The 72,089-nt window shown below is 44.9% G+C and overlaps 3 protein-coding genes and 1 long non-coding RNA gene across 4 annotated transcripts; 2 read left to right on the forward strand and 2 right to left on the reverse strand.

The window, feature by feature from the left end:
• The first annotated feature begins 13,576 nt into the window (after window positions 1-13,576).
• LOC127296193 (protein CHAPERONE-LIKE PROTEIN OF POR1, chloroplastic) lies at window positions 13,577-17,989 on the forward strand. Its single transcript, XM_051326226.2, has 5 exons — window positions 13,577-13,733; window positions 14,086-14,284; window positions 14,381-14,478; window positions 14,914-15,358; window positions 17,558-17,989. Exons 2-5 carry the CDS (start codon window positions 14,133-14,135, stop codon window positions 17,706-17,708), a joined length of 846 nt encoding a protein of 281 aa, XP_051182186.1. The 5' UTR covers window positions 13,577-13,733; window positions 14,086-14,132; the 3' UTR covers window positions 17,709-17,989.
• Window positions 17,990-29,116: 11,127 nt separating this feature from the next.
• Window positions 29,117-34,905, forward strand: LOC127296195 (beta-galactosidase 6). The gene is made up of 17 exons (XM_051326228.2): window positions 29,117-29,872; window positions 29,975-30,070; window positions 30,384-30,496; window positions 30,603-30,669; window positions 30,756-30,992; window positions 31,102-31,296; window positions 31,389-31,476; window positions 31,705-31,823; window positions 32,001-32,162; window positions 32,247-32,464; window positions 32,556-32,662; window positions 32,791-32,900; window positions 33,038-33,145; window positions 33,293-33,400; window positions 33,563-33,774; window positions 34,121-34,457; window positions 34,550-34,905. The coding sequence occupies exons 1-17, from the start codon at window positions 29,690-29,692 to the stop codon at window positions 34,655-34,657; spliced, it is 2,568 nt and encodes an 855-aa protein (XP_051182188.1). The 5' UTR covers window positions 29,117-29,689; the 3' UTR covers window positions 34,658-34,905.
• On the reverse strand, window positions 31,335-32,071 carry LOC127296196 (uncharacterized). Its single transcript, XR_007848294.2, has 2 exons — window positions 31,937-32,071; window positions 31,335-31,857 (listed from the first exon to the last, which is right to left on the reverse strand). It is a non-coding gene; the product is annotated as an uncharacterized lncRNA (long non-coding RNA).
• Window positions 34,906-35,917: 1,012 nt separating the features above from the next.
• On the reverse strand, window positions 35,918-39,456 carry LOC127296194 (protein FAR1-RELATED SEQUENCE 6). The gene has a single exon (XM_051326227.2). It carries the CDS (start codon window positions 39,169-39,171, stop codon window positions 36,169-36,171), a length of 3,003 nt encoding a protein of 1,000 aa, XP_051182187.1. The 5' UTR covers window positions 39,172-39,456; the 3' UTR covers window positions 35,918-36,168.
• Window positions 39,457-72,089: the final 32,633 nt, after the last annotated feature.

The following is a 72,089-nucleotide window of genomic DNA, read 5'->3' on the forward strand; positions in this document are numbered from 1 at the left end:
TGAGAACACACTGATGACGTATGGCGACGGTGGCCACTCCATTGTAGGGGCAGATTCATAGCAGCATTTATGATGAGTAGTAGTCTCAAAAGGAATGCGAGGAATCAACAACACGTCGTAATGTGGAGACACGGTAGGATCATAGACGAGGTATGGATCACGCTGGCAGCTTGTACAGCCTGACAGAGTGTGCCAGTGCGGCAGCGGCGGCAGCTTTACCCATTGCCGCGTGGCGGGATTGACGACCATGTTATCATCAAGCAAGAGGAGGCCGTTGCAGTGATCAAGCATCGGCCACAAGTAGTTCTTGTCGACAGGACTGTCGACGTCGAGGTAGTCGAGCGCGCTGGTCATGGTGCGCGACGTGGAGAGGCGGGAGAAGAGACTCGGGGCGTCTGGTTCGCTCGTCTCGTAGATGACGGCGTCGAGCGAGAGCGGGAGCAGATCGGCGCGCAGAAGGCGGTGGTCGTCGATGACGGCGCGCCAGGCCGTGCAGACGCAGCGGCAGGCGGCGAGGTTCCGTGGAGGGAGGTGGCGGAGGATGTCCAGCACCACGTCCGCGCGCTCCATGTCCATGTTGGCTGTTGCGCTAGCTAGCTAGTTGCTCGAGGGGATCGAGGCCGATTTACCGGTGGCAACTGGCAAGCTAATCGGATCGGCGGCACGCGGTGGAGGACGACATTGATCGATTTGCAGCTAGGCCGGTCACTGGCGTGTTGTTAAGAAGGCGGCTCGAAAAACATGATCGATCGACTTGGTCTACTAATAGTACGCAGTTTAAACACGCTATACCGTATCCGTCCTGAACTACTTTCCGTGTTTTGAACGTCGTAGGGAAAACTACTATTCTTTTTGAACAAAAGCTTGTCTAGCTAAATTGCAGGGGTTCGTGGTCAGTGGCGGAGGACGAAAAAAATTTGAGGTCGGGCAAAAAATGACACAAAAGAATAAACTGTTAGTTTATATGATGGTAAGCATGCCCAGTACAATGGTAATAGCAACATATTCAAAATCAAAAACAGCTTCGCGGTCTCCAGAAAACCTAGAAGCTAGACCTGCATGATTTGTAGGACTAGGGGCGCGCGGCCGGACAGCTTGGCCAGGGGGCGGGGGAGTTGGAGGGATCTCATTGGGTGGGGGGGGGGGGGGGGTGGGGAGGGGGGGGAGCAGCCAGTGCGCGGGCAGCCGGCGGCACAGTGAAACGATCAAAGACAAGTCTTGGTCTCCCGGGCGAAAGTCGCGTCTGGGCGTCTAGCCTGACTCGTCGACCGTCGAAGACAAGTAGATGAAACAACTGACTCAGGAGTCACGAACCACGATCGCTGATCATTCTCACGATCGGAGCGAACGAATCGCAGGACACGGACGGTTGGTTTCCGTCAACCACCTGCGGCCCAGCAAGCATAAGCCGGGTTCGTTCTCCTCCTGCCGGCCAAACTCATCTTTCTCTTTTGTATTCCCCTCAAAAACTATACAAAACTGATGGTATATCCACATATGCATATATATATACTAGATTGTTTGCCAAAAATCAAGGTAGGGCATGTGCCACACCTTGCCCAAAGGGGAGCTCCGCCCCTGTTCGTGGTTGGTCCTTGTGGTGTTGTCTCCTTTACTAGCGCAGGTGAGTTGGGTCGCCCGCTCGATGGCCTGGATGTGAAGACGATGGCATGCCGCCGGATCTCTGACATGGGTCATTCCGCGGCCAGATCTAACCAAGGGTCGGTCTGCTGCCATGGACCTTGACCTCCGACCTTCTCTCTAGGTGTAGGCCTATCTGGTCTGCGTGGATCGAGAAGGGACTAGGCTCGGTGAGATCTGGAAGGTTGGTGAACAGGATGCACGTGTTGGAGGTGCGTGCGTGCGGCGGTGGGGCGGCTCGTTTTTGAGAGGGAGACGGGTTTGGTTGGCTCATGGATTCTTGAGCAGCGTCTCCTTATAGTGGACACGGCGGCGCCTAGCGGCGGGTGCCACCGTGTGGGTGCTGGTCGGCAATCTCGGCTGTGTGGGAGACATTTGTGGTGTTAGTCCTCGTGCACCTGCCCGGATCTTGGCGTCGCCTACCCCGATCTGCTTCGGTTTCACCTCTGCGGTGTACGAGGTGTTGTGGTTGGGGATTACATGGATGGTGGCCTCTATTCGGGCGAAAGCCTTGCCCGACGTGGTCAGTGCATGTGACTTCGACGCCCTCGAGCGCCACTTCCCTCCTTGGAGGCGTCATTGTGAATCAAGCCCCTCCACCATTGGCTTCGAGTGAAAACTCACGCTCGGTCTATCGGTCAGGGTAACGGCGGCGCCTTGGAGCCACTCCCTTCTTGAAGGCGTTGCCTTGGTAGCCTTTGGTCATGTTCAACTAGTAGTTGTGGGTGTGGTGCTTGGGCGGCGACAGTGTGGCTTTTGGAGTGGCATGCTTCTCCGCGACGGCATGCTCGGATTCTCCACTTCTTTGATGATCTTGCTTTCATTTGCATTTCGATCTCTAGGGTGAACGCTCCATCGTTTGTCGGTATGGCACCCTCGATCCTGGGCGAGAGGGCTGGGGCCTTCGATCCTGGGCGAGAGGGTTGGGGCCTTCGATCCTGGGCGATAGGGCAGGGGCCCTCTTGATGATGGATGGGATGTCTGTCTATGGTCAATGGTGATGAAGGCTTTCCTCCGGTTGTGTGCCGTCTTCCTCCTCCACTTCCACTCTACCTCGATGAGTGAATGCCTCGGTGGACGAAGATCTAAGCGTTTGCAGGCTGTGGTTTGTGTTGTATTTTATTTTGTGCCTGTTTTGTGGTTGATCTTTGTAGCTGTTTTACTCAGCATCTTGTAACTCTTGCCGTAATTTAAAACTGGGTGTAATGCCTTATGTTTAAAAAAGTACTTGAACACAACAGGGTTAACGAGTGTGCTCACATGAAACAATCAGCCAAAACTACAGACGATGGGCTCCACACTTCAATCTCAGAGTTGCACGCTTGCATTAAGCTCAAAGAGTTATACTCCATTGTAACCTATGAGACTCACAAAAGCTCAAGAAAGTCAAGACCCTTCGATAACGCAATGGCCTATGTCGTAGCTGCATCAAACACATGTTGTAGATGACTTGCATATTGCTTCACCATGATCATTCTTGAGAACTGCTCCCACCTACATGGAAAGCAGCATTACTGTTGAGCTTGTAGCAGCCTCTAGCAGGCTTCTTCCATATGATTTCATGTGCTACAACTTCTACACTTCCCGCGTGTATGAAGTTTGCAGTTATCATATTTATGGCAAAGGTTGGTCCCGTTGGATCTGCTACTGCCTCACCTTTCGCCAATTCTTTTCATTTCCACCAAATGTACCAACATGCCATCATTACATATTCGTGGACTTTCAACATGCCTGGAATTGGGATGCTTGCTTTGGCATGCATTTAGTTCACCACTCTCGCTGCGCTGTCAATAAATCACATCAAGCGAAGTGCTCTCCAAACCTCCTTTGCCCTAAAGCAAGTGAACAGTACATGGTGAATATCTTCCCCTCTATCAAGACACATAGCACATTGGACACTAACATTTATGTGTCTGAAAGAGTATTGACATGCTAGAAATCGCGCCATGCAGGGACTTCCAACTTCCAAATCTTGTCCCTTTCTGGGTTTGTCTGGCAAAACCTTGACCATCATCTTGTCTGATTTTATTGCTAGATTGGTGCTCCCACTTAGTATAGTATGCAAAACGAACCGAGAAAGTAGACGAGTGTGTTTTGTGCCACGCAACAAAATCATCATTCAAATGTGTCGCTGATGTCTACGCCCCCCTCCTTTTCCTGTAGACAGTGTTGGGCCTCCAAGAGCAGAGGTTTGTAGAACAGCAGCAAGTTTTCCCTTAAGTGGATCACCCAAGGTTTATCGAACTCAGGGAGGAAGAGGTCAAAGATATCCCTCTCATGCAACCCTGCAACCACAAAGCAAGAAGTCTCTTGTGTCCCCAACACACCTAATAGGTGCATTAGTTCGGCGAAGAGATAGTGAAATACAGGTGGTATGAATAAGTAGTGGCAACGGCACCAGAAAAGTGCTTTGCCCAGGACAGTAAACAAGCAGTAGTAACGCAGCAGTAGTAACGATAAAAACAAGTAAACAAGCAGCAATAGCAGTATTTAGGGACAAGGCCTAGGGATCATACTTTCACTAGTGGACACTCTCAACTTTGATCACATAACAGAATAGATAAATGCATACTCTACACTCTCTTGTTGGATGATGAACACATTGCGTAGGATTACACGAACCCTCAATGTCGGAGTTAACAAGCTCCACAATTCAATGTTCATATTTAAATAACCTTAGAGTGTAAGATAGATCAATACGACTAAACCAAGTACTAACGTAGCATGCACACTGTCACCTTCATGCTAAGAAAGGAGGCATAGATCATATCAATACTATCATAGCAATAGTTAACTTCATAATCTACAAGAGATCATAATCATAGCCTATGCCAAGTACTAACACGGATGCACACACTGTCACCATTACACCGTGCAGGAGGAATAAAACTACTTTAATAACATTGCTAGAGTAGCACATAGATAAATTGTGATACAAAACACATTGCAATCATAAAGGGATATAAATAAGCACTTCACTATGCCATTCATAACAGTGAATAAGTATTCTGTGAAATATAGCCTAAGAGACCCACACGGTGCACACACTGTCACCTTTACACACGTGGGACAAGGAGTCTCCGGAGATCACATAAGTAAAATTCACTTGACTAGCATAATGACATCTAGATTACAAGCATCATCATATGAATCTCAATCATGTAAGGCAGCTCATGAGATTATTGTATTGAAGTACATAGGAGAGAGATGAACCACATAGCTACCGGTACAGCCCCGAGCCTCGATGGAGAACTACTCCCTCCTCATGGGAGACAGCAGCGGTGATGGAGATGGCGGTGGTGTCGATGGAGGAGCCTTCCGGGGGCACTTCCCCGTTCCGGCGGCGTGCCGGAACAGAGACTCCTGTCCCCCAGATCTTGGCTTCGCGATGGCGGCGGCTCTGGAAGGTTTTCTCTGGTTTCGTCGAACGTATCAGGGTTTTCGCGACGGAGGCTTTAAATAGGCGGAGAGGCGGCGTCAGAGGGTCGAAGGGGTGCCCACACTATAGGGGGGCGCGGGCCCCCCCTGGCCGCGCCGGCCTACGGTTTGGTGGGCCTGTGCCCCCTCTCTGGCGGTTCTCGTGTGTTCTGGATGCTTCCGGGCAAAATAGGAACCTGGGCGTTGATTTCGTCCAATTCCGAGAATATTTCTTTACTAGGATTTCTGAAACCAAAAACAGCAGAAAACAGAATCGGCACTTCGGCATCTTGTTAATAGGTTAGTTCCAGAAAATGCACGAATATGACATAAAGTGTGCATAAAACATGTAGATATCATCAATAATGTGGCATGGAACATAAGAAATTATCGATACGTCGGAGACGTATCAGCATCCCCAAGCTTAGTTTCTGCTCATCCCGAGCAGGTAAACGATAACAAAGATAATTTCTGGAGTGACATGCCATCATAAACTTGATCATATTGTAAACATATGTAATGAATACAGCGATCAAAACAATGTATATGACATGAGTAAACAAGTGAATCATACAGCAAAGACTTTTCATGAATAGTACTTAAAGACAAGCATCAATAAGTCTTGCATAAGAGTTAACTCATAAAGCAATAATTCATAGTAAAAGCATTGAAGCAACACAAAGGAAGATTAAGTTTCAGCGGTTGCTTTCAACTTGTAACATGTATATCTCATGGATAATTGTCAATGCAAAGCAATATAACAAATGCAATATGCAAATATGTAGGAATCAATGCACAGTTCACACAAGTGTTTGCTTCTTGAGGTGGAGAGAAATAGGTGAACTGACTCAACATAAAAGTAAAAGAATGGTCCTTCAAAGAGGAAAAGCATCGATTGCTATATTTGTGCTAGAGCTTTGATTTTGAAAACATGAAACAATTTTGTCAACGGTAGTAATAAAGCATATGTATCATGTAAATTATATCTTACAAGTTGCAAACCTCATGCATAGTATACTAATAGTGTCCGCACCTTGTCCTAATTAGCTTGGACTACCGGGATCATCGCAATGCACATGTTTTAACCAAGTGTCACAAAGGGGTACCTCTATGCCGCCTGTACAAAGGTCTAAGGAGAAAGCTCGCATTGGATTTCTCGCTATTGATTATTCTCAACTTAGACATCCATACCGGGACAACATAGACAGCAGATAATGGACTCCTCTTTTATGCATAAGCATGTGGCAACAATTAATTTTTCTCATATGAGATTGAGGATATTGTCCAAAACTAAAACTTCCACCATGGATCATGGCTTTAGTTAGCGGCCCAATGTTCTTCTCTAACAATATGCATGCTTAACCATAAGGTGGTAGATCTCCCTTACTTCAGACAAGACGAACATGCATAGCAACTCACATGAAATTCAACAAAGAATAGTTGATGGCGTCCCCAGTGAACATGGTTATCGCACAACAAGCAACTTAATAAGAGATAAAGTGCATAAGTACATATTCAATACCATAATAGTTTTTAAGCTATTTGTCCCATGAGCTATATATTGCAAAGGTGAATGATGGAATTTTAAAGGTAGCACTCAAGCAATTTACTTTGGAATGGCGGAGAAATACCATGTAGTAGGTAGGTATGGTGGACACAAATGGCATAGTGGTTGGCTCAAGGATTTTGGATGCATGAGAAGTAATCCCTCTCGATACAAGGTTTAGGCTAGCAAGGCTATTTGAAACAAACACAAGGATGAACCGGTGCAGCAAAACTCACATAAAAGACATATTGTAAACATTATAAGACTCTACACCGTCTTCCTTGTTGTTCAAACTCAATACTAGAAATTATCTAGACCTTAGAGAGACCAAATATGCAAACCAAATTTTAGCATGCTCTATGTATTTCCTCATTAATGGGTGCAAAGCATATGATGCAAGAGCTTAAACATGAGCACAACAATTGCCAAGTATCACATTATCCAAGACATTTTAGCAATTACTACATGTAGCATTTTCCAATTCCAACCATATAACAATTTAACGAAGCAGTTTCAACCTTCGCCATGAACATTAAAAGCTAAGAACACATGTGTTCATATGAACCAGCGGAGCGTGTCTCTCTCCCACACAAGCATTTATTCAAACAAAAACAAAAACAAGAAACATACAGACGCTCCAAGTAAAGTACATAAGATGTGACCGAATAAAAATATAGTTTCAAGAGAAGGAACCTGATAATTTGTCGATGAAGAAGGGGATGCCTTGGGCATCCCCAAGCTTAGACGCTTGAGTCTTCTTGATATATGCAGGGGTGAACCACCGGGGCATCCCCAAGCTTAGAGCTTTCACTCTTCTTGATCATAGTATATCATCCTCCTCTCTTGACCCTTGAAAACTTCCTTCACACCAAACTTCTCATAAACTTCATTAGAGGGGTTAGTACATAATCAAAAACCCACATGTTCAGAGGTGACACAATCATTCTTAACACTTCTGGACATTGCTCAAAGCTACTGGAAGGTAATGGAACAAAGAAATCCACCCAACACAGCGAAAGAAGCAATGCGAAATAAAAGGCAGAATCTGTCAAAACAGAACAGTCCGTAAAGACGAATTTTTAATAAATACTTCCGTTGCTCAGATCAGAAAACTCAAAACTAATGAAAGTTGCGTACATATCTGAGGAACACGCACGTAAATTGGCATATTTTTCTGAGTTACCTACAGAGAAAACAGCCCAGATTCGTGACAGATAGAAATCTGTTTCTGCGCAGAAATCCAAATCTAGTATCAACCTTCGATTAGAGGCTTCACTTGGCACAACAAAACACAAAACTAAGATAAGGAGAGGTTGCTACAGTAGTAAACAACTTCCAAGACACAAATATAAAACAAAGTACTATAGCAAAATAACACATGGGTTATCTCCCAAGAAGTTCTTTCTTTATAGCCATTAAGATGGGCTCAGCAGTTTTAATGATGCACTCATAAGAAATAGTAGTTAAAGCGAAAGAGAGCATCCAGAGGCAAATTCAAAACACATTTAAGTCTAACATGCTTCCTATGCATAGGAATCTTGTAAATAAACAAGTTCAAGAAGCATAATGCAACAAGCATAGAAAGATAAAACAAGTGCAGCTTCAAGATTTTCAGCAAAAAGAGAGGTGTTTTAGCAACATGAAAATTTCTACAACCATATTTTCCTCTCTCATAATAACTTTCAATAGCAACATGAGCAAACTCAACAATATAACTATCACATAAAGTATTCTTATCATGAGTCTCATGCATAAAATTATTACTCTCCACATAGGCATAGTCTATTTTATTAGTTGTAGTGGGAGCAAATTCAACAAAGTAGCTATTATTATTATTCTCATCATCAAGTATAGGAGGCAAAGTATCATCAAAGTAAATTTTCTCCTCAATGCTTGGGGGACTAAAAATATCATGCTCATCAAAGCCAGCTTCCCCAAGCTTAGAATTTTCCATATCATTAGCATCAATGGTGTTCAAAGCGTTCATACTAATATCATTGCTACTAGCATGCAAATAAGATTCCATAGGTTTTTTAATTTTCGCATTAAACCATTCATGTCTTGACTCAGGAAATAGAATAAAAAGCTCACAGATGTTTTCCATTATGCCTTACTAGTGTAAACAAGAAACAAAAAGTTGCAATTGCAGGATCTAAAGGAAATAGCTTCGAGTACTTACGGCGCCGGAAAATAGCTTAGTAGCCGAGATCCGGAGTGTGGGTACCTTTTACCTTTCCTCCCCGGCAACGGCGCCAGAAAATAGCTTGATGTCTACGCCCCCCCTCCTTTTCCTGTAGACAGTGTTGGGCCTCCAAGAGCAGAGGTTTGTAGAACAGCAGCAAGTTTTCCCTTAAGTGGATCACCCAAGGTTTATCGAACTCAGGGAGGAAGAGGTCAAAGATATCCCTCTCATGCAACCCTGCAACCACAAAGCAAGAAGTCTCTTGTGTCCCCAACACACCTAATAGGTGCACTAGTTCGGCGAAGAGATAGTGAAATACAGGTGGTATGAATAAGTAGTGGCAACGGCACCAGAAAAGTGCTTTGCCCAGGACAGTAAACAAGCAGTAGTAACGCAGCAGTAGTAACGCAGTAAAACAGTAAACAAGCAGCAATAGCAGTATTTAGGGACAAGGCCTAGGGATCATACTTTCACTAGTGGATACTCTCAACTTTGATCACATAACAGAATAGATAAATGCATACTCTACACTCTCTTGTTGGATGATGAACACATTGCGTAGGATTACACGAACCCTCAATGCCGGAGTTAACAAGCTCCACAATTCAATGTTCATATTTAAATAACCTTAGAGTGTAAGATAATCAATACGACTAAACCAAGTACTAACGTAGCATGCACACTGTCACCTTCATGCTAAGAAAGGAGGCATAGATCATATCAATACTATCATAGCAATAGTTAACTTCATAATCTACAAGAGATCATAATCATAGCCTATGCCAAGTACTAACACGGATGCACACACTGTCACCATTACACCGTGCAGGAGGAATAAAACTACTTTAATAACATTGCTAGAGTAGCACATAGATAAATTGTGATACAAAACACATTGCAATCATAAAGGGATATAAATAAGCACTTCAGTATGCCATTCATAACAGTGAATAAGTATTCTATGAAATATAGCCTAAGAGACCCACACGGTGCACACACTGTCACCTTTACACACGTGGGACAAGGAGTCTCCGGAGATCACATAAGTAAAATTCACTTGACTAGCATAATGACATCTAGATTACAAGCATCATCATATGAATCTCAATCATGTAAGGCAGCTCATGAGATTATTGTATTGAAGTACATAGGAGAGAGATGAACCACATAGCTACCGGTACAGCCCCGAGCCTCGATGGAGAACTACTCCCTCCTCATGGGAGACAGCAGCGGTGATGGAGATGGCGGTGGTGTCGATGGAGGAGCCTTTCGGGGGCACTTCCCCGTTCCGGCGGCGTGCCGGAACAGAGACTCCTGTCCCCCAGATCTTGGCTTCGCGATGGCGGCGGCTCTGGAAGGTTTTCTCTGGTTTCGTCGAACGTATCAGGGTTTTCGCGACGGAGGCTTTAAATAGGCGGAGAGGCGGCGTCAGAGGGTCGAAGGGGTACCCACACTATAGGGGGGCGCGGGCCCACCCCTGGCCGCGCCGGCCTACGGTTTGGTGGGCCTGTGCCCCCTCTCTGGCGGTTCTCGTGTGTTCTGGATGCTTCCGGGCAAAATAGGAACCTGGGCGTTGATTTCGTCCAATTCCGAGAATATTTCTTTACTAGGATTTCTAAAACCAAAAACAGCAGAAAACAGCAACTGGCACTTCGGCATCTTGTTAATAGGTTAGTTCCAGAAAATGCACGAATATGACATAAAGTGTGCATAAAACATGTAGATATCATCAATAATGTGGCATGGAACATAAGAAATTATCAATACGTCGGAGACGTATCAGTCGCTCAGATGTATCATCAGGATTCTCTCCGCCTCTACCTTTTAAAAAGCCTCTCTCATGAGGGTCTCGTCCCAATCTCCGGTGGTTGGATTTATTACTTCGTTTGTAATTCGATAATAGAATTTATCCTCTAGGTGTTTGAATCTTTCTTGTGTATCTATTTGGGATCTAATGATCCTCCCAAATAGTGATCTTAGATCTCGTCCCGACTCTCTATATCCCCATCTAAAAGTTTGAAGACTAGCAACTATGCTTTGTCATATGAACGATGGTCCCTTATTTTATACGAGCCTTCACAACATCACCATCAGAATGGTATTATCATGTTTAAGCCGCGACACTTGTTTAGCTAGCATGGCTAGGTTGAAAGAATGCAAATCGTGGAATCGTATTCATTCTAACAAATTTTGTTTGGTGTACACATCCTCCACTTATCAAATAAGTGCATCCTCTTTTGCTCATCTGGATCTCCTCTTTTGCTCATCTGCCACACGAGGGCTGCTCCGGTGCTCCCCCTAACGAAGTTGAAGGGTCATAGTTGGTTTATTTCTGTGTTAGGTCCGCCGAAACCCATATCCAGCCCATGCATCCTCCACTTATCAAAGTCACGTGAGCAAGATTTTTATAAGACCTTTCTATTTCGACACATGTACGTGACCGTATATACGTACAAAACTAGATGATACCCCGCGCGTTGCTGCGGAAATTTGTGGTGGATATTATAAAAAATACTCATACATCAAATAAGATGACGTAAAATGTTGCGGGATGTTACATGCTAAATGACTGACAAAAATATTTGCAATACAGATGAAATGAAAAAACGTTAGAGCTGAAATAAATGAAGGGAGATCGGCACAATCATTCTCGTATGTGTAAGTTGACACAATATCACTCAAAAATCAATGTAGACAACTAATATGATCGTTTACATTAAGGAAATTGTTTAGCTATTATCGAAGTAAGATAGTTTTCTTGAATCAGACATCACATTACAAATGTGAGGGTAGGTACATTGTGCAAGCTGTTGCATCCTTTCAATTAACTTTTCTAGTGGGCTTGAAAACAACTCCCATATTTTATTTACTATATATGAATAACTTACATTGGGTAAGACCTTCCATATGTTAGTTTCCCCGAATATACAACACATATGAATCATCCAAAATATATGAATTTATTTATGGAGTAAAGTATTACAAACTATTGAATCTGCCATGAACACCAAAGAAAACTACAAATATGCTGATCGGCTGGAGACCCGGTAGATGAAGCACAATATATAGCATGCTTTCACAACAATCTAATAGAGAAGTTTTCAACATTAGATGACATTAACTATGATGATAGAAATATGGGTATTGTCACCTACGTGATTTATTTTCTCAAAGGGGCGAACATATGTACCTTTTGTTTAATTTCTGTTCATGCCTTGTATCACCTCACACAGAAATGGACTGTTAATCCTGATGAATATATAAACTGAATTGGTAGCTTAGAAAAATACACCGAGGTTGCGCTTGCTAGGTTGCTTTGATCTACTGGATGGAACCGAGTCTAATGAGTTCTGGTATATGATCACCAACATATTTCTATGCCCACATCATGCACGATCTTAATAAATTACATCTTTACCATTTTTTACATAATTCCAAAATGTAGATACTTAGCAACCTTCAACATATCATCAATATATATAGGAAAAAATATATAAATATAAAACTTAGATTACATGTAATAGTTTTCGGATGTAGATTGTGCAGTCATGAAAAAGAATATGACGGCTCCATGCTTCTCAAGGATAATATAAAAATTGGACAAATTTATTCTAATAACCAACCAAAACATTAGTATACGCGAAAGTAAATAAACGTACTAATAGCACCACGAACTTAGGATTACCTGACCGGGTGACTCCAAAATCAATAATGTGAAAACCCTATTTCGAACATCCGCCCCGTTCAGCACCTGCAGTACCGACAGGCGATAGCTATGGACAACCTGAGGATGAAACATCATGTTCAACATGTTGGCTTTCTGAAGGCAAAAACAGACAGAGCAGAAACAAAAACAAATTCATGGCACATGGAGATGCCATAGAGAACATGGAGAAGAGGAAGGGATGATTCACACATCAGAAGCTACGGTGGAGAAGATGAAAATGCAACAGCATATTGCTTAAGCGCAAGAGGTGAGAGTAGATGTTATATAGCCTGCACCGGTTACTCTTGGTGGATAAGATGAAGAGGAGGGAGCAAATCTGTTAACGCCTTTTAATCTGTCCCATGCATGAACCGAAGGAGATGAAGCGGAAGAATAATTAAAGGAGTATATGTGGCATGGAGTTGGAGAAGAGGAACAATCCGAGCGGGAACGGGAAAAATAAGAACATGATGACGTATCAGTTCTATCAGAGCAGATGTAGCAAATCATCTCGACTCTTTGTGCAACCAAAAGCGTGATGGTTTGAAGAGATTAATGATCAGTTCAGCTCACGTGTAAATGGCTTACATGTTGGGACGGTTTGAGAAGACCAATGGCCAATTTACTAATCCATTATAAATGTGGAGAGGAGAGGTGCGTCACACCTAGTCTATTTTGTGGTGATGTTACATAGTTGTAATCATGTAAAAAAGAAAACCAAAATTAATGACATAGTAGGCTGATGACATGGGAGGTTTGGATTGGTCAGACATCTCGATGAGGTGGACATCTTGCATGTCAAGAGAAATCATCTTAGTGGGTTGCTCCTGTTTAGATATTATAGATGAGGTACACCACAACACGGACCATACTAGCTTATACAGGACTGTACGGATGGTAGACTATACTAAAATTATGATCGTGTTCCCGCTTATGAACAGTTATGAGAAGATCTCCACCGTTATTATGTTTGACGGTCTAAAAACAATTTAGAGAGAAGAAGCGGAGCCACACGGGCCGGAGCGGAACCATGCCTGCACTGCTTGGACGACGGAAGCAAATTAAAAGGTAGTCAGGTTTTGGCCCATCATCTCTCATCGCCTTCGTTTTCGGGCCTGCTGATCCGCCGAGGTCGACACCCGAGACTCGTCGTACCCTGGCTCCCCTCACCGACCCCTCCGCCACCTTATCCAAGGCGAAGACGCCGCCCCCCCTCGCCGGACGCACGGATCGCCTCCTCGGTAAGCCATCCACCTCGCCTCCTTCCCCCCTCCCCGTGCGGCGCCGCGCCGCGCCGCCCAATTACATCCTGCGCCGATGCTTAGGTTAGCCGCGCTCAAGTCGCCGTCCGCCGCCGCGCCCGCACGTCGCCGCAGCCCCCAACTCGCCGTCCGGCGTCCGCCGCACAGGACTAACTGGATTGTGGATTTTAACCCAACCACGCAGCATTTATGCCCCCCTAAAAAAAGCCACAGCGTAGCGTCTATTCACTGCTCGTGGCATTGACGTGACTACTGAGACATATTGTCATTCTACTTTTCCTGTATTCCCTGCATTTTTTTTTTTACCTATGGCCATTGTTGTTTTGCGCAGGAGGGTGAAACATCCTCGGCTTAGGCTGTCCAGCTATTTTCCCTGAGATGTTGGCGCATGGTCTAGCAACCAATCCCCTGAGGGCCACTAGATGTCCAGTTACTTCGAGGGCGTCAACTGCGCCGCTGGGGCTCGTCTCTTCGCTGGGCTTCGACAGGGGATGCAAGGACAAGGTTAAACTTTTCATCAATGTGGATAGGTATATTAACACCTAATGCTTCTTCTCACCTCAGCATCCAAACTTTAATCTAATTTCCAATGCGAGAAGAAACCTTACCGCGGTCTCTTAATGCAGGTACACGAAACATGGCGCTGTTCTCGGTACGCAGCGGTGTTCCAGAATAACACCGTTCGCATCTGCAGCATTTGGTGACAGAGCCGACTCTTCGACTCGTAAGTACTTTAACTAACTTTGCATGGTTGAGTCTTCAGATGCATTGGGCACGGAATTACACAAACTCTGAACTAGAAGTAGCAAGGAACAGCTTGACTCGTATCCATATCTGAACTATAGTAACTCTGAACTAGAAGTAGCAAGGAACAACTTGTATAATTATCTGATTACAAGTTTGTTTTCTCCACATGATTGATTTTAGATGGTATCATGATAAAATGTAAACATTGAATGGTATTTTTGCCAGGCATTACCTGTTACATGTAGTATGCATGTTAAGAGAGCTACCTAGTTCTAAATAAGCCATATCTGTCACTAACTCATTTCCTTTTCTAATATGTGCATGTGTTTGCTCTATTTTTTGTTCGTATTTCGAGAAATTTTTAAAAGATAATCAACCTCTAGAATTCTTTGTAACCTCTTTATTTCTTCAGCCATTTTTCCTAGAATCAATGTGAAGGATCCATATCAGCGACTTGGGGTCAGCAAGGAAGCTTCTGAAGAAGAAATTCGAGCTGCCAGGAACTATCTCATAAGCAATTATGCGGGCCATAAGCCAAGCGTGGATGCAATTGAGTCTGCACACGACAAAATCATCATGCAGAGTTTCTTTGATAGAAGAAAACCCAAAGTGGATATGAAGAAAAAGTTCAGGGAACTTAGTCAGTCACGTCCGGTCAAGGCTGTTCAGGCCAGATTTCAGACACCAAATAGCAAAGTTATCTGGAAGACAGCGGTTACTTTTGTCTTGCTTGGAGTGCTTACCCTTCTTTTCCCTACTGAAGAAGGGCCAACTCTCCAGGTGTTGATCTCTTGTGCAGCAAATATCTATTTCCTTCACCAGAGGCTCAAAAGTGGATGGAAGTCATTCTTTTATGGGTAATACTTTCTTCCCTTCTGTCTTTTCTAACTTTGAGTTGTTAAGGATATGTTGAATTGGTCTTTAATTAGCTCTGTACAGCGCATAGTGCTTGCTTTGGACTCTTTCGCTTCAGTAACTGTTCTGTTGCACATTTTGAACCCTAACATGCCAGACAACCAAAATCTCAAAGCCTAGCGGCCAGTCCACCACTAGTCAATTGCCACTGTCATCTCCAGCTGAATATCTCTCTCCTGGTAGTGGTAGCAACAAAGTTCTGCTCTGACAGCACTGATTCCCTCCACTTCTGAGACATGCCTTTCCTTTGTGTGCCATTGCCACCACCATCTTCAAACCCTACAAGTCACATCTGCAGTGCTCCATACTTTCTCGCAGCTAGTACAATACACACAATCATTTTTATTTGTTCATCCTCATATCCTGAGAAGTGAAAACCAAGCACATCTGATGTCTCTTGCCACCATGCCTTGTGTTAGTTGTGACAGTCTAGCATCACAGTTGTCTTCATGTATGCATCTTCCAAAATATTTTGCAGCTCTTATGTCCTGTGCAGTAAGTATTATAGTGGGCAATGGTTGACTAAGGATGTGTAGTAGTTGGATTGTGGTTCAATATGGTTTGCCTGGTAATCTGTAAACATGCACAAATGTAGTTTAGCATCTGTGTCCCGTTGATCTGTTTTAATTGGACATTTGTAAGTAAAAAAGCTTGCCTGTCAGCCTATGAAATACACTTCTTGCGTACTGGGGTGAAATCACGCCTCTCTGATTATGTTCTTTACTCACATGTTTCTCCCGCCATCTCTTTTATTCAGTGTCTGTCTGATGCTAAATTTCCATACAGTACATAACAATAGGGGGGCTTGTCTGTTTGCAAAGTCTTATGATCCCAGGCAGACACTTTGCTTGGTTACATTTTGGTATCCATTCATCAACAATCAAAACAACAAAAAAATGTGTGTCTATGGGCTGGCTAGTATTAGTTGTTCATCAAATGTTCTTGGAATGGGAGCATTTGGACTAACTACCACATAACAGCACTTCATCCGTCTATTATTAATTCAGATTGCTGATGTATAAACACAAAATTGCGCTCCAGCGATTCTGGCATGTCAAGCTTATTTGTTCTTGCAGGTTTTGGTTTTTATTTGAAGTAGGGGTTTCACTTCCATATATTCTTCTTTCTGTTTCGGGTTTTTTCTGGGGACATGCTTGCAAAAGCAAGTCTGTGTACCTATGTGTATCTACCGAGATGAGGTCGAGGATGGCCATTCACGATTGCATGCTACTATGTTGTTTGAACCCAGTATTTTCCAGCTCGTGTTTAGCATTCATTTGATTAGTACTGGATCATTTAAAGCTTATTAGTTATCATAACCGCAGTACAACAGTGTTGACTGATTCATAACTTGTTCTTAGTGTGTCAAATAAATGGAGTATTGAATCTGTTGTTAGATTATCATTTTTGCTGTTCTCAGTACTATATGTGATCACTAACCTGGTATATACATTCTGTTTTAAGATTTCTTACACAAGAATGTAGGCTCTGGATTCCTGGAAACATTCTATCAATTAGCTCGTGTAAATATGAGTTTTGTTGAAAGCTTATTGTTGTTTCGTGATAAAGATAAGCAGAAAGTATTCAACGATGTTGATTGATGCATAGCATGTTCTAAGTAGAGTGCACATTTTATTTCAAGTAAGTAGAATTGCGTGGTCCATGTTAGATTTTCATTGTTCTGTTATTGGTGCTTTATGTGATTATTATCATTTTACATACATTATGTTGATTGTTTTATGAGCTTTAAAGTTGAGTCCTCTGCGGATTCAAAGACTAGTCCCTAGTTGTTAACTACGCATGCTGCATATACTACACTACTGCTCTAGAAACATGTTTGCAAATCAGATATGAGCTAGGAGTAGAACTGAACAATGTTTCCACATTCGAAATCCATTGACTAGGAGTAGGAATCAAGAATTCAGAACAGGTTTTCCATCCATAATTAGTGCTGCTAGCCCAACAAGTGGATACAAGGTGCCAGTCAGGACCCAAGTATCAACTAGTATAGTAGACGCGGCTAGTCAAGTGATGCTTTAATTATTGATTCCGTTTTGAGATTTAAGGAAGTAGCCTCTGGTTTCCAGGAAATGCATCCCATAAGATCAATTTCTGATGCTGAATTTGCTCTGATCTTTCAGGTTCGGATCCTTCTTTGCTTCCTGGTTTCTTGCCACATTCTTGATGGTATCAGTAATTCCGCCTATACTGCCTGGTCCGAGAAACTTGGAAGTGAGCACTGCGTGCGTCGCTTATGTGTTCCTTTTTGTATCGTCAACCTTCCTGAAGTAGGAAATTTTGTTATTGGAAATCCTGGCGTTCCCATTTTAGCCCTTAGTCTATATCAGGCTGTATAACGCAATGACGTCTTTTATTTTTCAGAGGTGGGAAGTGGTAGTTCTTTGCAGATTTTCTAGTATATATCAGGTTGTAACGTGTGACATAGAGCTTTCTTGCCCTGGCCCTTGAAACAGTCTGGAACCTCATGTAGGCACTTGGATTTCTGTATTAAGTACAGTTCGTTTTTGGATAGACCATATAATAATGACATACTGTTTCTTTTTGGATTGAAACGACCACTTTGTGGTACCTGAATTCCTTTCGATTCCATCGATAATTGCTTCTCAACTGTCCTGATTGCGCCGTGTGCCTGCTCTGATCCGATGTGATCCGATCATGGCAGCTACGAGTTGTTGTGCCTGCCATGTCGTTTCGTAATGCTACAACGGCTAATGGATGTTGCATCTTTGTGATTTGATTGGCCGTCACGAGCTTTGAAACCCGTGACACGCAGCCAGCACGATTTCAGTCAGAGTGCTGGTGGGGCTTTTAGCTATTTCAGACTATTCAATTCACTTGATCCGTTCTGTATAAGCAGGACGTATCTCTGGCACACAGTTGCTAATCGACGATCACACATGGTCCGTGAAGAGAATAATAATGTGCTGTGTCAGACAAGCCTGTAACCCTGCTGCATGTGTAGAATGTCGTGGTGTATCATCCTTTGATGCTGCTGATGTCCTCCTATCCTAGCATTTTGTAGTAGATTGAACAGATGTTCACGGGAGAAAGACATCCTTTTGTAGTAGATTGAACAGATGTTGGTCATATAAACGGATATATCCATATCCTAATTATTTTGTCAAAGGATGATACACCACGACATTCTACTTATAAAAGGCAGATAGCTAGGGGAAAGACATCTCTCTTTTGTGTATCATCTATTTTTGTAGTAGATGATGATAGGCAGATAGCTAGGGGATAGAGAGTAGCAGCTGGTGCTCCATGATTATTTTGTCAGCTACTTTTTATCGTCTGCAAAACAAACTAGGCTTTGTGAAGCTGAGGTATCTTGAAGGCTACATATTATTCTGATCCTTGTGAACCAGCGCAAACCACCTCACTATATTTATCGTCCGGGCACAAAAAAAAAGCAGTGGTTGCTTTTCTCCCTTGATCCTGCTTTCCCGGTTGACTGCTATACTGTTGCCCACCGCGGTCCTCCCTGCTACAAATCTTCCTGATCCTGTCAATGTATGTAGTGTTGCACTGATCAGCAGGTCACTGTTGGCCCCTTGTCGCAGAAAACAAGCATCATTTTCCCTGTTCAGATTAGCATCATCCGCATCCCATTTTACACACGCCAGAAACTGTAGTGGTACATCGCGAAAGTGTTTTGTTCACTCCAATATCTATGGCAATTGCACTTGCATGATTGATTGACGCCAGACCAAGGTAGCAAGTACGTGCACGTGCAGAAGACACGACGTCAGATCCCATCTTTTGCTTCAGATGTCGCCGTGCCGATCTGACTACGTGGGTGGCGGTAGAGTAGGGCATGGCCATGACTGACAGGTGACAAGACAAGGCTATCTCCTTGAATGAATGATCCTGAGCTCTGATCCTTGACCTCTCCTCGATCTTATCATATCAGGAAAACAAAATAGAAGATCACTCGAAATCCGGCCGACGGAAAATCGAGCACGCAAAGGATATGGCATCTGGGTTTCGGCGCCGCGTTTCAGACCATGGGTTTCAGTGCACACTCGACGCACACCGTCAGTCCGTCGCACGAGACGATCACGGCCGGCTTTCCTCTTCTGCGGTTAATTTCTCGCGCACCTGTCCATGTCCCGGTCGGCGGCGCAGCCACCATCGGAGGAACGTCGCCGGACGACCGAAACGTGCCGTGCCGTGTTGCCATGATCCGCCGGCTGCCATCTCCGTCACGGCAGCGGCGCTTATTAGAGAAATATGCTTGTTGTACTAAAGGGGGCCAAAGGCCACAATATATAGTACATGTACAGGTGCACATATGCAGAAAGCCCCCTAACATATGGGAAAACTACAATAGACAGATATATACATCTAACACCCCCCCGCAAACTCATGGTGGATCCACAACACTGAGTTTGGAGAGTAACGAATCATGCTGCGCTCGAGTCTGTGCCTTCGTAAAGAAATCCGCCAACTGCAAATCTGAAGGCACATAATGAACCGCAACAACATCATCATGTACCTGTACACGTGTGTAAAAAGCATCAACACCGATATGCTTGGTCAGCTCATGTTTGACCGGATCACGTGCAATACTGATAGCACATGTACTGTCAGACAAAAGTGGAGTGGGTGTCGTAACAGAGACACCAAAATCTGCAAGCAACCACCGTAACCAAGTCACCTCAGCAATCAACAAAGCCATAGCCCGCAACTCAGCCACAACACTCGAACGGGAAACTGCGACCTGTTTCTTCGTCTTCCAAGCAACAAGCGAACCACCAAGAAACACACAAGAAGCGTAGTTTAACGACGATCCGTAGGATCACTCGCCCATGTAGCATCCGAATAGCACTGGAGCTGGAGAGAGCTGGAACGGGGAAAGAAAAGACGACGAGTGATCGTGCCACGAAGATAACGAAGAACACGGAGGAGATGACTATAGTGAACAGTGGTAGGAGCTGAGACAAACTGACTCAGAATATGAACAGGATAAGAAATATCAGGACGAGTGACAGCAAGATAAACAAGACTCCCAACAAGATGGCGATAACGGGTGGGATCAGGAAGAGGATCACCATCAGTAGGACGAAGCTTAACATTAAGCTCCATAGGAGTATCGACTGTGCGCTCATCCCCAAGAGCAGCACGAGCAAGAAGATCCTGAATGTACTTTTCCTGAGAGATAGAAAAGCCATCAGAAGTGGAGTAAACCTCAATGCCAAGAAAATAGAGAAGAGGACCAAGATCAGTCATAAGAAACTGATCACGAAGACGAGCCTTGACGAAGGTAATATACTCAGGATCATCACCAGTAATGATCATATCATCAACATAGAGAAGAAGAAGAGTACGTCCACGAGGAGAAGTGTGAACGAAACGTGCTGGATCATGAAGACTAGGAGAGAAACCAGCAGCAGTCACGACAGAGGCGAAGCGCTCAAACCAGGCACGAGGAGCATGTTTGAGACCATAGAGAGAACGTCGAAGACGACAAACCATCCCATCGGGAATAGAATACCCAGGAGGAGGCTGCATGTAAACCTCCTCACTCAACTCGCCATTAAGAAAAGCATTCTGAACATCAAGCTGGGAGATAGACCAGCGGCAATGTGACAAGAAGAAGGGTACGCACAGTAGTCATATGAGCCACAGGGGCAAAAGTCTCATCATAGTCACGGCCGTGCTCCTACTGAAAACCACGAGCCACAAGACGCGCTTTATAGCGCTCAAGAGATCCATCAGAGCGAGTATTAATTTTATAGACCCACTTACACGTGATGGGACGAACACCAGAAGGGGGAGAAACAAGATCCCAAGTGCCAGTGCGCTCAAGCGCAGCGATCTCCTTAGCCATGGCAAGCTGTCATTCAGGATGACGCTCGGCATCCCGATAAGAAGTCGGCTCGGAAACGACAGAGAGACCATACTGACTAGGAGAGTAACGAACTGGAGCACGACGCTGACGAACAGGCCGAGAAGGGGGAAGGTCATCTGCAGAAGACAAGTCATCAGAAGAAGAGGAAGAAGGGACAGCATCGGAAGGAGCCGAAGCCGGAGAACGAGGAGTACTAGGTGGACTAGACGAACGAGAGGATGGCGCCGAAGGGGGCGCATCAGAAGTAGGAGGGAGGGGAGGAAGAACAGCAGGGGGTGCATCCGGAAAAAGAAGAAAAGAGATATCATCCACCGGGTAAGTACCCGAGGTGGGGCGAGGATAGAAGGGACGCGTCTCATCAAATGTGACGTCACGAGAGATGCGCATCCGACGACCAACGGGGTCCCAACAACGATAGCCCTTATGCTCATCACTGTATCCGAGAAAAACACACTCAACAGACTAAGCAGTCAGTTTGGTGCGTTCGCGAGGAGGCAGAAGTACATAGCAGACGCAACCAAATGAACGGAGAGTCGAGTAGTCTGGAGAAACACCAGAGAGACGCTCGAGAGGAATGCCACCCTGTAGAGCAGCGGAAGGCTGAATGTTAATGAGGTGGGCCGACGTAGCGACAGCCTCAGCCCAGAAATGTGGCGGAAGAGAAGAGGCAATCATCATAGCACGGGTGGTCTCAAGAAGATGACGATGCTTACGCTCGGCGACGCCATTTTGAGCATGCGCGTCGGGACAAGAAAACTGAGCGAGGGTGCCCTCCTCAGCAAGGACACCACAAAGGTGCTGAGAGATATACTCACCAGCAGAATCAGCACGGAACACGCGAATGGGTGAGGAATACTGAGTGCGGACCATGGCCGCAAAACGCTGATAAATAGAGAGCACCTCACTACGAGAGTGCATGAAAAACACCCAGGTGTACCGTGAAAAATCATCAATGAATAAGATATAGTATCGATGGCCCCCTTTCGAAGCGAAGGGAGCCGGACCCCAAACATCTGAATGGACTAAATCGAACGGTCGCTGAGAGGCAGAGACACACTAGTAGGATAGGGAAGCCGAATCTGTTTGCCTAACCTACAACCCCGACAAAGGTAACGACCCATCTCCAGATACGAGACCCCGAAGGCCACGATGAACCAAAGACGACGGGCGAGAGTCACAAAGGTGACCAAGACGATGATGCCACTGCTGAAAAGAGCCGGTGATAGAGGCAACAACCGGAGGAGGACGCGAGATGAAGTGGCAGCGGAAGGAACACGAAGCCGATCCTAACTCCCAAAGCCGGAGATCGACAGCTACGAGGGCCAGCTCCAACCAGGGCTGTGTGCGACGATCTGAACCGCACAAGACTCGGCGTCAAGAATAACGCGACAACCAGAATCGGTGAGTGGCTAGCGAGAAAATGTTCATACGAAGGCGAGGAACATGAGAAACATCGGGGACGAGAAAGAGGAGTAGAAAGGGTGCACATGCTCGAAAACATGAATATAGGTACCATCAGCCGTGACAACACGGACAGGAGAAATAAGAGACCGAAGAGCAGACAGAATAGAAGACTCAGAGATCATATGAAAGGAAGCTCCAGAATCCAGATACCACGGGGACGTACCTGACTGTGTAGAAAGTGGTGGTCGCGCGATGCCGAAGAGCCGATCCAGAACCAGCAGCGCCCGACGAGGAAGAGTCCGGAGTAGCGAGCAGACCACGAAGACCCCTGAGAATGTCCTGATCAGAGAGTGCAACTGCAGAAGATCCTGAAGAGTCAGCCTGCTGACGATCCCGAACTGCTGACGTAAACTGGGATCCCGCGTCCAGCAGGTGGAGGAAGTGTGGCCAACCTTGCCACAGTAGGTGCAATGAGGACGAGGGCGGAGACTCGGACCGCGAGGCTGCTGACGTAAACTGGACTCCCAAGCATCAAGCAGGCAGTGAAGCTGCGCTATCTCATGCGCAGAGAGGGGCGCGACTGGAGAGGTCGACGTACAATCAGGTGCCGACGAGGAGCTAGCACCCACACGCATAGAGGCCACCAAAGGAGGCGACGGAGAGCAACATGCCGATGACGGCCGAGTCGGCAAAGCGCGGTCATAACCACGTGAAGAGGTCGTGAAAGTCGATGTAGAGCGGCAGGCCGACGCAGACGGAGTCGACGAAGCGCGGCCATAACCGCGGGAAGAGGCCGCAAAAGTCGATGTAGAGTGACGGGCCGACGTAGACGAAGTCGGCAAAGCGCGGTCATAACCACGTGAAGAGGCCGCGAAAGTCGATGTAGAGCGGCGAGCCGACGTAGACGGAGTCGGTGAAGCGCGGGCAGAGCCGCGTGAAGAGGCCGCAAACGGCGACGAAGAATGGCTATCCGTCATACACGTAGGCAGCGGCCAAATACCAAGTACCGAAGGGAGGCCCAAAGATAAGGCGGGATCAGCGGAAGAAGACATCGGATAACAACTTTTTTTTTCTCTTTTTTTTTTTGCTTTTTTTTCAGATCGAAGTCAACCAACTAGACGAGAAAGGCCGAGCGGGCGGGCGACGGATCCTGGCGCCGATCAAGTGGAGATCGGCCACAGCCGGAGAAAGCTCGTTGGGGAATTGCTGCGGATCAAGTGGAGCTAGCTGGTGAGATGTTGGATTGGCCTGGAGAAAGAGCGAGCGGGGCAAGGGCGCCGGTGGGATTTGGGCGACGCGGACGGGAGAAGAGAAGAGATCGGCCAGGGATCGGGCGGAGCAGGCAGGGGCGGGCGGAGCGGCCGTCGGGCGGGCGTCGCGCGGACAGCAGCCACGCCAGCGTGGGGCGCGGGGCGGGCGACGCGGGAAAGCTGGCGGCGCGGGGCGGGCGGATGAGGGCGGCTAGGCGCAGAATCAGATCGTGGCGGGGCAGAGGAGAGGGTGGCGACCGGCGGGAGATGGCAGGGCGGCGGCCGGCGACGAGGAAGAGACGGCTGGCGGCGGGTGAACAAGCCAAGACCCACGGACTAGAAAAATAGGACCAAAATTTGCTCTGATACCATGTTAGAGAAATATGCTTGTTGTATTACAAGGGGACCAAAGGCCACAATATATAGTACATGTACAGGTGCACATATGCAGAAAACCCCCTAACATATGAAGAAACTACAATAGACAGATATATACATCTAACAGCGCTCTTTGTTTCTACATCCATGATCCATCCATACATTACGTCAACTGCGTCGGTGTCTGCTTGGATGGGGTGCCTGCTGTCAGTTTCAGTTGTACACGCACGCCGGCCTCATCTCATCTCATCTCCTCGATCGATCATTGCTTGCCGCGCGCGGCGTTATCCTCCGCGAATTAATTCATGTGCCAAAAAGGAACAAGTGCGCTGGAGGCTTTGAGGAGACGACGAGCTGCTACTTCTGCTCTAGCTGAATCTTCCAAGCAAGCGAGACTCTCCTTAGTTTAGTCATTATGCCACCGCTTGCCCCAAGCTTCCACGCACAGAAACTCGTACTGGTAGTACCCAGCTAGCAGAGCTAAACAAAGAAAGCACGAAGCATCTTCTGAAAAAAATAAAGAATGCTGAAGATGAACAAGTAACCGGAAATAACTATAGAGGAAACGCCCAAAACAGGTCGAGATAGTGCTCCCGAGTCGCGATCACTTTGACAGATATACTCGCAGCTCTTATTCCTCTCTGATGAATTGCTGCACGCAAACAAACTTTTGCTTGCGCATCCCCGTCGTCCTGGCCGTACCTGCACGTACGCCGCACCAAAACCCGCTTCCGACGGACGATGGGTCGTCGAATGAGGCGCTCTTCGTTCACATACGCACGTTGCAAAGAGACGAAGGATGGTAGTACATCGGAGGCGCGCACGTCAGAGACCGACGCCGCAACGAACCAAGTGATGGACGGCCGACGGCGAGAGGATGCAACAGTGACGCCGCGCCCGCAGCCGGCCGTGATAGCTCGGAAAACATTCTGATTCACCCGTTCGCCCTTCGTGCTCCGATGTTCTATCTAATCCATTTCCGAGCGTGTGGATTGGGGTTTGAGGTGCCAAATGGAGCGGAAATGTCTCGAGAATCTATCCATCTTCGCGACCGATTAGCACCAACTGCATGCGATTGACTTGAGCTGCGACCCTGCGACGGCAGACGCACCTGCTCTCTCGGCGGGAAAGGAGAGTAGAGTTGGAGTGCCGTCTGACTCTGGAGTCCGTACGTAGCACTAGTGGGTTAGGCTCAGGATATTATGCGCTTCTAACCTCGGTTTCTCTTTTGGCAAATGAAAATTTCACACGCTGGCTAAATGGCTTAATGGATATGATCAGGAATCAGGATAGATTGTCAATGTAACGGACAACGGTACGTAAAGATGATGATCCACTGAACAAAAATCTGGTGAGATTTGACGAGGTCAAACTGATGCCAGATTGTTTTCTCTTCAGTTTGTTTGCCATGCCAATTCGGTACCCAAGTTCATGTGGAGCCTGACGCTGATTTGGTAGAACTGGTGTGTGGGGGCCCTTTATAACCGGTAAAATCGGAAAATAAAGAGTACCAAATTAAATTAAAAAATATGGAATAGACCAGAGGGTGGTCCCAGATCGCGTTTTGGAGGCCTGACTTGTCACTGAAGGGTGGTCTGAGATACCACCAGGAGCGGTGCCAAGGTCTTTCCGGTGAAAGCTCTGCTCTTTAGCTGTGCTCTTTGGCGACGATGCTTGCGGGTGTTATAACTTTGTTGGGGCGCCGTTGTGCATACCTTCCTTGCACTATGGCTTCAGGTGAAAATCTTTGACCGTTCGGTCTCAATGATGCCCGCGAGCTGCATTTCTCACCCGTCGTCGTGGAGGTTTGGTTTCCCTCGATCTTGTCTGGTGTCGGTGGCAAGCTCGGTTTTTCTTGTATTTTTTGTTTATTTTTGATATGCTTTGTAAGACGATCCTTCCGTCATTTTATATCGGTTTGACCATTGTATAGCTTTACTTATAAAACGGAAAGAAAACCTATTTCAGAGACGACACACATGTTTTCCCCTTGCGGTAAAAAGAAATTTATGCTGCGAGTATGATCTGCGATGTTAGGTAGCTCCATTTACAGTTTCTTTAGAAACTTGAGTACACTCGTGGTCCAAATCTACCTTGCCAGCTCTTTCCTCAATCGTCAATAAAAGCTCATACTACTTGGAATCGCAATGTTCTTTTGGAACCCGATCACAAAGTTAGTCGCCCTGCAAACTTAACTTCGCCGACAAGTCTCCACGTCCTCTCACGGCTTCGCCGACTCCCAGGACCCCCACTTTCTCTCTGACCTAACGACACGACACGAAGCGATCACACGAGCGCGGTAACGATCGTCAGCATCTTGCACTCACAAAATTAAGCGCTAGCCACTGGGTGCGCGCGCACCCATTTACGAAAAGTTCAAAAAAATGCTATTTAAAAGTTTCAAAAAAATGCGAAGTAAAATTTTGCATGTACATATTATGTTGATACTTACTCGTGTGAGTTTTCACAAAAAAATACCATTATGTGTGACCTGCATAAAAATGACAAAATGTCCAAATGAGAATAGTGAATAGGAATTTTACTATTCACAGGAATAGGAATTTGCATTTTGTCATTTTTGTGTAGGTCACACACAATGGTATTTTTCCGTGAAAACACACGAGTAAGTATCAACATAATATATACATGCAAAAATTTACTTCACATTTTTTTGAAACTTTTAAATAGCATTTTTTCGAACTTTTCGTAAATGGGTGCGCGCGCACCCGGGTTCCATTCACCATTTCCGCTTTCCACCTTTGCTATTTTCATTTGACCTCTCCAATAAGCTAGGCAACAATAAGAAACCGAGTAGGAAGACCGATCCAGCACCCTTTGCTATATACGTAGTCCTCGCCCACCCTTGCCATTTTTCCCAGGGAGATAAGATCCTTTGCTATATACGTCGTCCACGACGCCGGTAGTGCGGCATATGATATGTATCGTCACTAGCTAAGATCAACTCTAGCTGATCCCTTGTCTCTTTTCTTTTTGCATCCTCATTCAGAAATACATCAGCCCGATCTGTAAAAGTTAGGCTGATATAAGGCTTTATGTTCTTTTTTTGGGTCACCCCAGACCTTAACCCACCCGGCGGATGATATATCAACCATTTCGAGGGGTGGTACGGAGGCTCAAACCCTTCACTCCCCCCTCCGAATCCTTTTCCCCGCCGATTGCGTCCACATCCGCGTGCACAAGCGACAGATCCGGCACTGGAGACGCGCCATGTCGTCGGGAACAACTCAATCCGACGTGGGGGGTGGCCAGATATGCCATTGGGTTGCCTCGCAGGTTGCGGAACCCCCGCCGCCCGTGACGACGACGAGGAACGGGAGAGGCGCTCCGACGTCGAGCGCATTCATGAATCTTGACGGTACACCAACTACGGGTTGCGCCACTGCCCGGTTCAACCGTCCGGAGGCGAATAGCGCCTATGTGTCGAGATCGCAGGGCCCCGCGAGGTGTGCACCCCTGCCGCTCTCGGTGCAGATGGAGCCCAACGACGTGGACCCGCGCGACAGCGACAAGGAGTCCGGGAGCTCATTGTGCTACGAGGACTATGCCGCGCCGGAGAAGATGGAGGAGGTGACGTTCCGCCTCCTCGTGCACTCGCTCCGTACCGTGGCCGCCGAGGAGAAGCGGAAGTGCAACGCCGAGATGGTAAACACGATCTTCCTTAGCGAGGAGTGGCTGATGAACCTCATCAACCTCACATCCGACGAGGAGTAACCCTAAAACCCTAAACCCTGCCACTCCTGTAGGGTCCGGTGAGCATCCTGGAGCCGCATTTTCATAGAATCAGGATTCTGCAGCGACGATTTTCCGTAGAATTAGGGTTTAATTTCGTGCAATGTTGCAATGTTTATGTACTTAACTGCTACCTAAATGTTGAATATGTATGAACTGCTATATGAATGTGACGATCTTCTCCCGCGGATGCCTTTTTTCTTCAAAATTTAAAGGATCGTTCGAGGTGTCTGATCTGCGTGACATAATTTCAATCCGTAAAATCGATTGAGGTACGCTTTAAACGTACTTTTATGATTTCAAATTTAAGAGGTGTATGCTAGAGTTGCTCTGAGCTACGCGCACGGAGGGCGGTGGGAATCCCATCTTCCACCGTTCCATGCAAATTAAGCGCCGCCACTTCCATTTTCTCCTCCCCAACAAGGGCAACAAGATAAGAAGGTCGATGCAGCACCCTTTGCTAAATACGCAGTCCACGACGCCGGTAGCTAGTGCGGCATATCATCATACGTATGCATCACTAGCTAAGCTACGCCGGCGGAGGCGGTGGGAAGCGACAACGCCGGTGTTGACCCGGCAGCAGACGTGGTTCTTACTAGCCTAGTAAGGCTAGATGTGCAAGCGACAACGCCGGCCGGTCACGGCACACGACCCCTGTCTGTCGGTGTGGCTGGTGCCAAGTAGTAGTAGCAAGCCGGCTTCTTTTTTATCCATTTTCTCTTTATTACTAGTTTCCGCGAGGGCAATGCCAAGATCACATGGAAGTGGATGTACGGCCAGTAAATTAACTAATTAAGCAAGTAAAAGAGTAGATGTACGCCGTAATTATTTTTCAGAAGAATGAAACAAAGAAGCAGAGGCGAGCAAAGGAAGGAAGATGTGTGTGCGGGGGCATTACTCCTCCCACGGCCCACCCCCATTCATCCATGCCGTGTGTACCACCGAACCATCACGCCACCACCATTAACTACTGTTAGCAGCACGATTAAATTCTTCCTCTTCCTCCCGTACGTCGATCTCTCCGATTATTCCCCCTCCGATCCCGATCCAGTCAGTGCTCGCTTCCATCGCGATCGCAACCCGCACGCACGGCACGGATGCGGGTCGCCGCCATTGTTGCCGTTGCTTGCAAGTAGCAGCAAACGGCACGCCGGTGCGGGGGAGAAGAAGGCCAGGAGAAAAATCCACACCCACCCACCCCATTGCCGCTTGCAAAACCTTTTTAATCGCCGTGGCAGAGGAGGAGGAGGGGCACGGCGCCACCAGACACCAGTCCACCACTACCACCGCAAGAAACCAAAGGGAGATAGCGAGGTGTTTTATTTCCGTCTGTGTGATCGCGCGCGAGCTAGCGGGGTATAAACTAGCGTGCCCTCTCTGCTCCGCCAAGAAGCCACGGAGCCACACACCGAGGCACCGAGCTAGCTAGCTACCTCAATTTTCTTTCTTTCTTTTTCCTCACCGCCCCCCACCCAGCAACTCCAATTCCTGCTCGTCGTCCTCACTCCACTACTGCTAGTGCGGTGGCCGCGCTAGCTTCACTAGAACAGCAGCCATAATCCCGGAAGGAAGCTGCTCCTGTCCGTGATCCTTCCGGGGCAGGCAACAAGCAAGCAATGGCGGCAGCCGGCGCGCAGCTGACTGCGGCGGCCCTGCTCCTCGCCGCGGCGCTCTGCCTGTTGCTGGCGGGGCCGTCGTCGGCGACCAACGTGACGTACGACCACCGCGCGATCGTCATCGACGGCGTGCGCCGCGTGCTCGTCTCCGGCTCCATCCACTACCCGCGGAGCACCCCCGACGTACGTACTCTGTCTTTGCACTCTGCTTTTGCTCTATAGCCCGGCCTCCTCCTCGTCCTCTGTTCCTCTTGGTGTCACTGACGTCTCCGTGCTTGCTCGCAGATGTGGCCGGGGTTGATGCAGAAGGCCAAGGACGGCGGCCTGGACATCGTCGAGACCTACGTCTTCTGGGACGTCCACGAGCCCGTCCGGGGACAGGCACGTTCTCCGCTCCATACCGGCCATAACCCTGATACTATTCTCTAGTTTCTTTTCTTTTTCTCATCATCTCGTCCAGCTGGTCTTCATGTGTGAAAGGGCGGTGCTTGCTTCCCCTGCACTCTGCGCTTTATTCTTCTCACTCACTCACTCACCACCAAGCTACCTCTTTGCTTCTCACCTAGTACTAGCCATCATGAACTTCAAACTCGCAACAATTTATCTTAAAAAATGTGCAGCAATCCTTATTTCAACGATTGCATTATGTCCAAAATCAGTAAGTCATAACTCTGACGGGTAAGAACTGCAACAGTACGACTTCGAGGGCAGGAATGACCTGGTGAGGTTCATCAAGGCCGCCGCCGACGCCGGCCTCTACGTGCACCTCAGGATCGGCCCCTACGTCTGCGCCGAGTGGAACTACGGGTAAAACCTCCTGACCTGATAGCCCTCTCACTCTGTATTTCCTTTTCAGTTTCGTCAGTATGAACCCGGCCGAACTGATGCTGCGTTGTGATGTTGGAACCTGCAGAGGCTTCCCGCTATGGCTGCACTTCATCCCGGGGATCAAGTTCCGCACCGACAACGAGCCTTTCAAGGTACGGGACCCACCAGAAGAGCAATGCAGCTTGATCGATCAACGAGTGAGCGAATGATTCAGTGCCTGGGTGGTGTGTTTCTGCAGACGGAGATGCAGCGGTTCACGGAGAAGGTGGTGGCCACAATGAAGGGGGCGGGGCTGTACGCGTCGCAGGGCGGGCCGATCATCCTGTCACAGATCGAGAACGAGTACGGAAACGTCGCCGTCAACTACGGCGCAGCAGCGAAGCCCTACATCCGGTGGGCGGCCGGGATGGCCGTCGCGCTCGACACCGGCGTGCCGTGGGTCATGTGCCAGCAGACCGACGCGCCGGACCCAATCGTAGCCACTCTTCACCATTCCTTTTCCTTCAGATATAATCGACGATTCTGAGATCATCACTCATTAGCGGCAGCAACGTGAGCTGAACTGTGGATCGTAACGCTTGCAGATCGACACATGCAACGGCTTCTACTGCGACGCGTACAAGCCCAACTCCAACAGCAAGCCCACGCTGTGGACCGAGAACTGGAGCGGATGGTTCCTCTCCTTCGGCGGCGGCGTGCCGTACCGCCCCACCGAGGACCTCGCCTTCGCCGTCGCGAGATTCTACCAGCGCGGTGGCACAATGCAGAACTACTACATGGTACTACTACAATGATGATGCGCATGACGCGAGCTGGCTCTGCACTTCCTATCTCTTGCCTGCTTAACTCTGGGTCTTGCATCTGTCGGCAGTACCACGGAGGGACCAACTTCGGCCGGAGCTCCGGAGGGCCATTCATCGCCACGAGCTACGACTATGACGCTCCGATCGACGAGTACGGTGAGAACCTGTCTTCTGGAGCAGCTAAGTCTGCTACTAAAACTGACCACATCCACGCACACCCGAGGCACGCGCTAGTTCTGCACCCCAGTATTGCACTTGCAAATGTTCAGGACATCATGGAGCGAGCGCACGCACTTTCCCACCGGAAAACTGAACAAACATGGGGATCATTGGCGTTGGTCATGTTTGAGTAATTTTGTTTCCTTTTCGCAATGTGTGATTCAGGTCTAGTGAGGCAGCCGAAGTGGGGTCACCTGAGGGATGTGCACAAGGCAATAAAGATGTGTGAACCTGCACTCATAGCAACTGATCCATCATACATGTCCCTTGGTCAAAATGCTGAGGTATGTGATCTGCTTTTCCAAAAGCAACTTTTATCTAAAGAAGAAAAAAAAGATGAATCAATCAAAGTTGCAAAGCATAAATGTAGCAAATCTTGTCCAGGAGTAATATGCACCTTTGCAATCTGCTTGGTTAGGCTTAATGATGAATTGATGATATCTGCATTCCTCTGTCTTCAGGCGCACGTATACAAGACTGGTTCGGTATGTGCGGCATTCCTCGCCAATATCGACGACCAATCTGACAAAACCGTCACCTTCAATGGCAAGGCGTATAAACTCCCCGCGTGGTCTGTCAGCATCCTTCCTGACTGCAAGAATGTGGTGCTTAACACTGCTCAGGTATGTGCATTCCTTGCTTAAGACAAAGGCGCAAAGAACATTAACACTGGATCTGATCCTCATACACGTTGTTACTGTTCTCAGATCAATTCTCAAGTTACATCTACACAAATGATAAACCTGGCTTCCAGCACTCAAGCGTCTGACGATTCGTCAATCGAAGCGGAACTCGCTTCGTCTGGCTGGAGCTACGCCATAGAACCCGTTGGTATCACAAAGGAAAATGTCGTGACAAAACCTGGACTGATGGACCAGATAAATACCACGGCAGATGCCAGCGACTTCCTGTGGTACTCAACAAGGTACAGGGTTTTACATTTAGCTGTAATTGTGCACATGGTAACCAGCAAACTGGTAGTGACAAATTTACTCACAAATTTCTACTTTGTGCAGCATCATCGTTAATGGTGGTGAACCCTATTTGAATGGTAGTCAGTCCAATCTGCTTGTCAACTCACTTGGGCATGTTGTTCAGATCTACATCAATGGCAAATTGGCAGGTAATGCATAAGATAACAATGCATACTCATTTGTATGACATTTGGATCATCATGTTAATTATCAATATCGCTCTTTCATGCGTAAGGTGTATTTGTGTACTGAAATGTGAGTCTTCAAATCTTACCAGGCAGCGGCAAGGGTAGTGCTAGCAGCTCCCTGATCTCATTGACAACACCAGTTACACTTGTACCTGGGAAAAATAAAGTAGATCTTCTCAGCACAACAGTTGGCCTCACGGTAAGTCAGTCTCCACTCTACTCCATTTTGGAGTCCAATTTTTCTTTGAAAATTTGATGAGTATTCAAAAAAAAACATCTAATAGACTAATACCAAGTTACTAACATTATTCTTCCTCAACTCCCCTGTTACTTCAGAACTATGGTGCATTTTTTGACCTGGTTGGTGCTGGAATTACCGGTCCAGTAAAGCTGAGTGGACCAAAAGGTGCGCTGGATCTATCTTCTACAGATTGGACATATCAGGTGTGTACACATTAATCTGCTAATTTTTAGTTAAGCAACCAGTACTAGAAAATAATGTTTTGAAATTCCTTAATAATTAGTATGGGTCAACCATAGCATAGTAACAGTATTGTCATTTTTTCCTTATCCAAATATTTGTGACTCCAGATTGGACTCAAAGGGGAGGACTTGCATCTGTATAATCCTTCAGAGGCCTCTCCAGAATGGGCTTCCGATAACGCTTACCCAACTAATCAACCATTGATCTGGTACAAGGTCAGTATGATTATGAACTGTGCTAGCTTTGTCATTTGAGTACATGTAGTATGATTATGAACTCAGTAGCCTAGAGATGAACATTCTATTTATGTGACTCGTTCGTTTACTTGAATTTTTACCCTGCGAATCAACTCACTAACTGCAATGCCCAAAATGCAGACCAAATTTACAGCTCCTGCCGGCGATGATCCTGTTGCCATAGACTTCACGGGAATGGGAAAAGGTGAGGCTTGGGTGAACGGGCAGAGCATTGGTCGCTACTGGCCAACAAATCTCGCGCCGCAAAGCGGCTGCGTCAATTCATGCAACTACAGAGGACCTTATACTTCAAGCAAATGCCTGAAGAAATGTGGGCAACCATCACAAACTTTGTAAGAATCCTCTCCAACAAAATCCACAACGTATTTTGTTACCTTCAGGAAGAGCCTATTCTAATGTTCTATATGTTGACATAAGACTCTCATCACAAAAAAAAACATATTGACGTAGACTCATCTTAAAAAGGTTTAAGCACTCTTCCAAATAAATCTACTCCTTACCATTTAGGTGTTCACAACAGCTATCGTACTTAAAATTAAGGTCAGACAATTTTAGCATTGAATTTGTGACCACCATAACACTGAAAATCTACTAGGCTTTCCTCTTGGTGCAAGAAAGAAGGAACATATGAATTGTTAGAATTGAATGACTAATTCAATTTCGTACCTTGTTAAACAGGTATCATGTACCCCGCTCGTTTCTCCAACCAGGCAGCAATGATCTAGTCCTTTTCGAGCAGTTTGGTGGTGACCCAAGCAAGATATCCTTCACGACTAAGCAGACAGCAAGCGTATGTGCACACGTGTCCGAGGATCATCCTGACCAAATCGATAGCTGGATCTCTCCCCAGCAGAAGCTGCAGAGGTCTGGGCCAGCACTTCGTCTGGAGTGCCCCAAAGCAGGCCAGGTCATCAGCAGTATCAAGTTCGCAAGCTTCGGGACACCAAGTGGCACCTGTGGGAATTACAACCATGGTGAATGCAGCAGCTCTCAAGCTCTAGCGGTTGCTCGGGAGGTAACTCCAATCTGTCCCACTTTCACAATTACCATGTCATTTTGTAGTGTTTTTCTTGCAAGATACTGACAATGTTGCGGGAAACTCCGCAGGCATGCGTTGGGGTGAGCAGTTGCAGTGTGCCAGTGTCAGCTAAATACTTTGGAGATCCATGTACAGGAGTCACAAAAAGCCTTGCGGTAGAAGCTGCATGCTCTTGACATGTTTAAGAAAAAAAAAATTGTTAGTAGGAGATAAAAGCAGATTGAGGGGGTGAAACCGAAATCCTCCTCTGTGTAGACAAGCAGGCAAGAAAGAATAATTGTTCCAGAAATGCTGGTCAAATGGAATAAAATAATCCCAAATCTATTGGAGCAGAGCAAGCCATTAAATTGTATGCTTGGAGTGAGTTGTACTTGTTAGCATGACAATTCTATATATTTTTCCAATGTATTATTTTACAATTTTAGGGATAATTCAATCAACACAAGCACATCTCTATCTGTTGAATGTAAAGGTTCGTCAAACAGACTCTCCTGCTAAATACAGAGCTCCTGTGCGTCCAGAGTCACCTGAAACTGTGCTGACAACATTTAGTTTGAAACTCTTCAGACCAACATGATGTTTGCTGGCATCATGGTTTTTCTTGCAGCATTTCTCTTCAACACTCAAAAGCGACTCTGTAGTCCCGGTCTTCCTGATCTGTCAGTTGTGTACAGACTATTTCATGGATTGACAGAGATCCACCTACATCATGTTTCAAATTGCAATGATGCAAGAACAGAGAAGAGGCAGCAAGTTTGAGCATAGAAGTTACGAAAGAATTATAAGAGCTCCCAGGGAGCCAATATATATGCATATGCTCAAGAAATATGCAATGCACACTGATCTAACTAATCATCAGAGTTACAGAGTTTGAATCAAGCAAAGCAAATACCACAGGCTTTGATCTTTCTGTCCAACCAGCTTACTTTCCCCCCTTTTTTCTACTCTTTTGTTTGTTTGCAAGAACATGACATTTCCGTTAAGCAATTTAATGGAAGGGGGTAGCCCAGTTGGAAAAAAATGTCTTACCAATGAAACATAAAGATCAAAGTTAACATGCCAAACACTGGATGTGGGGATGTGAAGCTTCTGCCATTAAAAGATAGCTCTAGCTTAACCAAGATGAATAACAAGCTTACACTTCAAGCAACAAATCTACAAGAAATATTTTGATTTCCTTACTATCAACGAATTGTGTCCCAGGAGATGCACACTACAATGAATAAGAGCCAGATCAGTTAGCCTGCACCAAAGCTTGTGGAATAGTTTAGCAACTTGCAGTCAGAACAATTAGACTTGATTCATGCATTGTATGTCTGGGTTAGGTGTCAGCACAAATAGATGATACATGTGAGATTACACAAGGCACACAATGCAATGCATCTCAAGCCAGAACATGTATCTAAGCGGCACAGCTAGAGGAATCACGCTTCCAAAAAATTAGATGGCAAAGATTATTACTATCTATCAACAATATGCACAGAACAATGCCATCCAAGTAGCTAGCTACAACTCCAAACAGAAAGAACGGTACAAGAGAGCTACCGGCCCAGCAGTCAATGATTGATCTGCAGTTAGTACAAACTAGATGATTAGTTGCACTGCCTGCTCTACGAACGTACGTATCAACATACAATAAGGTCGTCTCCTCTCCGTACATAAAATGTTACAGCTGTAGACAATTAAACTACCCCACATGCATTCCACCTCCCATAAAATAAGTATTGGTTTCCACATTGGGTCTCTTATTTGAGTCCATCACCTGATCTCTCATATTGAGAAGTTGTTTGGGATTGTAAACTGCTGGGTGCTGATGCATTTGCATGAAATCTGTTGCAGTCATTGGCAAAGAGCCACTCTCGAGGTTTACGTTCATCAAATCGAAAGTGTGCATCCCGTCATCCTGAGCAGTGGATACCATGTTCATATCCACTCTGGTGTCACCCTGTATCAGGTGAGGCGATGCCATGTTCATATCGACTCTTCTGTCGCCGTGTATCAGGTGTGGCGATGCCATGTTCATATCAACTCTCACGTCCCTGTGTATCAGGTGTGGCGATGCCATGTTCATATCAACTCTTCTGTCACTTTGTATAAAGTGTGGTGACCCCAGGTTCCTGTCGACTCTTCTGTCCCCCTGTATCAGGTGAGGCACCGCCATATTTATGTCAACTCTTCTATCCCTCTGCATCAAGTGAGGGGATGCCATGTTCATGTCAAGTCTTCCCTCTCTGTGGATAAGGTGGGGTGTTTGCATTTCCATATCAACTCTTCTGTCCCCGTGAATCAGGGATGTAGTGTTTGATGTCAGATTATCCTCATGAGCCAGGGCTCTTGTGTTTAAGGTCATATTTGCATCAACCCTTCTGTCCCCATGAATGACAGATGTGGTGTTTGATGTCATGTTCTCATCAACTATTCTGTCAGCAGGCTGACCAGTTACCGACATATTTACATCAACCCGCTGATCACCTTGCTGGGTCTGGACAGGCCTAACTAGTTTGCCCTTTGCTTCTCTCATGACTGACAACACAAACTCCTTTAACTCAGGCTCTCTAGCCCCAATGTCGATAACATCTTCTAAACATTCATGGCCACGCACATAGAGATCATCAAAAATGCTCAAATCTCTTGCAGAGTCACAGCTTGCAGGCATGGGAAGTATTCTGAAATCCTTCCTCCAGCGGTCAAGGATGAACTTTGATGGCAGCATCAACACATTCTCTTGCTTCAGAACAGACAGAGCATGGCTGCAAAGAATGCCCCGTGATGGAAAGGAGCGACAAATGCACCAAACATCCTTGTCAGAATTATTGTAGACAACCGTGAAGTCAATCTTCTTGCCCTGTATTAACTCACTGGCCATGTAGGTGACTGAATTCCCACTCCTGTCCACCTCTTTACAGATCACATGCATCAATTGCTTGATCTCATCTTGGAATGCCTGAAACATGGGTACTGTGTAGAGTTCCACCAGCTGCTCCTCAAATGGCAATCCTGAGAGCAAAGTGAGCCTAGAATAATATGAGCGCAGATCATCATATGCTTCCCTCTCCAGCTTGCCTTTGAGCGTGGCCTCATATTGCTCGAGGAAAACTGGCAAGGTAGTTTTAGCTGTCACGACACCATCAAAGTATGGATCTGGTTTTTCGACCTTCCTGATAGCAGATGTGCCAGCCCAGAACGAATGATTGACAAAACCAGGAGCCCACCGCTTCCGGCAGCTGTACAGTGCGGAGAACCATTCATTATCCTTGAGCTTGTAATGCTCAACCATGGCAACCCACTCTTTCTCGAAGTCGGTCAGAGTGACTGTGTCATAAACAACCTCCTTGAATTTGGAAGACAATGCCTCTTTCTCATGCATACGTCCCACGTTCTCTTGGAGCTTCCTCAAGATATGCCAAAAGCAGAAACGGTGCCTTGTACCTGGCAACACCTCAGCCACAGCCTCCGCCACGGCATCCGAATAGCTGGTCGTAATCGCCTCTGGTGGCTTGCCATTCATGCAGCTCAGCCACCTCTTGAGCAACCAAACATAGTTCTCTTTACTGTCCTTGGAGAGCAGACCGCAGCCAAGCAGCACGAGATGGCCATGGTTGTTCACCCCAAGGAGCGTGACCAGAGGGAGGCTGCCACGAGAGTGCTGCAAGTACATCACATCAAGCGTCACGACGTCGCCAAAGTAGCGGTACTGCGCCTGAGACCTCGTATCTGCCCAGAAGAAGTTCTTCAGGCGGCTCTCCTGATCAAGATCCCAGCTGTGAACAAAGTTTGGTTTCTTCTCCTGCATGGTCTCAACGAACTTTTTGAGTGCAGCGAGGTCATCTTCCCCGAAGCGCTGCGCGATACCGTCGGTTCTGCTACACCTCAGCCCGCCAGCACTGACGCTGCGCTTGGGGCGAGTGGGGAACTTCCTGGTCTCGGCGATCTCGCTCAGCGACTTCTCCACCGTCTCGTCCATCTCATCGGTGATCCTGGCCTTCCTCTTGGCCGACTCCGGCAACTCCCGGTAGGCCTTGAGGAACCTGACCATGTCGGGCGCGCAGGGGTGGTTGTGCTCCAGGTCGACGAACTCCACCTTCCACTTGTCGTCCACCCGCTTGTCGCGCATGATCATCATCGCCTTGCACCCGGTCTTCTCGGCGGCGGCGCGCCGGGGCCGCTTGCCATTGCCGCGCTTGCTGCGGAGCGGGTAGCGGGCGCCTGGGGCTTCGGACGGGGCGGCGGGCCTGCCGGCCTGGGTGCAGGCGAAGGTGGAGCGGTAGCGGACGCCCTCGTAGTTGTGGCAGGTGCGGCGCACGGCGTGGAAGCCCGCCCGGAAGGCGTAGGCCTTGTAGAGCGAGAAGGCCTCGTCGACGGAGTCGAACACCGTGCCCACCCGCGGCACCAGCGCCTCCTCCAGCGTGCGCGGCGCGAAGTCGTCGGCTCCGCCGGCGCCGTCGGAGTTGGAGGAGTTGGAGTTGAGGGGGGCCGAGTCGGAGTTGGCGAGGGCCTCCTCCTCTTCGTCGTCGTCGTCCTCCGCGGGGTCGGCGTTGAGATCGTCGGCGATCTCGTCCTTGACCCGCCGCGCCGCCGCCGCGGCGGCCTCGTCGTCGTCGTGGCTAGGGTTTTGCGACCGGGTGGCGCGGGAGGGGCCAGCCCGCCCAGAACCCGGAGCCTCCCCCATGGCCGGGGCTGACCCGCGCATTTACACAGCCCAACGCCACCCCGAAACCAAAAGTGTTAACGCTAGAGGTACAGGGAGCGGATACCTCGCGGTGCGGAATGGCTAGGGTTTGGGGCGGGCGGCGGTGCGGGAGGGCTGAGGAGGGAGGCGGGGTGCGGTAGGGGCTGCGCGAGGTCGGGAGGGCCGCCGATCTGGCCGGAGTTGGTGAGGTTGGGGACGTCGGCGGGGGAGAGAAGGGAAATTTGGGGGTCGGCTGGAGTTGCTTCTGGGGGCGGAGAAAGTGGAGGAGGAAGAGGATATTTTTGCTGGGTGAGCTTACGGATTTGCGTCTGGAGAGGAGGCTGGGGACGTGGCAGAGGCGAGATGTAGCGGATCGACGGGTGGAGGAGGCTGACACATGGTCCGCCTCGTGTATGGACTATCATGAAGGGCGAAATTTGTGTGGATTTTGGCTGTGGATGCAGTTCTTTTTAGGTGCTGGCAAAGGTTTTTTTGGCTGGTCATGAAGAATATTAACAAGCTTTTTTGTTTTTTTTTTGTGTGACAGAAAACGGCGCTTTATTGATCAAACAACATCAAGATAAAGAGTTTCCCGGATGCACTCCATAACAGAATTAAAAACACAACTAGAGTTTACACTAGCACACGATTTAGCTAAGATATGCGCCGCTTCATTTAGAACCCGCTTCACATGGCAACTTGATGCCAGAGATCATATGTTGTGCACAAAAAATAAGTTCATTGTTGCATTGGACACCAAAGTAATATTTTTTATATGATATTTCTGCATATGAGTTTTATGTTTATGATAGCTCTGTTAATCTAAATTAAGGGAAAATGGGTTTTTTCTTGGAAAATTCTTTTTTTTTTGCGAAAGAACTTGGTAGATTCTTGAACTAATGTTAGTTTGATAACTTCTTTTGCCAGCATGCAAATTAGTAGATGAACACTTATAATCACAGAGTTGAACCTCATTCCTAAATCAACACACATGCGATAATCATATCTTCATTATGTTATCACGAGCTCCTAGATAGGACATGTCAATATCCATTTCAAAATATACTACGGAGTACTCCCTCTGATCCGTAATAAGTGTCGTTGTTAATTGAACTAAAACAACTACACTTATTATAGATTGGAGGGAATAGTATACTTTACTTTATCAAAGGCTATAATAGGTTCCATACTTTAAAATTGACATATTTGTTTGGCATGGATATCACCTGATCGTTGTCTGTCATGCATATGCTTCATATATAAGCTGGTAGTTTTTAAAATTATCTAATAACACATTTGAATTGTAAAAATTATCTGATAAAGGTCTTTTTTACCATGGGCGAGTTTAATGGTAATCTTGTACCTAAGGCATATTGTAACGCTCCACCAGGTTTTCACACGATTGCGGGGTAGATTTATAAAATGGATGTGCATTGCATCGCAAAACTGGAAAAATTTCCGCGCTTAATTGCATAAAACCTAAGGGGGATCGAAGTTTCTCTCTTGTTGCCATTAGGATCTAGGGTTTCGAGAGTGCGATAAATTTCGACATGACCTCTGTTGAAATTAGGGTTTTGAAAGGGAGGTGAATTTGAATTTATATTCAAATTTGAAATTTGAAGTTGAATGAACTCAAAAATGAATGTTCAAATTATTACGGAAATAGAAATACAATTTGAATTCAAATAATAATAGAACATAAGTGAATATTTGACTTCAAATTACAAAGAGACAATTGGTTATTTACCGTGTCGCACAAGTACAAGTTATCGGGCCGCACTGGGCCTTTTCCTATATTGATTACAATTTTCCTACAATAACTCTACTTTCCTAATCCGAACAGCTTCATCCTTCCGTGCTTCCGAAACTTCGAGTCCATTGGCCTTTTGCTCCTTAGGCATACCTATGTCAGTAGCTCCCGAGATTTTACTCGAGTCGTAGAGTCGGGAAAATCTCCATCTTTCATTTGTTTGATAATACTTTCGAGTTATGTTCAATTCTTACTTAATGTCTATATTGTACAGGGATAATGGTAAACGAGGCTGGTTCATCTGACGGATCAGGTACCGGTTAATTTCTCTTGTGGCAAATCCACATAAACCTACTTCAAGTTCAAGTCCCTGGACTCGAACCTGGGATACTGGTGTAACTCAGTACGTGCCACTTGAGGAGTTACCGACAACTGAATTCCAGCTATTTTATCGAGTACCCAACGCGTCCACCTGGATTTTTCTTCACATCTGTTGATGTGGATAAAGTGGGAGAGCGCATTCAGGTGCGATGTCATGCCACACAGGATGGATCCTAGGGTCTTACATTCGTGACTCTTTCACGAGTCACGACATTGAGAGTTTTTATCGCAACGAACGCGCTCTGAGAATATATTATCTAGTGTTTTTGTTCGGCTGATGGAATACTCCATTTATTCGAGTTGATGTATTCACCAAATAATATTTTGGCTCTCAATGGGAGTACATGAAGAGTTTCATGAAACTCGAAGATGTATGCCCACAACCGAAATTCTTCGGTTCCATTCTGTATTGCTTTGCTATCTTGCTTTCTATTATTATCAAGTTTCATCGGGTGCGCGACCAGCGCTCCCGATGGTAGTAGCCCCCGAGATTACAGTCGAGTGTTTGCACTTGGTTGTAGGCTCAACTTTACTATTAACCAACTCTATATTTTTTCATCATTTACCTTGTCTTATCAGCAGTATAATCTATACTGCTGATAAGAGTAGCCCCCGAGCATATGGTCGGGTGCTTGCAGCTGGACATAGGCTCCAGATTTTATATTTCTTGCCATATATTGTTCTGGTAACTCGAATATTTTCGCAAACGTGACATCGATGCTGATGAAGACCATGTGTTGTCGCCCGCAAAGCCACTTATGCAATACAAGTTGCATGTCGAACGTGGAGCAAGTCACATGAACGCGGTCATGTAAAGTTAGCCCAGGCCGCTTCATCCCACCTGCCGCAAGATGCAAAGTACACGAACTAAAGACAACAAAGCATCAACGCCCACAAAACAATTGTGTTCTACTCGTGCAACCAATCTATGCATAGACACGGCTCTGATACCACTGATGGGATTCGTAGCATAGAAAACAAAAAATTACCTACCGCAAGAACGAAAACACAAGCCAAGATCTAATCTAGTAGACGGTAGCAACGAGAAGAACATGAGACTAACCCTCGAAGATTTCCAAAGCCTACGAGATTAGATCTCGTTGTTGCTGTAGTCGATCACTTGCCGCTTGCAAAAGCGCGTAGAAGATCTTGACCGCTTGCAAAAGCGCGTAGAAGATCTTGACGGTGCCACAATCGGGCAGCACCTCCGTACTCGATCACACGTACGGTGTTGATGAAGACGACGTCATCCTCCCCGTTCCAGCGGGCAGCGGAAGTAGTAGATCCTCCTCGTAATCCCGGCAGCACGACGGCGTGGTGGCGGTGGTGGTGGAGAACTCCGGCAGGGCTTCGCCTATGCGCTGCGGGAGTAGTATGTGGAGGAGGGGCGCTAGGGTTTGGGGAGAGAGAGGGGGGTAGGGCGCCGGCCATGGGGGGCCCTAGGTGGTGCGGCCAAGAGTGGGCAGCCCCCTCCCTCTCCTCCTCATTATATAGGTGGAAATCCCCAAGTGTTGGTATCCAAGTCTTCGAATAAGACCCGAAACCAAAACCTTCCATAGGGACAAAACCTACCCAAGGGGGGAATCCTACTCAAGGTGGGACTCCCACCCCTTCCTTGGGGGGGTTGGCCGGCCACCATTGGGGAGTCCACCTGGGACTCCTCCCCCTTAGGGTTGGCCGGCCATGCAAGGTGGAGTCCCTCCGGGACTCCACTTTCCATGGTGATTTCTTCCGGACTTTTCTAGAACCTTCTAGAACCTTCCATAAATGCACTGGATCATTTCCAAACTTGGAAAGTGACTTCCTATATATGAATCTTATTCTTCGGACCATTCCGGAACTCCTCGTGATGTCTTGGATCCAATCCGAGACTCCGAACAAAACTTCGAACTCCATTCCATATTCCATATCTACTTAAACGACATCAAACCTTAAGTGTGTCATCCTACGGTTCGTGAACTATGCAGACATGGTTGAGACTTCTCTCCGACCAATAACCAATAGCGGGATCTGGAGATCCATAATGGCTCCCACATATTCAACGATGACTTAGTGATCGAATGAACCATTTACATACGATACCGATTCCCTTTGTCACGCGATATTTTACTTGTCCGAGGTTTGATCATCGGTATCTCTATACCTCGTTCAACCTCGTCTCCTGACAAGTACTCTTTACTCGTACCGTGGTATGTGGTCTCTTATGAACCATTGATAACGCGTGAAGCACACGTCCGTTGGGAACCCCAAGAGTAAGGTGTGATGCGTACAGCAGTGATACGTCTCCGACGTATCGATAATTTCTTATGTTCCATGCCACATTATTGATGATATCTACATGTTTTATGCATACTTTATGTCATATTTATGCATTTTCCAGCACTAACCTATTAACGAGATGCCGAAGAGCCGATTCTTTGTTTTACTGCTGTTTTTGGTTTCAGAAATCCTACAAAGGAAATATTCTCGGAATTGGACGAAATCAACGCCCAGGGTCCTATTTTTGCACGAAGCTTCCAGAAGTCCGAGGGAGAGACGAAGTGGGGCCACGAGGCGCCGCCACAACAGGGCGGCGCGGCCCAGGCCTTGGCCGCGCGGCCCTGGTGTGTGGGGCCCTCGTGTGGCCCCCTGACCTGCCCTTCCGCCTACTTAAAGCCTCCGTCGCGAAACCCCCAGTACCGAGAGCCACGATACGGAAAACCTTACTGAGACGCTGCCGCCGCCAATCCCATCTCGGGGGATTCAGGAGATCGCCTCCGACACCCTGCCGGAGAGGGGAATCATCTCCCGGAGGACTCTTCACCGCCATGGTCGCCTCCGGAGTGATGAGTGAGTACTTCACCCCTGGACTATGGGTCCATAGCAGTAGCTAGATGGTCGTCTTCTCCTTATGTGCTTCATTGTTGGATCTTGTGAGCTGCCTAACATGATCAAGATCATCTATCTGTAATGCTATATGTTGTGTTTGTCGGGATCCGATGGATAGAGAATACTATGTTATGTTGATTATCAATCTATTACCTATGTGTTGTTTATGATCTTGCATGCTCTCCGTTATTAGTAGAGGCTCTGGCCAAGTTTTTACTCTTAACTCCAAGAGGGAGTATTTATGCTCGATAGTGGGTTCATGCCTCCATTAAATCTGGGACAGTGATAGAAAGTTCTAAGGTTGTGAATGTGCTGTTGCCACTAGGGATAAAACATTGATGCTATGTCCGAGGATGTAGTTATTGATAACATTACACACCATACTTAATGCAATTGTCTGTTGTTTACAACTTAATACTGGAAGGGGTTCGGATGATAACCTAAAGGTGGACTTTTTAGGCATAGATGCATGCTGGATAGCGGTCTATGTACTTTGTCGTAATGCCCAAATTAAATTTCACTATACTTATCATATCATGTATGTGCATTGTCATGCCCTCTCTATTTGTCAATTGCCTGACTGTAATTTGTTCACCCAACATGCTATTTATCTTATGGGAGAGACACCTCTAGTGAACTGTGGACCCCGGTCCTATTCTTTACATCGAATACAATCTACTGCAATATTTGTTCTTTACTATTTTCTGCAAACAATCATCATCCACACTATACATCTAATCCTTTGTTACAGCAAGCCGGTGAGATTGAAAACCTCACTGTTTCGTTGGGGCAAAGTACTTTGGTTGTGTTGTGCAGGTTCCACGTTGGCGCCGGAATCCCTGGTGTTGCGCCGCACTATACTTCGCCGCCATCAACCTTCAACGTGCTTCTTGGCTCCTCCTGGTTCGATAAACCTTGGTTTCTTTCTGAGGGAAACTTGCTACTGTCTGCATCACACCTTCCTCTTGGGGTTCCCAATGGACGTGTGTTAATTGCACGCATCAAGCACATTTTCTGGCGCCGTTGCCGGGGAGATCAAGACACGCTGCAAGGGGAGTCTCCACAATCCAATCTCTTTACTTTGTTTTTGTCTTGTTTTACTTTATTTACTACTTTGTTTGCTGCATTATATCAAAACACAAAAAAATTAGTTGCTAGCTTTACTTTATTCACTGTCTTGTTCTCCATATCAAAAACACAAAAAAAAATAGTTACTTGCATTTACTTTATCTAGTTTGCTTTATTTACTACTGCTAAAATGAGTAATCCTGAAGTTGAAGTTCGTTCGTTTAAACAACAAGGTGGAGAAAGTTTTAAAGATGCTTGGTATAGAATTAGTGATGCTCATCATAGGTGCACTAAGAAACACTCCACTATTATCCTACTTAGGAACTTTTATGTTGGTATATCTAGTTGGAATAGGTATGTTCTTGATACTCTTTCGGGGGGTAATTTCCTAGGTACTCCTGCTTTAGAAGCTAGTTGCATCATTGAGAGTCTAGTTGGGATACCACCTGTTAATGAAACTAAAATTGAAATCTCTCTTGAGAATGTTATGAAAAAATTGGAAACAATAGAGAAGAACTTTCCAAGTGTTGAAACTAAATTGGAAATGTTACTTGATAAAATTGATGAACTTGATAAATCCTTAGGAGGAATTGATGAAAGAATTAGTGTCCTAGGAACTTGTGTTGTCCATGATAATCAAATCAATAGGATTGGCGAACTTGAAAAAGCTATGGGAACCTTGGGTTCAACTTTTTCTTCTCTTAAATATAAGGAGAAAGCTTATGTGGGTAAAGAGCAAAAATTCATGTATGTCTCTAAGGTGCCTAAACCAAAGAATTATTATAGGCCTAAAATTGATAAAACTCCCAACACCCCTGGTAAGAGTGTCGATGCTTCATCTCTTGATAACACTTGATACACACTTTCTGCGCCTAGCTGAAAGGCGTTAAAGAAAAGCGCTTATGGGAGACAACCCATGTTTTTACTACAGTACCTTTATTTTATATTTGAGTCTTGGAAGTTGTTTACTACTGTAGCAACCTCTCCTTATCTTAGTTTTGTGCATTGTTGTGCCAAGTAAAGTCGTTGATAGTAAGGTTCATACTAGATTTGGATTACTGCGCAGAAACAGATTTCTTTGATGTCACGAATCTGGGCCTAATTCTCTGTAGGTAACTCAGAAAATTATGCCAATTTACGTGAGTGATCCTCAGATATGTACGCAACTTTCATTCAATTTGGGCATTTTCATTTGAGCAAGTATGGTGCCACTTTAAAATTTGTCTTTACAAACTGTTCTGTTTTGATAGATTCTGCCTTTTATTTCGCATTGCCTCTTTTGCTATGTTGGATGAATTTCTTTCATCCATTAATGTCCAGTAGCTTTGTGCAATGTCCAGAAGTGTTAAGAATGATTATGTCACCTCTGAACATGTAAATTTTTATTGTGCACTAACCCTCTAATGAGTTGTTTTGAGTTTGGTGTGGAGGAAGTTTTCAAGGATCAAGAGAGGGAAATGATGCAATATGATCAAGGAGAATGAAAGCTCTAAGCTTGGGGATGCCCCGGTGGTTCACCCCTGCATATTTTAAGAAGACTCAAGCGTCTAAGCTTGGGGATGCCCAAGGCATCCCCTTCTTCATCGACAACATTATCAGGTTCCTCCCCTGAAACTATATTTTTATTCCATCACATCGTATGTGTTTTGCTTGGAGCGTCGGTTTGTTTTTGTTTTTGTTTTTGTTTGAATAAAATGGATCCTAGCATTCATTGTGTGGGAGAGAGACACGCTCCGCTGTTGCATATGGACAAATATGTCCTTAGGCTTTACTCATAGTATTCATGGCGAAGGTTGAATCTTCTTCGTTAAATTGTTATATGGTTGGAATCGGGAAATGCTACATGTAGTAATTCTAAAATGTCTTGAATAATTTGATACTTGGCAATTGTTGTGCTCATGTTTAAGCTCTTGCATCATATACTTTGCACCCATTAATGAAGAAATACATAGAGCTTGCTAAAATTTGGTTTGCATATTTGGTCTCTCTAAAGTCTAGATAATTTGTAGTATTGAGTTTTGAACAACAAGGAAGACGGTGTAGAGTCTTATAATGTTTACAATATGTCTTTTATGTGAGTTTTGCTGCACCGGTTCATCCTTGTGTTTGTTTCAAATAACCTTGCTAGCCTAAACCTTGTATCGAGAGGGAATACTTCTCATGCATCCAAAATCCTTGAGCCAACCACTATGCCATTTGTGTCCACCATACCTACCTCCTACATGGTATTTCTCCGCCATTCCAAAGTAAATTGCTTGAGTGCTACCTTTAAATTTCCATCATTCGCCTTTGCAATATATAGCTCATGGGACAAAATAGCCTTAAAAACTATTGTGGTATTGAATATGTACTTATGCACTTTATCTCTTATTAAGTTGCTTGTTGTGCGATAACCATGCTCCTGGGGACGCCATTGATAACCCACAAGTATAGGGGATCGCAGCAGTCTTCGCGGGTAGTAAAACCCAATTTATTGATTCGACACAAGGGGAGACAAAGAATACTTGAAAGCCTTAACAACGGAGTTGTCAATTCAGCTGCACCTGGAAACAGACTTGCTCGCAAGAGTTTATCAGTAGTAACAGTTTTATAGCGATAGAGGTAGTGAAATAACAGCAGCAGAGTAACAGAGACAGCAGTAGTGATTATAGTAAACAGCAGGATTAAAATACTGTAGGCACGGGGACTGATAACGGGCGTTGCATGGATGAGAGAAACTCATGTAACAATCAAGCAGGGCATTTGCAGATAATAATAAAACGGTGTCTAAGTACAAAGCAATCAATAGGCATGTGTTCCAATTATAGTCGTACGTGCTCGCAATGAGAAACTTGCACAACATCTTTTGTCCTACCAGCCGGTGGCAGCCGGGCCTCAAGGGAATCTACTGGATATTAAGGTATTCCTTTTAATAGAGTACCGGAGCAAAGCATTAACACTCCGTGAACACATGTAATCCTCACATCACTACCATCCCCTCCGGTTGTCCCGATTTCTGTCACTTCGGGGCCATTGGTTCCGGACAGCGACATGTGTATACAACTTGCAGGTAAGACCATAAACAATGAATATCATGATGAAGTAATAACATGTTCAGATCTGAGATCATGGCACTCGGGCCCTAGTGACAAGCATTAAGCATAACAAGTTGCAACAATATCATCAAAGTACCAATTACGGACACTAGGCACTATGCCCTAACAATCTTATACTATTACATGACCAATCTCATCCAATCCCTACCATCCCCTTCAGCCTACAGCGGGGGAATTACTCGCACATGGATGGGGGAAATATGGCTGGTCGATGGAGAGGCATCGGTGGTGATGGTGGCGATGATCTCCTCCAATTCCTCGTCCCGGCGGAGTGCCAGAACGGAGACTTCTGGCTCCCGAGATGGAGTTTCGCGATGTGGCGGCGTTCTGGAGGGTTTCTGACGACTTCGACTTCTCCCCGTGCGTTTTTAGGTCGAAGGCAATAAGTAGTCCGAAAGAGGGCGTCGGGGGCCAGCCGAGGCCGCCACACACTAGGGCCGTGCGGGCCCCTCCTGGGCCGCGCCGGCCTAGTGTGTGGGGCCCTCGGGCCCCCACCTGGCTTGCCCTTCTGGCTCCGTCAGTATTCTGGGAAAATAGGACCTTTCGCATAAATTCCGAGGATTTTCCTGAAAGTTGGATTTCTGCACAAAAACGAGACACCGGAAACGATTCTGCTGAAAACAGCGTTAGTCCGTGTTAGTTGCATCCAAAATACACAAATTAGAGGCAAAACAATAGCAAAAGTGTTCGGGAAAGTAGATACGTTTTGGACGTATCAACTCCCCCCAAGCTTAGCTTATTGCTTGTCCTCAAGCAATTCAGTTAACAACTGAGCGATAAAAGAACTTTCACGAACACATTTGTTCATATGATGTAAATATTCTCATGCTATGGCTAACACTTAGGCAGTTCATAATAAGATACATGCAAATAAGATCATCTAATAGCTATGTCAATCATGGAAAAGTACCAACAATTAATAATAAGCATCATGAATCATGTATATAAGCAGGATTGCAATGTTCATAAAAGAGTATGATAGAGTGGTATCTCGCTTGCCCATATTTGATCAGCAAAACATAAATGCTCAGGCACCACTGAAGTTCATAGAAAGACTAGAAATAGTGATTGTCAAAGATAAAAGCATCAAAGTTATACCACAATTAATCATATTTTGGGACAAGCATATTATACTAAGAATGACAGTTGTGCTCTCAAGAAAGTGCTCAAAGAAAGGATGGAGACTCAATGTAAAAGTAAAAGATTGACCCTTCGCAGAGGGAAGCAGGGATTAACATGCGCTAGAGCTTTTCATTTTTAAAACAGGAGTAAGATTATTTTGAGAGGTGTTTGTTTTTGTCAACGAATGGTAATGGGTACACTAACTACCTCGTCAACCAGACTTTCAAGAGCGGCTCCCATGAAACTTTATTTTTGGGTGGCACTCCTTCCAACCTTGCTTTCACAAACCATGGCTAACCGAATCTTCGGGTGCCATCCAACAATCTCATACCATGAAGGAGTGCCTTTTTATTTTAGTTTTATTTAGATGACACTCCTCCCCACCTTTGCTTTCTCAAGCCATGGCTAACCGAATCCTCGGGTGCCAACCAACAATCACATACCATGGAGGAGTGTCTATTTATAAATTTATGAAGGTTAATTAATTTGGGGCTGGGAACCCCGTTGCCAGCTCCTTTTGCAAAATTATTGGATAAGCGGTGATACGTCTCTGACGTATCGATAATTTCTTATGTTCCATGCCACATTATTGATGTTATCTACATGTTTTATGCACACTTTATGTTATATTCGTGCATTTTCTGGAACTAACCTATTAACAAGATGCCGAAGTGCCAGTTGCTATTTTCTGCTGTTTTTGGTTTCAGAAATCCTAGTAACGAAATATTCTCGGAATCGGACGAAATCAACGCCCAGGTTCCTATTTTTCCCGGAAGCATCCAGAACACACGAGAACCGCCAGAGAGGGGGCATAGGGCCACCAAACCCTAGGCCGGCGCGGCCAAGGGGGGGCCCGCGCCCCCCTATAGTGTGGCCACCCTGTCAGCCCTCCTGCGCCGCCTCTTGGCCTATTTAAAGCCTCCGTCGCGAAAACCCTGATACGTTCGACAAAACCCACAGAAACCTTCCAGAGCCGCCGCCATCGCGAAGCCAAGATCTGGGGGACAGGAGTCTCTGTTCCGGCACGCCGCCGGGACGGGGAAGTGCCCCCGGAAGGCTTCTCCATCGACACCGCTGCCATCTCCACCGCCATCTTCATCACCGCTGCTGCTCCCATGAGGAGGGAGTAGTTCTCCATCGAGGCTCGGGGCTGTACCGGTAGCTATGTGGTTAATCTCTCTCCTATGTACTTCAATACAATGATCTCATGAGCTGCTTTACATGATTGAGATTCATATGAGCTTTGTATCGCTACTAGTTGTGTGCTACTCATGTGATGTTATTAAAGTAGTCTATTCCTCCTGCATGGTGTAAAGGTGACTAGTGTGTGCACCATGTGGTTCTTGTCGTAGGCTATGATCATGATCTCTTGTAGATTGTGGAGTTAATTATCATTATGATAGTATTGATGTGATCTATTCCTCCTTCATAGTGTAATGTGGGCAGTGTGTGCACTATGTTAGTTCTTGGTTTATTTTGCAATGATCTATTATGCTCTAAGGTTATTTAAATATGAACATTATTGTGGAGCTTGTTAACTCCGGCATTGAGGGTTCGTGTAATCCTACGCAATGTGTTCATCATCCAACAAAAGAGTGTATGTAGCACATATGAGAAAGAGTTATTTATTATGCGATCAATGTTGAGAGTGTCCACTAGTGAAAGTATGATCCCTAGGCCTTGTTCCTAAATACTGATATCGCTGCTTGTTTACTGTTTTACTGTGTTACTACTGCTGCAATACTACCACCATCAACTACACGCCAGCAAGCTATTTTCTGGCACCGTTGCTACTACTTATTCATACCACCTGTATTTCACTATCTCTTCGCCGAACTAGTGCACCTATTAGGTGTGTTGGGGACACAAGAGACTTCTTGCTTTGTGGTTGCAGGGTTGCATGAGAGGGATATCTTTGACCTCTTCCTCCCTGAGTTCGATAAACCTTGGGTGATCCACTTAAGGGAAAACTTGCTGCTGTTCTACAAACCTCTGCTCTTGGAGGCCCAATACTGTCTACAGGAAAAGGAGGGTGCGTAGACATCAAGCTATTTTCTGGCGCCGTTGCCGGGGACCTGAAGGAACAAGCTTTCCTCCCTCGTCAACCACGCGCCAGTCCTGGACAGCATCAAGCTATTTTCTGGCGCCGTTACCGGGGAGGAAAGGTAAAAGGCACTCATACTTCGGTCCCAGGTAATAAGTACTTTTCTGTTGCCATTGTGTGAGTGCTCGAAGCTATTTCCTTTAGATCCTGTAATTGCATCTTTTTGTTTCTTGTTTACACTAGTTAGGCATAATGGACAACAATGAGCTTCTTATTCTATTTCCTGATTTAAGACATGGATGGTTTGATGCGAAAATTAAAAAACCTATGGAACATATTAGTATGAACGCTTTGAACACCATTGTTGCTAATGATATGGAAAATTCTAAGCTTGGGGAAGCTGGCTTTGATGAGCATGATATTTTTAGTCCCCCAAGCATTGAGGAGAAAATTTACTTTGATGATACTTTGCCTCCTATTTATGATGATTATAATAATATTGGTCTTTTAGTACCGCCTGTTATGGAGGATAAATTTGATTATGATTACAATATGCCTCCTATATTTGATGATGAGAATAATAATGATAGCTACTTTGTTGAATTTGCTCCCACTACAACTAATAAAATTGATTATGCTTATGTGGAAAGTAATAATTTTATGCATGAGACTCATGATAAGAATGCTTTATGTGATAGTTATATTGTTGAGTTTGCTCATGATGATACTGAAAGTTATTATGAGAGAGGAAAATATGGTTGTAGAAATTTTCATGTTACTAAAACACCTCTCTATGTGCTGAAATTTTTGAAGCTACACTTGTTTTATCTTCCTATGCTGGTTACTTTGCTCTTCATGAACTTGTTTATTTACAAGATTCCTATGCATAGGAAGCATGTTATACTTAAATGTGTTTTGAATTTGCTTCTTGATGCTCTCTTTTGCTTCAAATACTATTTCTTGCAAGTGCATCATTAAAACTGCTGAGCCCATCTTAATGGCTATAAAGAAAGAACTTCTTGGGAGATAACCCATGTGTTATTTTGCTACAGTACTTTGTTTTATATTTGTGTCTTGGAAGTTGTTTACTACTGTAGCAACCTCTCCTTATCTTAGTTTTGTGTTTTGTTGTGCCAAGTAAAGTCGTTGATAGAAAAGTTCATACTAGATTTGGATTACTGCGCAGAAACAGATTTCTTTTCTGTCACGAATTCCGACCTGCCTCTCTGTAGGTAGCTCAGAAAAATCTAAAAATTTACGTGCGTGATCCTCAGATATGTACGCAACTTTCATTCAATTTGGGTATTTTCATCTGAGCAAGTCTGGTGCCATTTTAAAATTCGTCTTTACGAACTGTTCTGTTTTGACAGATTCTGCCTTTTATTTCGCATTGCTTCTTTCGCTGTGTTGGGTGGATTTCTTTGTTCCATTACCTTCCAGTAGCTTTGGGCAATGTCCAGAAGTGTTAAGAATGATTGTGTCACCTCTGAACATGTGAGTTTTTGATTATGCACTAACCCTCTAATGAGTTTGTTTCGAGTTTGGTGTGGAGGAAGTTTTCAAGGGTCAAGAGAGGAGGATGATATACTATGATCAAGAAGAGTGAAGAGTCTAAGCTTGGGGATGCCCCGGTGGTTCATCCCTGCATATTTCAAGAAGACTCAAGCATCTAAGCTTGGGGATGCCCAAGGCATCCCCTTCTTCATCGACAACTTATCAGGTTTCTTCTCTTGAAACTATATTTTTATTCGGTCACATCTTATGTACTTTACTTGGAGCGTCTGTGTGCTTTTGTTTTTGTTTGTGTTTGAATAAATTGGATTACATCATGCTTGTGTGGGAGAGAGACACGCTCCGCTGGTTCGTATGAACACATGTGTTCTTAGCTCATAATATTCATGGCGAAGTTTTCTCTTTGTTAAATTGTTATATGGTTGGAATTGGAAAATGATACATGTAGTAATTGCTAAAATGTCTTGGATAATGTGATACTTGGCAATTGTTGTGCTCATGTTTAAGCTCTTGCATCATATGCTTTGCACCCATTAATGAAGAAATACATAGAGCATGCTAAAATTTGGTTTGCATATTTGGTCTCTCTAAGGTCTAGATAATTTCTAGTAAGGTGTTTGAACAACAAGGAAGACGATGTATAGTCTTATAATGCTTGTAATATGTCTTTTATGTGAGTTTTGTTGTACTAGTTCATACTTGTGTTTGCTTCAAACAACCTTGCTAGCCTAAACCTTGTATCGAGAGGGAATACTTCTCATGCATCCAAATCCTTGAGCCAAACAACACTATGCCATTTGTGTCCACCATACCTACCTACTACATGGTATTTCCTGCCATTCCAAAGTAAATTGCTTGAGTGCTACCTTTAAACAATTCAAAATTTATCACCTCTGCTTTGTGTCAATGTTTTATAGCTCATGAGGAAGTATGTGGTGTTTATCTTTCAATCTTGTTGGGCAACTTTCACCAATGGACTAGTGGCTTCATCCGCTTATCCAATGATTTTGCAAAAAGAGCTGGCAATGGGATTCCCAGTCCCAAATTAATTAACAAAAATAGACACTCCTCCATGGTATGTGATTGTTGGACGGCACCCGAAGGATTCGGTTAGCCATGGCTTGTGTAAGCAAAGGTTGGGAGGAGTGTCATCATAATAAAACTAAAATAAAAAGGCACTCCTTCATGGTATGAGATTGTTGGCAGGCACCCGAGGATTCGGTTAGCCATGGTTTGTGAAAGAAAGGTTGGAAGGAGTGCCACCCAAAAATAAAATAAAATGGGAGCCGCTCTTTGAAGGTTTGTCTGGCAAGGGGGTTAGAGTACCCGCTACCATTCGTTGACAACAACATACACCTCTCAAAACTTTATTTTTATGCTCTCTTTATGTTTTCAAAATCAAAGCTCTAGCACAAATATAGCAATCGATGCTTTCCTCTTTGAAGGACCATTCTTTTACTTTTATGTTGAGTCAGTTCACCTATCTCTCTCCACCTCAAGAAGCAAACATTTGTGTGAACTGTGCATTGATTCTTACATACTTGCTTATTGCATTTGTTATATTGCTTTGCATTGACAACTATCCATGAGATATACATGTTATAAGTTGAAAGCAACCGCTGAAACTTCATCTTCCTTTGTGTTGCTTCAATGCCTCTACTTTGAATTATTGCTTTATGAGTTAACTCTTATGCAAGACTTATTGATGCTTGTCTTTAAGTACTATTCATGAAAAGTCTTTGCTTTATGATTCATTTGTTTACTCATGTCATTACCATTGTCTTGGATTGCTGCATTCACTACATATGCTTTACAAATAGTATGATCAAGGTTATGATGGCATGTCACTCCAGAAATTATCTTTGTTATCGTTTTACCTGCTCGGGACGAGCAGAACTAAGCTTGGGGATGCTGATACGTCTCCGACGTATCGATAATTTCTTATGTTCCATGCCACATTATTGATGTTATCTACATGTTTTATGCACACTTTATGTTATATTCGTGCATTTTCTGGAACTAACCTATTAACAAGATGCCGAAGTGCCGATTCTTTGTTTTCTGCTGTTTTTGGTTTCAGAAATCCTAGTAACGAAATATTCTCGGAATCGGACGAAATCAACGCCCAGGTTCCTATTTTTCCCGGAAGCATCCAGAACACACGAGAACCGCCAGAGAGGGGGCACAGGGCCACCAAACCCTAGGCCGGCGTGGCCAAGGGGGGGCCCGCGCCCCCTATAGTGTGGCCACCCTGTCAGCCCTCCTGCGCCGCCTCTTGGCCTATTTAAAGCCTCCGTCGCGAAAACCCTGATACGTTCGACAAAACCCACAGAAACCTTCCAGAGCCGCCGCCATCGCGAAGCCAAGATCTGGGGGACAGGAGTCTCTGTTCCGGCACGCCGCCGGGACGGGGAAGTGCCCCCGGAAGGCTTCTCCATCGACACCGCTGCCATCTCCACCGCCATCTTCATCACCGCTGCTGCTCCCATGAGGAGGGAGTAGTTCTCCATCGAGGCTCGGGGCTGTACCGGTAGCTATGTGGTTAATCTCTCTCCTATGTACTTCAATACAATGATCTCATGAGCTGCTTTACATGATTGAGATTCATATGAGCTTTGTATCGCTACTAGTTGTGTGCTACTCATGTGATGTTATTAAAGTAGTCTATTCCTCCTGCATGGTGTAAAGGTGACTAGTGTGTGCACCATGTGGTTCTTGTCGTAGGCTATGATCATGATCTCTTGTAGATTGTGGAGTTAATTATCATTATGATAGTATTGATGTGATCTATTCCTCCTTCATAGTGTAATGTGGGCAGTGTGTGCACTATGTTAGTTCTTGGTTTATTTTGCAATGATCTATTATGCTCTAAGGTTATTTAAATATGAACATTATTGTGGAGCTTGTTAACTCCGGCATTGAGGGTTCGTGTAATCCTACGCAATGTGTTCATCATCCAACAAAAGAGTGTATGTAGCACATATGAGAAAGAGTTATTTATTATGCGATCAATGTTGAGAGTGTCCACTAGTGAAAGTATGATCCCTAGGCCTTGTTCCTAAATACTGATATCGCTGCTTGTTTACTGTTTTACTGTGTTACTACTGCTGCAATACTACCACCATCAACTACACGCCAGCAAGCTATTTTCTGGCACCGTTGCTACTGCTTATTCATACCACCTGTATTTCACTATCTCTTCGCCGAACTAGTGCACCTATTAGGTGTGTTGGGGACACAAGAGACTTCTTGCTTTGTGGTTGCAGGGTTGCATGAGAGGGATATCTTTGACCTCTTCCTCCCTGAGTTCGATAAACCTTGGGTGATCCACTTAAGGGAAAACTTGCTGCTGTTCTACAAACCTCTGCTCTTGGAGGCCCAACACTATCTACAGGAAAAGGAGGGGGCGTAGACATCAAGCGGATGTGCCACTAGTCCATATGAAAGTCCGTCAAGAGTAAATGACAAGGTTGAAAGATAAACACCACATACTTCCTCATGAGCTATGAAACATTAACACAAATTGAGAAGCATTTTGAAGGTTTAAAGGTAGCGCATGAGAATTTACTTGGAATGGTTTGAAATGCCATGCATAGGTATTTATTGGTGGACACTTTGGAACAACTTGGTTTTCATGTGTTTGGAGGCACGAGCAGCGTTCCCGCTCAGTACAAGTGAAGGCTAGCAATAGACTAGGAAGCGGCAATCAAGAGAGCAGTAACTGTCATAATCATGCTTGCGGCAAAATAGATTAACTGAGGCATAAAAGTGATACAAGAACTCTGAGGCAATGTAAATCATTGAGGCTTAATTGACTTTTGTTCAGTCATATGCATGCGTGAGCATGTGCCAAGTTAATTCAAACGAATTATTCAGAGGAGGATACCACAATATCATACCTATTTATGAATAAAACAATGCAAGCAAACATTCATGACATGCTACTCATATTAATAGATTGGAGCTAAACATGAGAGATAATGAACTACTAGACTTTCTTAAATGACATATACCTCACATGAACCAACCAAGCATGCTCACATGGATGAGTATATGTACAAAAATGAAAACAAATAGAGTTCATACCAGCCTCTCACCACAATCAGATTGTCGTAGATCGTCATTATTGCCTTTTCATTTGTGTAGCTTGAATAATATGGAATGAAAACCACGCTCCAGCCACCGAAGACCATTTAACTCATAAAGAACTTTACAAAACCAAAGAAGAACAGCAAATATTTTTGGTGTTTTCGAATTTGGAAGCAAGAACAAAAGGAAACAAGCAAACAAAGCAAAATCTTTTTGGATTTTCTTATAGCAAACCAAGGATAGCAAATAAAGCAGGATAAAAGCAAGAAACTAAAATAAACAAGTGGTGAAGAGAAACAACAGAAATATTTTTGGTCTTTTGGTGTTTTAGGAAAGAAACAAAGTACGAATAAGAAAACGAAAACTAAAAGAAACACAGAAAAGCAAGATGGCAGAAATCTGCCAAAACTTGACAGCAGTACAGAAATCGATTTTTACAAAAATCTTCCGTTACTCAGCTCGAAAAGTGTTAAACTAATGAAAGTTAGATAACAACCTGGGGAACATGCACAAAAATTGGCAGCTCAAAATAAAGTTCTGGCTGTGCGCACGAATTTTTCTAGTGACAGTCCAGAATCTGTTTTCAGGCAGCACCTCCCCAAATATCATCTTCCTCTCATTAGAAAACCACTCAAAGAAACTAAACAAGTATGTACAAGTATCCAGCAACCATAATATGCAAAGAATGAGTGATGCCGGTATACCTCCCCCCAAGCTTAGGTTTTTGGCCTAAGTGGAGATCAATCCCATGGTGCCCATGAACATTTTTGAGTATTAAATTTATTATTACTGGGCAGAAAAAGATTTGCAAACCTCTAAACAACTAAAGCATCTTGCAAAATAAGTAGTGCTACAGCAAGTAAAGTAAGTGGAGAAGGAAAGAAATTTTGTTTAGTTCCTCTATGCATATAAAATGAATTTGTTAACAAGGTTGATCAAGTCTTGCCACCAAATAAATTTTACATAGCATAAGAAGAAATAAACCTCAAATCAATCATGTTACCTTGAATTGTATTGATATGGATCCAATCACAAGAGTTTGATATTCTTCTTTAGGCTCATATATAGGACAATCGATAGTTCCAACTTTGATAGTTCTCACATTAGAAATAGTATTAACTCCACATACTTTATCAATCCTCTTGGGGAAATAGACGGTATGCTCCTTGTCATCAACATTGAAAGTAACTTTTCCTTTATTGCAATCAATAAGAGCCCCTGTAGTGTTAAGAAAAGGTCTCCCAAGAATAATAGACATATTATCATCTTCAGGCATTTCCAACACAACAAAATCAGTTAATATCAAGCAGTTATTAGTAACTTGAACAGGAACATCCTCACATATACCAACAGGAATAGCAGTAGATTTATCAGCCATTTGCAAAGATATATCAGTCGGTATCAACTTATCTAAATAAAGTCTCTTATAAAGAGAGAAAGGCATAACACTAACACCCGCTCCCAAATCACATAGAGCAGTTCTAACATAATTATTCTTAATAGAACAAGGAATAGTAGGTATACCTGGGTCGCCCAACTTCTTTGGAACTTTGCCATTGAAAGAGTAATTAGCAAGCATAGTAGAAATCTCCTCATTAGGAATTTTCCTTTTGTTAGTAACAATATCTTTCATATACTTTGAATAAGGAGGCAATTTAATAGCATCAGTCAAAGGGATTTGCAAGAATAAAGGTTTCATCCAATCACAGAATTTATTATAGTGTTCTTCTTCCTTGATTTTAATTTCTTAGCAGGAAAAGGCATTTGCTTTTGCACCCAAGGTTCCCTTTCATTACCATGTTTCTTAGCAATAAAATCTTCTTTAGTATACTTCTTATTTTTAGCATGCTTTTTAGGTTCTTCTTCAACCTCTTCTTTATCAGAAGCATCATTCTTATCATTATCTTTATCATGTTCATTACCACTTTCAGTTTCAGCATCAGAAATAGAAATACTATTAGGATCATTAACAGGCTCAGAGGATTCCACAACAGTTTTATGTTTCTTTTTCTTTTTCTTAGATGGGGCACTAGTTTCAGTTCGTTGATAATCTTGTTCAATTCTTTTGGGATGCCCTTCAGGATATAGAGGATCCTGGGTAGAGACACCACCTCTAGTTGTTACTTCATAAGCATGTTTCTCTTTAGAATTATTTTTTAATAAGTCATTTTGCACTTTAGTAAGCTGATCAATTTGAGTTTGAACCATTTGAAAATGTTTAACAAGCATCTTAACATCATTGGAGGTTCTCTCTACAATACCATGCAATTCACCAATAGCTCGAGAATTTTCCATTAAGTGATTCTCTACTCTCATATTAAAATTTTCTTGCTTAACAATATAATTATCAAACTCATCTAAGCATTGTGCAGGAGGTTTTGAATACGGAATATCTTCCCTAGTAAAGCACTGAAGGGAGTTTACCTCAATCATGGATGTAGGGGGAATTATCTCACATATATCTTCTATGGGAGGTAGATTCTTCACATCTTCAGATTTAATACCTTTCTCCTTGAGAGACTTCTTGGCTTCCCTCATATCTTCATCATTCAATTTAATTAAACCCCTCTTCTTCAATATTGGCGTTGGAATTGGTTCAGGCGTAGTCCAATCATCATGATTCCGGCCTATTTTAGCCAATAATTCTTGACTTAAATGCGGAGTTCTTTTCCTGAAAACACAACCAGCACAACTATCCAAATATGCCCTAGACTCAATGGTTAGTCCACTATAAAATATATCAAGTAGATCATTCTTTTCTAAATCATGTCCAGGTCGAGCTCTGATAAGAGAACAAAATCTTGCCCAAGCTTCAGGCAATTTCTCTTCATCTCCCTGGTCAAATCTATAAATTTTCTGTAAAGCGACATGTTGAGCACTAGCAGGAAAGTATTTTCGAAAGAAAACATCACGCAAATCAGTTGGACTTTTAATAGAACCAGGAGGCAAATTATTATACCAAGTTTTAGCATCATCCTTTAATGAGAAAGGAAAAAATTTAGCGACAAAATAAGTACGCATCTTGACATCATCAGAAAACAAGCTACTCATAGAAGAAAGTTCAATCATGTGTTCTACAACTCTTTCTTTTTCAGTACCACAAAAGGGTGCTTTCTCTACAATAGCTATATGAGATAGATCAAGAGAAAAATCATAATCTTTATCCTTAATGCATATAGGAGATGTGGCAAATTTAGGATCAGGAGATAACTTATGTCTAACAGTATATTGTGTGAGAAACTTTTTAATTTTGCTTGCATCAGCAGTAGCATTGCATCTATTAATAAAATCATCATTAAGCTCCACATAATCTTCATCAGGATCATCACTAGAATAATCAAGTTCAGGTGAATTAACAGGTGTAGTAGCATTAGGAGTTTCAGTATTTTCAATTTGTCTAGACCTAGCAATTGTAGCATCTAGAAAAGATCCCAATGAACCACTATCATCAAGCACAGCAGAAGCATCATCAATATTATAAGAATTTTCAGATTCAGCAGAAGTACCGACATGTGAAGCATGTGGCGGTGAAACAAGTTTATCAATCACAGATGGTGAATCAAGAGCGACAGAGGTACTCGAGTTGTACCTTTTCTTGTAGTGGATGGTAATATGGCGACTTTAGGATCGCGAGGTTTACCCATGATGGAGAATTTGCAGCGAACAATATCAATCCAAGTGAACTTCCAAATAAAGCTATGCTCCCCGGCAACGGCGCCAGAAAACAGTCTTGATAACCCACAAGTATAGGGGATCGCAGCAGTCTTTGCGGGTAGTAAAACCCAATTTATTGATTCGACACAAGGGGAGACAAAGAATACTTGAAAGCCTTAACAACGGAGTTGTCAATTCAGCTGCACCTGGAAACAGACTTGCTCGCAAGAGTTTATCGATAGTAACAGCTTTTATAGCAGTAGCGTAGTGAAATAACATCGAGAGTAACAGAGACAGCAGTAGTGATTATAGTAAACAGCAGGATTAAAATACTGTAGGCACGGGGACGGATAACGGGCGTTGCATGGATGAGAGAAACTCATGTAACAATCAAGCAGGGCATTTGCAGATAATAATAAAACGGTGTCTAAGTACAAAGCAATCAATAGGCATGTGTTCCAATTATAGTCGTACGTGCTCGCAATGAGAAACTTGCACAACATCTTTTGTCCTACCAGCCGGTGGCAGCCGGGCCTCAAGGGAATCTACTGGATATTAAGGTACTCCTTTTAATAGAGTACCGGAGCAAAGCATTAACACTCCGTGAACACATGTAATCCTCACATCACTACCATCCCCTCCGGTTGTCCCGATTTCTATCACTTCGGGGCCATTGGTTCCGGACAGCGACATGTGTATACAACTTGCAGGTAAGACCATAAACAATGAATATCATGATGAAGTAATAACATGTTCAGATCTGAGATCATGGCACTCGGGCCCTAGTGACAAGCATTAAGCATAACAAGTTGCAACAATATCATCAAAGTACCAATTATGGACACTAGGCACTATGCCCTAACAATCTTATACTATTACATGACCAATCTCATCCAATCCCTACCATCCCCTTCAGCCTACAGCGGGGGAATTACTCACACATGGATGGGGGAAACATGGCTGGTCGATGGAGAGGCATCGGTGGTGATGGTGGCGATGATCTCCTCCAATTCCCCGTCCCAGCAGAGTGCCAGAACGGAGACTTCTGGCTCCCGAGATGGAGTTTCGCGATGTGGCGGCGTTCTGGAGGGTTTCTGGCGACTTCGACTTCTCCCCGTGCGTTTTTAGGTCGAAGGCAATAAGTAGTCCGAAAGAGGGCGTCGGGGGCCAGCCGAGGCCGCCACACACTAGGGCCGCGCGGGCCCCTCCTGGGCTGCGCCGGCCTAGTGTGTGGGGCCCTCGGGCCCCACAGCTTGCCCTTACGGCTCAAATCGATGCAGGAAAATAGGACCTTTCGCATAAATTCCGAGGATTTTCCTGAAAGTTGGATTTCTGCACAAAAACGAGACACCAGAACAGTTCTGCTAAAAACAGCGTTAGTCCGTGTTAGTTGCATCCAAAATACACAAATTAGAGGCAAAACAATAGCAAAAGTGTTCGGGAAAGTAGATACGTTTTGGACGTATCAGCCATCAACTCTTTGTTGAATATCATGTGAGTTGCTATGCATGTTCGTTTTGTCTGAAGTAAGGGCGGTTTTCACAATCAAATGGTTTGAGTATGCATACTGTTAGAGAAGAACATTGGGCCGCTAACTAAAGCCATGAATCATGGTGGAAGTTTCAGTTTGGACATAAAACCTCAACCTCTTATGAGAATATTATCTGTTGTTGAATGCTTAAGCATTAAAAGAGGAGTCCATTATCTGTTGTCTATGTTGTCCCGGTATGGGTGTCTAAGTTGAAGAATGATCAAAAGCGAGAAATCCAATGCGAACTTTCTCCTTAGACCCTTGTACAGGCGGCATAGAGGTACCCCTTTGTGACACTTGGTTGAAACATATGTTATGCAATGATAATCCGTGTTAATCCGAGCTAATTAGGACAAGGTGCGGGCACTACTAGTATACTATGCATGAGGCTTGCAACTTGTAAGATATAATTTACATGATACATATGCTTTATTACTACCGTTGACAAAATTGTTCCATGTTTTCAAAATAAAAGCTCTAGCACAAATATAGCAATCGATGCTTTCCTCTTTGAAGGACCTTTCTTTTACTTTTATGTTGAGTCAGTTCACCTATTTCTCTCCACCTCAAGAAGCAAACACTTGTGTGAACTGTGCATTGATTCCTACATACTTGCATATTGCACTTGTTATATTACTTTACATTGACACTATCCATGAGATATACATGTTATAAGTTGAAAGCAACTGCTGAAACTTAATCTTCCTTTGTGTTGCTTCAATACCTTTACTTTGATTTATTGCTTTATGAGTTAACTCTTATGCAAGACTTATTGATGCTTGTCTTGAAGTACTATTCATGAAAAGTCTTTGCTTTATGATTCATTTATTTACTCATGTCATTACCATTGTTTTGATCGCTGCATTCATTACATATGCTTACAATAGTATGATAAGGTTATGATGGCATTGTTGGAGATATGCCCTAGAGGCAATAATAAAAGTGGTTATTATATATCTTTATGTTTATGATAAATGTTTATATACCATGCTATAATTGTATTAACCGAAACATTGATACATGTGTGTTATGTAAACAACAATGAGTCCCTAGTAAAGCCTCTTAACTAGCTTGTTGATTAATAGATGATTAGTTTCATAATCATGAACATTGGATGTTATTAATAACAAGGTTATATCATTATGTGAATGATGTAATGGATACACCCAATTAAGCGTAGCATAAGATCACGTCATTAAGTTATTTGCTATAAGCTTTCGATACATAGTTACCTAGTCCTTATGACCATGAGATCATGTAAATCACTTATGCTGGAAAGGTACTTTGATTACATCAAACGCCACTGCGTAAATGGGTGGTTATAAAGGTGGGATTAAGTATCCGGAAAGTATGAGTTGAGGCATATGGATCAACAGTGGGATTTGTCCATCCCGATGACGGATAGATATACTCTGGGCCCTCTCGGTGGAATGTCGTCTAAATAGCTTGCAAGCATATGAATGGTTCATAAGAGACAACATACCACGGTACGAGTAAAGAGTACTTGTCAGGAGACGAGGTTGAACAAGGTATAGAGATACCGATGATCAAACCTCGGACAAGTAAAATATCGAGTGACAAAGGGAATTGGTATCGTATGTGAATGGTTCATTCGATCACTAAGTCATCGTTGAATATGTGGGAGCCATTATGGATCTCCAGATCCCGCTATTGGTTATTGGTCGGAGAGAGATCTTGACCATGTCTACATAGTTCGCGAACCGTAGGGTGACACACTTAAGGTTTGATGTCGTTTAAGTAGATATGGAATAAGGAATGGAGTTCAAAGTTTTGTTCGGAGTCTCGGATGGGATCCAGGACATCACGAGGAGGTCCGGAATGGTCCGGAGAATAAGATTCATATATAGGAAGTCATATTCCAAGTTTGGAAATGATCCGGTGCATTTATGGCAGGTTCTAGAAAAGTCCGGAAGAAATCACCATGGAAAGTGGAGTCCCGAAGGGACTCCACCTTGCATGGCCAGCCAAACCCTAAAGGGTGGAGTCCCAGGTGGACTCCACCATAGGTGGGCGGCCACCCCACCTAAGGGAAAGGTGGGAGTCCCACCTTGGGTAGGACTCCCCCCTTGAGTAGGTTTCCCACCTATGGGAGGTTTTGTTGTTGGGGACTTATTCGAAGACTTGGACTACAACTCTTGGGGATTTCCACCTATATAATGAGGAGGAGAGGGAGGGGGCAGCCACTCTTGGCCGCACCACCTAGGGCTACCCATGGCCGGCGCCCTAGTCACCCCCTCTCCCCAAACCCTAGCCTCTCCTCCTCCACCACTTCTCCCGCATACGCTTAGGCGAAGCCCGGCCGGAGTTCTCCATCGACACCGCCACCACGCCGTCGTGTTGTCGGGATTCCGAGGAGGATCTACTACTTCCGCTGCCCGCTAGAACGGGGAGAAGGACGTCGTCATCAACACCGAACGTGTGACCGAGTACGGAGGTGTGATACGTCTCAGACGTATCGATAATTTCTTATGTTCCATGCCACATTATTGATGATATCTACATGTTTTATACACATTATATGTCATATTTATGCATTTTCCGGCACTAACCTATTAACAAGATGCCGAAGAGCCGATTCTTTGTTTCTGCTGTTTTTTGGTTTCAGAAATCCTACAAAGGAAATATTCTCAGAATTGGACGAAATCAACGCCCAGGGTCCTATTTTTGCACGAAGCTTCCAGAAGACCGAGGGGGAATGGAAGTGGGGCCACGAGGCGCCGCCACACTAGGGCGGCGCGGCCCAGGTCTTGGCCGCGCGGCCCTAGCGTGTGGGGCCCTCGTGTGGCCCCCCGCGTTACCCTTCCGCCTACTTAAAGCCTCCGTCGCGAAACCCCCAGTACCGAGAGCCACGATACGGAAAACCTTACTGAGACGCCGCCGCCGCCAATCCCATCTCGGGGGATTCTGGAGATCACCTCCGGCACCCTGCCGGAGAGGGGAATCATCTCCCGGAGGACTCTTCACCGCCATGGTCGCCTCCGGAGTGATGAGTGAGTAGTTCACCCTGGACTATGGGTCCATAGCAGTAGCTAGATGGTCGTCTTCTCCTTATGTGCTTCATTGTTGGATCTTGTGAGCTGCCTAACATGATCAAGATCATCTATCTGTAATTCTATATGTTGTGTTTGTCGGGATCCGATGGATAGAGAATACTATGTTATGGTGATTATCAATCTATTACCTATGTGTTGTTTATGATCTTGCATGCTCTCCGTTATTAGTAGAGGCTCTGGCCAAGTTTTTACTCTTAACTCCAAGAGGGAGTATTTATGCTCGATAGTGGGTTCATGCCTCCATTAAATGCAGGACAGTGTGAGAAAGTTCTAAGGTTGTGGATGTGCTGTTGCCACTAGGGATAAAACATTGATGCTATGTCCGAGGATGTAGTTATTGATTACATTACGCACCATACTTAATGCAATTGTCTGTTGTTTTGCAACTTAATACTGGAAGGGGTTCGGATGATAACCTGAAGGTGGACTTTTTAGGCATAGATGCATGCTGGATAGCGGTCTATGTACTTTGTCGTAATGCCCAATTAAATCTCACAATACTTATCATATCATGTATGTGCATTGTTATGCCCTCTCTATTTGTCAATTGCCCGACTGTAATTTGTTCACCCAACATGCTATTTATCTTATGGGAGAGACACCTCTAGTGAACTGTGGACCCCGGTCCTATTCTTTACATCGCATACAATCTACTGCAATACTTGTTCTTTCTTGTTTTTACGCAAACAATCATCTTCCACACAATACGGTTAATCCTTTGTTACAGCAAGCCGGTGAGATTGACAACCTCACTGTTTCGTTGGGGCAAAGTACTTTGGTTGTGTTGTGCAGGTTCCACGTTGGCGCCGGAATCCCTGGTGTTGCGCCGCACTACATCCCGCCGCCATCAACCTTCAACGTGCTTCTTGGCTCCTCCTGGTTCGATAAACCTTGGTTTCTTTCTAAGGGAAAACTTGCTACTGTCTGCATCACACCTTCCTCTTGGGGTTCCCAACGGACGTGTGTTAATTGCACGCATCAAGCTCTTTTTCTGGCGCCGTTGCCGGGGAACTGAAGAAAAGCTACACCACAGAGAATTGCCTCCCACGGCAACAGCTCTTTTTCTGGCGCCGTTGCCGGGGAGATCAAGACACGCTGCAAGGGGAGTCTCCACAATCCAATCTCTTTACTTTGTTTTTGTCTTGCTTTATTTTATTTACTTTCTTGTTTGCTGCATTATATCAAAACACAAAAAAATTAGTTGCTAGCTTTACTTTATTTACTGTCTTGCACTCTATATCAAAAACACAAAAAAATTAGTTACTTATATTTGCTTACTTATTTCAACATGTTTCCTTTTAATTTTACCGTAAAAGACATACCGGTAGGACGTGGGTCTATAGTTGGAAGAAATAATATAGAAGAATTTTTCAATCATGTTAGTACCGTTGAAAATTTTGAAGATAGACACTTGGTAGAATTTGCTCCTACTTATGAAATTGTTGCTGCTGCTTTAGTTCGCATGTTGGAAACTAAATTTGTTAATCTCAATCCTATAATCCAACACATGTTTCTTACGCTCGGTGATATGGAAGAAGGGGAAAAGAAAGATTTTGTTTTAGAAACCCTTCTTAGAGAATTTGGTCGTATAGCAAGAGAGGCTAGAAAGGTCTTTATTAAATATAAGATGCTTGGTTCTTGCACCAATTTTGTTAGTATCCTTGAAAAGATGGACATGGAGAGAGTAAGGTACACTAATAATATTAATGATGGTGGGGAGATCAAAGCACCAATACCATGTAAGCTCCTAGCGATGAATGAAGCGCTAGAAAATAACTATGCTTGGCTTGTTCCTGAAAATTTGTTTGATGAGAGTAGCAAGCCCAAGACTAATGAAAAGGGAGCCGCTGAAACTTATATATCCAATATACAATGCATGGTTGAGAAAACTCCAAACCCCGCTGAAGATGCATCATCTTTCGATAATACTTGATATACACTTTCTGCGCCTAGCTGAAAGGCGTTAAAGAAAAGCGCTTATGGGAGACAACCCATGTTTTTACTACAGTATTTTTGTTTTATATTTGAGTATTGGAAGTTGTTTACTACTGTAGCAACCTCTACTTATCTTAGTTTTGTGTTTTGTTGTGCCAAGTAAAGTCTTTGATAGTAAGGTTCATACTAGATTTGGATTACTGCACAGTTACAGATTTCTTTGCTGTAATGAATTTCGACCTGCCTCTATGTAGGTAGCTCAGAAAAATATGCCAATTTACGTGCGTGATCCTCAGATATGTACGCAACTTTCATTCAATTTGGGAATTTTCATTTGAGCAAGTCTGGTGCCATTTTAAAATTCGTCTTTACGAACTGTTCTGTTTTGACAGATTCCGCCTTTTATTTCGCATTGCCTCTTTTGCTATGTTGGATGAATTTCTTTGATCCATTAATGTCCAGTAGCTTTATGCAATGTCCAGAAGTCTTAAGAATGATTATGTCACCTCTGAACATGTAAATTTTTATTGTGCACTAACCCTCTAATGAGTTGTTTCGAGTTTGGTGTGGAGGAAGTTTTCAAGGGTCAAGAGAGGAGTATGATATACTAAGATCAAGAGGAGTGAAAGCTCTAAGCTTGGGGATGCCCCGGTGGTTCACCCCTGCATATTTTAAGAAGACTCAAGCGTCTAAGCTTGGGGATGCCCAAGGCATCCCCTTCTTCATCGACAACATCATCAGGTTCCTCCCCTGAAACTATATTTTTATTCAGTCACATCTTATGTGCTTTGCTTGGAGCGTCGGTTTGTTTTTGTTTTTGTTTTGTTTGAATAAAATGGATCCTAGCATTCATTGTGTGGGAGAGAGACACGCTCCGCTGTTGCATATGGACAAATATGTCCTTAGGCTTACTCATAGTATTCATGGCGAAGGTTGAATCTTCTTCGTTAAATTGTTATATGGTTGGAATCGGGAAATGCTACATGTAGTAATTCTAAAATGTCTTGAATAATTTGATACTTGGCAATTGTTGTGCTCATGTTTAAGCTCTTGCATCATATACTTTGCACCCATTAATGAAGAAATACCTAGAGCTTGCTAAATTTGGTTTGCATATTTGGTCTCTCTAAAGTCTAGATAATTTCTAGTATTGAGTTTTGAACAACAAGGAAGACGATGTAGAGTCTTATAATATTTACAATATGTCTCTGATGTAAGTTTTTCTGCACCGGTTCATCCTTGTGTTTGTTTCAAATAACTTTGCTAGCCTAAACCTTGTATCGAGAGGGAATACTTCTCATGCATCCAAAATCCTTGAGCCAACCACTAAGCCATTTGTGTCCACCATACCTAGCTACTACATGGTATTTCTTCGCCATTCCAAAGTAAGTTGCTTGAGTGCTACCTTTAAATTTCCATCATTCGCCTTTGCAATATATAGCTCATGGGACAAAATAGCCTAAAAAACTATTGTGGTATTGAATATGTACTTATGCACTTTATCTCTTATTAAGTTGCTTGTTGTGCGATAACCATGCTTCTGGGGACGCCATCAACTCTTTGTTGAATATCATGTGAGTTGCTATGCATGTCCGTCTTGTCTGAAGTAAGAGAGATCTACCACTTTAATGGTTAGAGCATGCATATTGTTAGAGAAGAACATTGGGCCGCTAACTAAAGCCATGAATCATGGTGGAAGTTTCAGTTTTGGACATATATCATCAATCTCATATGAGAACACTAATTGTTGCTACATGCTTATGCATTAAAGAGGAGTCCATTATATGTTGTCCATGTTGTCCCGGTATGGATGTCTAAGTTGAGAATAATCAAAAGCGAGAAATCCAAAATGCGAGCTTTCTCCTTAGACCTTTGTACAGGCGGCATGGAGGTACCCCTTTGTGACACTTGGTTAAAACATGTGTATTGCGATGATCCGGTAGTCCAAGCTAATTAGGACAAGGTGCGGGCACTATTAGTATACTATGCATGAGGCTTGCAACTTGTAAGATATAACTTACATAATACATATGCTTTATTACTACCGTTGACAAAATTGTTTCATGTTTTCAAAATAAAAGCTCTAGCACTGTTGGGGGGATGACCCCCGGTATGCCAAAGGCATGCCAAACCGGATGGTTTGAGCCATCAGGATACCGGTTAGATGTTCATGCCGGAGTCTAAGATAGGCGTTTGGCTGAACAGGCTAAGCTGGTATCCTCAGAGGAGGGATACCGGAACCGGATAGAAAAGGTACCGGGCCACCGGAAGGAAGAGCTTGTCGGCAAGGCTGGTCAAAGATCCTCTCCAGAGCTAGAAGACAAAGATGAGCTAAGCAAAGTAGCTTTAAACGAAGGGCTGACGATAAAGAAGAAGATGACGAAGAAAGAAGCCGGAGAACGTCAGCCTCCCTGATTAAAGAAGACCCCGGTGTCATCTATGATTAAAGTAGCTTTGTAAAGTAGCCTTGTAAAGTAGTTTGTCTAGTCAAAGATGCCATTAGGGTTTCTTGCACTGTAAGCCACCCTCTCCCCTATATAAGGAGAGGGGGCAGCCCTCCCTTGCGTGCGCGGAAGACAGGGGAAAAAACACCAACCTGTAACTTGTGAGAATCAATGAACTTAGTGATCTAGAGCGAGTTCTTCCTTGTGTCTTTCTTCTTCAACCTCTGGCCTTGGCCAAGTTCTTGAGGAAACCATCCGGAAGTTCATCCCACCTGATCACAAACCCTCCCCCGAATCCTCTAGCGTCCATTCGGCCCCAATCTAAGCCATCCTATGGCATCTGTCTGTTCACCACGACGACAGTTGGCGCCCACCGTGGGGCATGAAGTGGCGCTTGAAGGAGTTCACATTCGGGCGGGCATCCTCGAGGTCGCCGGCGAACGTACGGTGTCCGCGCTCGTGCAGCGCATCTACGCCATGGACTTCATCAACGACAACGCGGGCTGCTTCGCCAACGGCGGCATCTTCCCCAAGAACGGTCGCATCATCGAGTTTGGCAGCCACCGCGTCTACTTCGGCACCGTCCCTGTGCGCCAGCGCCTCTCGCCGGTGCTGGTGGCACCGGACCCGCCAAGATGGCTCTGGGCTGGTCGCGCCGCCGGCAGCGTCGAGGTAATGATGACCGGTATGGCTGGTGCAGGAAAGGAGGCTGTGGGTGAGGGTGCTGGTCGCGCGGTTTCGACCCGTGCGGCTAAGCCACCGCTGGAGCGCGACGCAGGCGCAGCGGGAGCATCATCCGCACCACCGGAGACACCGCTCCAAGCGGCCATGAACGTCCTCGCCACCCCCATCGCGCAGAACGTCGATCCGGCGGCGGCTCAGGCGGAGCTGGAGGCGCAGCGCCAAAAGGTGCTCGAGAGCGGCAAGGATATCCTCCGGGCGCAGCGCGAGCTGAACCTTACCCTACGTGAGTACAACGCTGCCCATGGCTTTGCTTCTGTTAGCGCGCATGCTGCTAGGATGCCAGAAAACCGGCTAAAAGCTCGCAACCTAGATCAGGACTTGCGCAAAGAAATTCTCACCGGCAAGAGTACCTCTGCATCTGTTAGCATCGTGGAAAAACCCAAGTACAGTAGCCCGGATAAAACTATAAAAGCTGCTAAGGCTGCGGTAGAGCTATGCGAGTCGCTTTCCGGAGATGCTTTGGCAAAACAGCAAGAGCGTGTTAGAGAGCTGCTAGAAACCATTGAGCAGCAGAACGCTGAGCAGCTGGCTAAGCTGAACAAGGCCGCGGCCTCAAAATCCGCGCGTTCAACAAAGAATGCCGGGAGCAAGTCCCATGGGCAGGCTTCGTCCCCCCATCCGGACAGAAGAAGAGAAAAAGAAGTGAATGCGCAGCAGATGACTGTGTATGATCTGGTTCTTGCCGGAAAACAACAAGCCGGGCAACATGATGCCGGTAGAAAAAGCCAAGGGGCAGAGCGAGGCTACGCCAGAGGAGGCTACGCCGGAAACAATCATGCCGGTAGATATGAGACCGGGCAAAATTATCGAGCTGCAAGGGCAGCGCATGATGAGGAGGAATTAGATCCCCCAAGGTACCGGCAGGCAAGGGCCGCGGTACCGGAATGTTATGATGAAGCTGATTCTGCAAGACCAGCAGCATACCGGAACCCATTGGGGGAACGTTTGGGAGAGAGATACTTACCGGAACGGGATGCGAGGCACCGTCTGGATAGAGTGTACTTGTCAGAAATGATCGAGGAGGAAGGTCCTCCAGGCCCAAAGTGCTTTGGCCCAAGGATCATGAGAGAAAAACCGCCGGTTCGCAACTTTATGTTGCCCCGTGACACAAAAACATACGATGGCACTACGAAGCCGGAAGATTGGCTCGCGGATTACGTGACCGCGGTATACGTCGCAGGCGGTGGAGGAACCGTAGCAGGAGGAGGAAATCGGCGTTGGGCCGTGAGAATCATACCATCATTCTTGGTTGGACCGGCAAGAATCTGGCTAAACAACTTGCCGGCGGGAAGCATAAACGGCTGGTTGGATTTTGAGGAGGCTTTTGTGAGCAATTTCAGTAGCACCTATCAAAGGCCAAACAGGCCGCAGCAACTTGCTCTGTGTGTACAGCGCGCAAACGAAACGGACCGGGATTATCTAGCCCGGTGGAACACTACAAGGAACTCCTGTGAAGGAGTAATCGAGGCACAGGCCATTGCTTGGTTTAGCAGTGGGTGCAGAAGAGGTTCACCGTTGTGGCAAAAGCTGCAGCGGAACATGCCGACAACGTTGGCAGAGATGATACGTGTGGCGGATAGCTATGCGTTGGGAGACCCAATGCAGCCGGAAGTGCAACCTGAGCCGGA

Source organism: Lolium perenne, chromosome 4 (genome assembly GCF_019359855.2).
Source record: "Lolium perenne isolate Kyuss_39 chromosome 4, Kyuss_2.0, whole genome shotgun sequence".
Lineage (NCBI taxonomy): Eukaryota > Viridiplantae > Streptophyta > Magnoliopsida > Poales > Poaceae > Lolium > Lolium perenne.

Bases quoted from the DNA above. Each gene is read 5' to 3' on its own strand.
- LOC127296194 (XM_051326227.2), bottom strand. From the start codon at position 39,171: ATGCGCGGGTCAGCCCCGGCCATGGGGGAGGCTCCGGGTTCTGGGCGG.
- LOC127296195 (XM_051326228.2), top strand. From the start codon at position 29,690: ATGGCGGCAGCCGGCGCGCAGCTGACTGCGGCGGCCCTGCTCCTCGCC. The intron at 30,497-30,602 runs GTAAAACCTCCT...TGGAACCTGCAG, and splicing joins TGCGCCGAGTGGAACTACGG to AGGCTTCCCGCTATGGCTGC. The intron at 34,458-34,549 runs GTAACTCCAATC...GAAACTCCGCAG, and splicing joins CTCTAGCGGTTGCTCGGGAG to GCATGCGTTGGGGTGAGCAG.
- LOC127296193 (XM_051326226.2), top strand. From the start codon at position 14,133: ATGTTGGCGCATGGTCTAGCAACCAATCCCCTGAGGGCCACTAGATGT. The intron at 14,285-14,380 runs GTATATTAACAC...CTCTTAATGCAG, and splicing joins CTTTTCATCAATGTGGATAG to GTACACGAAACATGGCGCTG. The intron at 14,479-14,913 runs GTAAGTACTTTA...TTATTTCTTCAG, and splicing joins CAGAGCCGACTCTTCGACTC to CCATTTTTCCTAGAATCAAT.